Source organism: Hemicordylus capensis, chromosome 4 (assembly GCF_027244095.1).
Source record: "Hemicordylus capensis ecotype Gifberg chromosome 4, rHemCap1.1.pri, whole genome shotgun sequence".
Taxonomy (NCBI): Eukaryota; Metazoa; Chordata; class Lepidosauria; order Squamata; family Cordylidae; genus Hemicordylus; species Hemicordylus capensis.
In genome coordinates, this window is record NC_069660.1 from 298,471,868 (window position 1) to 298,538,375 (window position 66,508).

Below are 66,508 nucleotides of genomic sequence, written 5' to 3' on the forward strand. Positions count from 1 at the left end.
CGCTGGTTTCCCATTACGTGTGAAAGCGGCCAAAGTGTGAGGGTTTGGCCTCAGCTGGCCCCCAATCTAAACACTCACTGCCCCCAGCTTAGGAATTATTTTTAGCTTTTGTTGTTGTTGACTGACTCCCATCACTGAAACCTCTGTCTCTCAAAAATAACAAAAACCCAGCAGTGTAGCAAGTACTGGGCAAGCAGGCATGGGGTGGGGACACCACAACAGACAGAGACAATGGTAAAATAGTGAAAAACAAACATTTACTGGAATAAAATCTTCCAAAAAAACCAAAACCAAAAACCAGCACAGGAACCAACAAGAGAAAATTCAGTTAAGCAAGAGTACAATTAAAACCACCGAACAAACAGGCTTGCTAGCCTTCTAAACTGAGGCCTGGCAGGTTCCAGTTGTCCCAGCTCCCTCCCTGCCAATTTCCCCAGCAGCTTCACCCCATCACTACTCCGCTAGTCTTCCAGCTCCCTACCTCAGCAGCTCTCCCTTTTCTGCAGATTTCCCCCTTTTAATTCTCTTCCTTCCCCCCTCCCCCTGCAAAGGTCTACACCAGGCCTGCTCAACTTCAGCCCTCCTGCAGATGTTGGCCTACAATTCCCATAATCCCTGGCTATTGGCTGCTGTGGCTGAGAATTATGGGAGTTGTAGTCTAAAAACAGCTGGTGGGGGCTAAGTTGAGCAGGCCTGGTCTACACAGACGATGGTTCCTATCTCAGGCAACCAGGACCTTCTGCTTCTGCCAGGAGACAACCAACCAGGTCCCTTAGATACATTCCCTCCAAATCCCCAGTAGCCAAACCACTTTTAACCTCAGACTTAGCTGTCAACCAGAGGCTGCAACATTTCAACCCCTGCAGAGCTTTACAGAACCAGAGGAAACACAGAACAAAACAATACAAAGGAAATAATTTACAAAATATAAAGGGAAGGAGTCATTCCTTCATACTTGAGGTCTTGATGAGGTCTACACATGTGCCTAATTCTAAAGTAATTTGATAAAAATTGCCACAGGTTCAGCACATTAAAAAGTGCTGAAAATTACAAACTGACCCATTTTTGCCCAGACTTTATCCAAGTGTATCATCTATTTCTTTCACATTTGGTGAAAATGACTGAAGTACTTTGCTCAGGCTTGTTTAGGAAGAGTGCTTTTTAGTGGTTTGGTGAAGTTTCAAGTAGCGCTTTAAAAAGTATCAAGGTTTTCCTGCACCATTAAGGCCTATGGCTAGCCAAGTGTTGGTGAAGTGAAGTTGGTGCAGTGAAGCCAGAACACTGACATGTTGTACTCTGGGGGAGACAGCTAGTGGACTCTATTGCAAGTGCAATGCCTATTCAGCCAGGGATGGAATGTGAATTCGCAGGGAAGGGAGGCTCATGGAATGGTATGGGTGGGAAAAGCCAGGTGGGTAGTTAGTACACAAACACACATCATTCATTCATTCATTCATTTAGCTAGCTGTGTAGAGGTGTATAAGTGAAAACATAAAGGATCTATTAGCTCAAGACCTTCTCTGTTTGTAAGGGCTGAGTAAGCCTGCACAGGGTTACAGCATCCCTTTTCTTCCCCCTTCCCCATACTCATAGGAACATAGGAAGCTGCCTTCTACTGAGTCAGACCATTGGTTCGTCCAGCTCAGTATTGTCTACACAGACTGGCAGTGGCTTCTCCAAGGTTCCAGGCAGGAGTCTCTCTCAGCCCTGTCTTGGAGACGCTTCCAGGGAGGGAAATTTGGAACCATCTGCATGCAAGCATGCAGGTGCTCTTCCCAGAACGGCCCCATCCTGTGAGGGGAATATCTTACCGTACTTACATGTTTGGTCTCCCATTCAAATGCAAACCAGGGTGGACCCTGCTTAGCAAAGGGGGCAATGCATGCTTGCTACTACAAGACCAGCTCACCTCTACTCTCTGGTCTGTCAGACAGAGAGTGATGTCCTCTTCCCTCAAAATTCCCTCACAGTTCACAGTGACTTAGGGCCCATCCTCCACTGTCAGAATGCTGACAGGAAAATTGTCCTTGGCTTCCATAATTCTCAGCTCACTAATTTCTCCAGACTCTGTGTGTGTGTGTGTGTGTGTGTGTGTGTGTGTGTGTGTGTGTGTGAGAGAGAGAGAGAGAGAGAGAGAGAGAGAGAGAGAGAGAGAGAGAGAGAGAGAGAGAAACCCCATAAGTCAGTGATCTTAGCGATTTTTCAAGTGGGGACAATTTCAGCAAAAGAACCCACACCAAGCCTCCAGTGTGAGAGCCATTTCCCACTTCCACACATTGCTGTGCTTTTCCCAGCATGGGGTGTGTGTGTGTGTGTGTGTGTGTGTGGTGGTGGTGGTTAAGAGAAACAGAGTTGGGTCAAACTACAGTGCCATCTTCAAAGGCGTACACAGATTGCTGGGACGTATAAGGCCCATCCACACGTTATGTTCAACATTCGTACAAGTGTAGTGTACGCAGATCTAAACACAGGTACAGTCATTCAAATGTTATGTTGAAGGCAGGTACAGAAGTACACTTCCTATCTGTAGCATGCATTAGAAGGGCCAGATTCACTTTTAAAATGAACACATTCACACAAACACATGTATGAGTGTAAAGACATCTGTACACTTGTACAGCATAATGCCTGAATCGGGTTACAGTTCTTCCCAGCATCTTTCCCACAGAGTTCTATGAGGAAAGTGCTGGGAAGAATTACACTTCCTAGCATTCTGTGTGTAACTTCTCAGACACTGTTGTACATACTGTATATCACAATGATGATTTTAAGACCCTACTATAATGCAGAATGTACTAGAACTGTTTAAGAAATACATAACATATGTTGAAATTCATTGTCTCTTTAGAATTGACTCTAAATGTTACTGTGTGTGGGGGGGGGATGTTACTTTTGATTGCCAACACTGTAATGATAAATTTCCTTTTCACAAGCCACAGAAATTTGACGGCCAGACCACAGTTTAGGTTATCTCATTTTGGTTCAAGCTCCACAAAGTGGGGAAATGGCAACCTAAGGCTGATGTGTCACGTGATCAGTAATGTGTGAAATGGCACAAATGTAATTTGTGGCATCAATAATTTGTGCAGTGGCACAAATGTCACTTACAACAGTTACCATTGTGCTCGCCCTCCGTGCACTAGCACTTCTTGTGATCTTTGAGGGACAACCCAAGACGGGGAGGATAGAGTGCCTAACACTAGCAAAGATGCCCTACATTGTGCATGTGGTTGCATTGCTCACATTGTCCTTGTAGAGGCATGGAGGGCAAATTGTAAGGGAGCACAATTTGTACCGTTGCACAACATCATTACTGATCACGTGGCACATCTGTTAAGGCATCAGCCTTAGGTTGCAATTTCCCTGCTTTATGGAGCTCGAACCAAAATGAGATAGCTGGTCTTAAACTGGCAGGTTTTCAGACCAGCACATTGTATTGGCTCCAGAACTGCAGCAACTCTATACTGCTGTAGTCCAGAACCCTCTGCGCTTGTTGCTGCCCTCGACAAGAAAGGGAGCAAGAGACGAGGCAGTTGAACCACATAAAGCATCAGTTTGACATACAGGGGCAGCAGAGGCTGGTTCCCTGCAGCTTTTATATCAATAGCAACATCTGACAATCAATAGCAACATGGCAACCCGAGAACTCAGTTACAAGTGTGAGCAATTTAGCTGTCGGAAATTGCATTTGGATACAAGATGACATCTTTGGAAGAATTTTCCTCTCAAGCGTTCCCTTCATGGACTTATAAAAAATGTTTAAAATTCATTTTTACCAAGTACTTTCTGTCTCTCCAGTGGTCACTGAGAAAACATTGCATGTGCGAATGACTCCTGTATACTTTGTCATAATTTAAATGCAACTACAGATACCTATATCACTTTTCAATGAGGGCTTTACACTGAAAAATGAGCAGTTTGCCGAGAAAAGAAACAAATAATGGCTCACCTATTGCACAGAGCTTCATCGATCCAAGAGTGGCGCACACACTGGTTCCGTTCATCTCCAAATCCGTGCACACTGCTAGTGAGGGTGGAGAGGCTCTGTGGCTACTAAGAATTGTGTCGACTCTCTAGCAGTAATTTCCCCATCATTCCTAATGGAAGGAACATCACTATAGCACTGACACAATTCTTAGTAGCCACAGAGCCTCTCTGAGCTAGTTAGCAGTGTGCATGGGCTTTGGAGATGCATGGAGGAGAGCAGGTCTCGTGGCAGCAAGCATGAATTGACCCCTTTGCTAAGCAGGGTCCTCCCTAGTTTGCATTTCAATGGGAGACTACACATGAGTGCTGTATTTGTTTGTTTGTTTGTTTGTTTGTTTATTCGATTTCTGTACCACCCTTCCAAAAACAGCTCAGGGTGGTTTACACAGAGAAATAATAAATAAATACATAAGATGGATCCCTGTCCCCAAAGGGATCACAAGCTGAAAAGAAACATAAGATAGACACTAGCAACAGTCACTGGAGGTCCTGTGCTGAGGGTGGATAGGGCCAGTTACTCTCCCCCTGCTAAACAAAGAGAATCAGCACATTAAAAGATGCCTCTTTGCCAAGTTAGCAGGGATATTCTCCTCAGGGGATGGGACCACTCTGGGAAGGGGATCTGCATGCTTGTATGCAGAAGGTCTCAAGTTCCCTCCCCGGCAGCATCTCCATGATAGGGCTGAGAGAGACTGCTGCCTGCAGCCTTGGAGAAGTCGCTGCCAGTCTGTGTAGGCAATACTGAGCTAGATAGATCAATGGTCTGACTCAGTATAAGGCAGATACTGATGTTCCTATGTAACCAGTGCGCACACCCTACTTTTGGATCAGCAGGGCACTGTGCAGCATTTATTTCATTTATGTACTGGTAGATTTTTATACCTCCTTCCATAAAAACAATCTTAAGGCGTTTTACAAAACATTTAAAACAATATAAAATGATAACACAATAATTATATTAAATTGGAATATTAAAATACAAATCTCAAGTTTAAAAACCAAACACAACGAGAGCATAACATACAGAACAGCAGCAACCAAAAACAGTCATATAAAAGCCTGTATAAAAGCCAAGGTTTCACTTACTTTCTAAAAACTGTGATGGAGACTGAGGAGTGAATTCCCACCAGGAGAGCATTCCAAAGTGTGGGAGTAATAACCGAGAAGGCCTTGTCCTGTGTGCACAAGAGCCGAGCCTCCTTCATTGTCGGCACGCAAAGCAGAGCCTCCTCTGATGATCTTTTCAAGCAGGCAGAAACCCTTGGAAGCAGGTGGTCCCTCAGATATCCAGGGCCCAAAGGGCTTTAAAGTTCAAAACCAGCACCTTGGATTAGACCCGGAAACAAAGTGGCAGCCAATGTAGCTGTTTCAAAATGGGTGTAATATGATTACAGTAGGCAGCTCTGGATAAAATTCTAGCTGCCACATTTTGCCCTAGGAGCAGTTTCTGAATATTTTTCAAGGGCAGCCCCATAGAGCACATTACAGTAATCCAGCCATGACATGACTAAGGCATGGGTAACTGTGGCCAGATCTGCCTTCTTGAGAAAGGGATATAGCTGACGCACTAGCCAAAGTTGTGCAAAAGCACCCCTGGCCAACACTTCCACCTGAGCTTGCAAAAGCAGAGCTGGGTCCAGCAATGCCCCCAAGTGGTACACTTGCTCTTTCAAGGGGAATGCAACCCCATCCAGAACTGGTTGAATCCTCTCATTCTGATTGGCTCTCCTACTGACCAATAGCACCTCCATATTGCCCAGATTCAATTTCAGTTTATTAGCCCACATCCAACCCATCACTGCCTCCAGCCCCTGACTCAGGACAACCACTGCCTCCCTAGGATCAGGGGATAAGGAGAGAGAGTATCATCTGCATATTGCTGACAATTCAGTCCAAGTCCCCGGATGACCTCTCCCAGTGGTGCAATGTAGATGCAAAACAGCATGGGGGACAAAATCAAACCCTGCGGGACCCCACAGGCCAACAGCCAAGGAACTGAGCAGCTGTTCCCCAGCACCAACTTCTGGATCCTCTCCCTGAGAAAGGATTGAAGCCACTCCCAAACAGTACCTCCAGTCCGTATACTCGAGAGGCGGTCCAGAAGGAGACCATGGTTGATAGTATCAAACACTGCTGAGAGGTCCAACAGGAACACACTCCCCTGTCAAGCTCCTGGCTTAGGTCATCCACTAGAGTAGGGATTCTCAACGTTGGGTCCCCAGATGTTATTGGACTTCAACTCTCATAATCCCCAACCAAAGGCCACTGGGGCTGGGGATTATGAGAGTTGAAGTCCAATAACATCTGGGGACCCAACGTTGAGAATCCCTGCACTAGAGCAACCAAGGCAGTTTCAGTCCCATATCCAGGATTGAAAGGGTCTGGATAATCTGTATCATCCCTCTGCATCTCGGATGCCACCACATGCTCTTTCACCTTGCCAAAAAAGGGAAGGTTAGAAACAGGTCCATAGTTGTCCAGGTTGAAGGTATCAAGGGAGGGTTTTTAAAATAATGATCTTACCATCACCTCCTTGAGGCATGCTGGTATCTTGCCCTCCCTTAATGAAGCATTGATTATAGCCTCCAACCATCTGTCTGTACCCTTCCTGGCAAATTTTATTAACCATGAAGGGCAAGGGTCAGGAGCACACGACATTGCCCCCGCCCACTGCCCAGGATCTATCCTCAGGCTGCACTAACTGAAAATAATCCAACACAATTATTTATTTATTTATTTATTTATCAAATTTGTACACCAGCCCAAACTTTTGTCTCTTAGGGGTGTGCATGGAACTGCTTTGGCTGGTTTAGTTCGAATCTGAACCGGATTCAAACCGACTTGGTCTGGCCCGGTTCCTAGTCTGCCTGATGCGGGTCTGGTCCAGTTTGACCATAGAATTGGGGCATTCAGGGAATATATGCTGGTAAAGGGGGATCTGGCAGGTTTGGGGGTGGCGAGAGGGAGGGCAACTGCTTAGCTTGGCTGCCGCGGCTGCCACCACTGCTCACCCTCCTGGTGTGGCCCCCTCTTTTACTAAGCTGCCTCGCTCAGCAGTGACTTTGTTCGTGACCTCCGTGCATGCACAGAGGCCATTTGTGTCACCATACGATTTGTGTGGTGAAGCAAATGGCCTCCGCACATGCACTGAGGTAACAAAAATTTACAGTGGCACTGTCAGCCATGCTGGACGAGGGTAAGCAGTTTCCTCCTCTCATCTCGTCTCCTGTTCATCCCAAACCAGTTCGCCCAAACCAGGCCCAGTTTGATCACAGACCAAACCGCCCCCAGTTTAGCCCGTGATCGAACCTCTGAACTGACCCCGGTTTGAGGTGAACTGGTTCAGGATGAACCGTTCGCACCCCTACACACAATAAGACTAGATGGTACCCAAGGCACATCTGCTAGAACTGCCAAAACCCTGGAGTCCAAATCAGCATGGATATGAGTTACTTTAACTGCAAAGTGACATACAAACTGGTCACAATGGACTGTAGTTACCTCTGTAAAAGGTGTGTCTTTGCTCAGTTAGTAGGGCAAAGTAACATAACAGTAAACAGCACCAACGTATGGACAGAAGCATACATATTCTGCTTCTCTCCATACGCCTCCTGGTATGCTTTCCTCATCCTTTTCATCAGTGCTCTGCTTGAGAAGGCTTCTCATCCTCCCATCAATCAATCACCTTCAGAACTAGCCTCACCCTTTATTTTCATAAGAGCAGCACTGCTGGATAGGCCTGTCTAGTCCAGTATCCTGTTTCCCACCAGATGGCCCACCAGATGTTTCTGAGAAGCCCACAGGCAAGAGGTGAGGGCACGCCCTCTCTCTTGCTGTTGCTCCCCTGCAACTGGTATTCAGAGGCATCTTGCCTCTGAGGCGGGAGGTAGCCTATAGCCACCAAACTAGCCGCCATTGATAGGCCTGGCCTCCATGAATTTGTCCAAGCCTCTTTTAAAGCCATCCAAGCTAGTGGCCATCACCACATCCTGTGGCAGAGAATTCCATAGATTAATTATGCATTGTGTGAAAAAGTCCTTCCTTTTGTTGGTCCTAAATTTCCTTGCCTTCAGTTTTCATGAAATGACCCCTGGTTCTAGTGTTGTGAATAAGAGTTTCATGCTCAGCCTGACAATTCCCTTCTCTGCCTCCTTAAACTGTGGGTTTTGCAATCACAAACAATTAATAAATAAAATAAATGCATTTGTATATACCCTGGACCATGAAATCTATTTTACCTCCTTGTTTATAAAAAAAATAATAACGGTCTGATGTTTCTAAAGAATCAGATGCTGCGTAGCACCCCACCAGGCTTGAATAAGGTGGCTTAAAGAGGGAAGTATGTTTCTGTGTAAGGTGCTAGGGCTTCATGGATGGGGCATTGACATTCCGTAGAGACAAAGAAAGTTCTGAGCTCCAGGGCACCCCAGCTAAAAATGCATTTTCAGTTTAATGAAAACTGCACCATGGTTTTGCAGGAAATCAAGCCAACACACCTGCAGTAAGAAGCAGCATTAGTATTATTAGCATTATTCATTCCAGTTTGGGCATAATATCTATGTGGGTGTAAAGATGGCAGCAGTAATCAAGTCAGGAGGTGGAAGAGGTCATTGGATTAGTCAATACTCCATGCCCGTTTCCTCCACTCCTGGAATACAGAAGAATTCTGAAGCATGTGTCCTAATTAAACTTTGGATATTAAAAAACATGGTGCGTGCCTGCCATCTAGAGGATACAGAAAATCCAAAGTGTGGAGTTTTATCTAAAATGCCGTCTTCATTATTTATAGTTATGTTTCTGATGCTCTTCCTTTAGGAAGGGCACAGAGTTGCTTATGTGGGGCTTCTAGAGGTCTCCCACTTAGCTACAACAGCTGAGTTGCCAACTCTCACTGAAGCTGTTCCTGAAATCCGCCTCCCCTCCCACCGCACCCCCACCGTTTTGCCCAACATGTCAAGTCATTAAAATCTCCAGAATTGCTTTCAGTCATCACTGGAGATTTGAGGCAGATTCCTCAAGACTCCTCCAGGCCAGTCTTGAAGGGTTGGAACCCTCTTCCACAGTGCTAGAGATGTGGTGCTTCCAGGCCATTCACTGGGCTAGATTTGGTAACAATTTATTCTCTAGCTTTACAGGAGAAATGGTCACTGGTTCTATTATTGCCATGGCTACGTCTGCATGGAGAGGGATTGCTGGAGGGGCAGACTCTGCATATATACTGGAGCAGCACATCCAGTCCTTCCAAGTGACATCATGGAATCTACATGCATATCTAGTGTGGATTCCCTGGTGGTCCACAGAGTCCACGACTATGATGCAGGGAGGAATCATACACATGCACACAAATGTGGCATTTCCTTTGTTTTCAGGCACCGCTTCCTCCATTTTTGTGTTTTAAGCCTGATAGGAAACATGAGATTGTTCCGCAAGGTTATTTTTGATAATAGTTCTATAACTGATTTACAGTGAGAGGCATTTTAATATTTTATCTGATGCTTATATCTGGTAGGTTTCTTCATTTTTTGATTTTTGTTTTGAAACTGCTAAAACTTGTGACTTTTAAATGTGGTTTTAGCCTGGTCTTCTAACTTTTTAAATTTTTATTAATTTTTATGCTATATTGTATCTATTTTATTAATGTTGTAAGCCGCCCTGAGCAGTAGTGTATTGGAGGGGAGGGGCATAAATATTTAAATAAATAAATAAATAAATATTTTTGCCAATTTTTATGCCACCTTTCTATAAAACAATATACCCAATAGAAAGAAAACAACGTACCAAAATGATCAAGTTAAAAGAAACAAACAACAACCCTATGAAGAGCAACACACCAAAAGTCTAATGAGGGTCAAACTACATGTTAAAGTGACCCAGGTCCTAGCAGAATTCAGAACTTAGAGACATAAAAACTACAGTCTGCCAGCACATTACAGTCCCAGCTGAGCCACTTAATTTATTTGTTATTTCTCTGTCTAAACCACTTTGGAAACTTTTGTTGAAAAACAGTATATAAATATATGTTGTTGTTGTTGTTGTTGTTGTTAGGTCAGCAGGAACCTAGTAAAATGTTTTTCCTCCAACATGAGAAAGCCCTTCCATGAGGTAAAATTAGGCAGTTGCCTAAGGAAGCAGATTATTGGTGCACCAGTGATGCAGTGATGATCTGCAAGTTTTAGTAATGAAAGTCAAGGAGCACAGTGAAAAAATGAGACATCAACTAAATGTAAAGAAGATGAAACTAATGACAACAGATGGAACATAGTAGAGAGAGAGGAGGAGGAGGAGGAAGGCCATTAGCATTCTGCAAAAAAGCGTTTTGAGGGGAAGTTATGGTTACAGATGGAGGCAGTGCTGGAAGTTGGAGGCAATGGCAGTTCTGCAGAAGCAGAGAATCTGCTGCCTCTGCCAGTCTGCTGCTTGAGCTGACTGCTTCACTTCACCTCATTAGTGAGGCGCTCTTGGCTGAAGTTCTCCTTTACAGGGGCGTATCTAGGGAAAATAGCGCCTAGGGCAAGCACTGAAATTGTGCCCCTGTCCAAACATCTGACACCCATCTTTCAGATAACTTTACCATAATATCAGCTCAAAAATACAAGTTCAGACACTTTCAGGAGGAACAGCTTGTAAGCAACACCCACATGCATACACACATACAACCACGCATGTGGCACATATGGCCAGTCGCCTTCCCAAGGAAACGCAGCACATCCATGTGCTGGGCATGCCTCCATAGAGCTAAGCAGTGAAAGCTCTCTTTAGTAAATGCTCTGCCACCTCAGCACACCTCACTACAGGTTGCTGCCTCCAAGAAATTCAGGGATGGGTTTTTTCTGTCCAAACAGCCTTTGCTTTAAAGGGAGATGGTTGCAATGGGAAATCCTAGGGGCCCCATACAATCTGAAATTATCCAGCAGCTTACAATAGGCTTGGATCCAGCAGCCTGATCAGGAAGAAGATGGAAGTTGCAACTAGCCACAGAACAGCAAAACTGTGATATTCTAATCAGAAAAATGGTGTGTGTGTGTGTGTGAGAGAGAGAGAGGGGGGGTGGGGGGTTGGGGGTGGGGATGCATAACAATAATCTACCAATTTTCTGTCTCTGCCACACTGCAAAGATTTGGTAAAAGGTTGCCCCTGGCCCATCCCCTCAAGTTCCTGGGTCTAAAGGTAAAAACAAAACAAAATACCCCAATTCTATTGCACACATATTCCATTTCCTATCTGTTGCTGTGACAGATACTAAAGTAGTCAGAGCGTATGGCCTATGATAGTGTGTATTGGATGGTGGACACCAGCCACCTTCATAGCATTACAACCCTTTCAAAAGTGAGCTCTGCCATAAATGAACCAAGTAGGCATACAAACATGGTGCCTTGCAAAAGTTACACCTCCCTTGTTCAATACAGAGGCAGCCAACAGGCAGACTGGACAGTAAACTTTATGTCTAGTTTATCAAATGCACTAGTCAATCAAAATCACAGCATGACTATTCAATGTGTCTTTTAAAAACAATTGTGTTCAAAGTAAAAACAATTGTGTTCAAAGTAAAAAGAAATCAGAATCACAGCATGACTATTCAATGTGTCTTTAAAAAACAATTGTGTTCAAAGTAAAAAGAGAGTTGCATTGATTTTTTTTTTTTTAAAAAAGACATTCTAAAATATAACTTTTTTAGAAGGTAAGGAAACTTGAGCAAATCTACTTGGGATGCGCACAGGCAACAAAAACCTGAGTACAACTAAGCTAAACTGAAGGAAATAATTTGCAGCGCGTTAACCACTTATTTCAAAAGACAAGCCATTTCTCAGTAAGACTGCACAACACAGGAATGGCAATACATTGCAAATGCAACGTATCTGGGTGTGAATTCTTGCAACACATTTTTTAAAAAGCACCACACAAGTTAAAGGTAGGCACTTACCAAGTCTGAAATCCCACAAACCTTATAATCAGATCGCTTGACAAATATGCAGATAAAGATAGAGCTCTGTATAGAGAACTAAACAGCATGCGAGTGAATATTTCCATTTTATTCCTTGCCTCTCCCCACCACCCTTCAGTTTTGCCAGCTTACAAGATATTAAACCAACATCGTCTTTTTAAGGGATGTTTTGTCCACTCACTTTTGTGCCATTTATATCTGTTTTTTAAATGCTCGGGTCCCTTGCCAACAACTTTGCATTCTTTGACTCCCTAGATCAGGGAAAAATCTAGACTTGGGTCTCGCAGAGGCCATTTGAGCGTGTGCAGTGGCCATTTTTGTTTTCAGCAGCCTTTAAAAAATTTTTTTAAATGGCCACCGCACATGCTCAAATGGTCCCTGTGAGGTCCTATGCCTTGCCAAGGCCTTGCAGAGGCCTTTTGAGCATGTGCGGCAATCTCCAAAATGGCTGCCGCTTTGATCTTTGTAGGCCCAAACAGGCCTGAAAACCAGCCCAGGATGGGCTGTGGTGGTGATCTAAGAGGGTGGAGGGGGAACCTTTGCAGACCCTGTTCCCCCATGGCCTTTAGGAAGCCCCCCAAAGGGGCTACAGGTTAAAAAAAATTAAATTATTTTTTTTAAAAAATCTGCATATTTGTGAGGGGGTGAGGGGCAGCATAGCACTGGCATCGACCCCCAGTGGTGCCTAGGGCATGTGCCCTGGCTGCCCTCCCTCATTTTGCCTATGCTCCTTTATCAGTGGTGCTGTCACCCATCTACCTTTCACTGAGCTGTTAGGAAATGCAGACAGAGGGAAAGCTTGAGGAAGAACTCCTCACTTAAATTGTTGGCCGGGGAGGAGACACTTTTGGAGGGGGAGATATAGGTGGTTAGATTTTGCAGGGGGAGGAAAAACATTTTGGAGCAGGGGAAAACAAGGGTTAATAGGTTTGGCAGGCGGAGTTCAGTAAAATGTGGGGGTGGGGACAGAGGTGCATCTAGATAATTTTGGAGCTGGACCTAAAGGCCTTTAGAGGGCCCCCACCAATAAGTTAAGCATCTTCCCCCCACACACAAAGACATACATGCACACACACAAGGGCGGAGCCACCATTGGGTGAATGGGTTCAAAGAACCTGGGCCACCACCAATCAGGGGCTGTGAGCATGGCCCCAGACACACACCCTACTTCTGACGTCAGATGCAGTGGGCATTATTTTCATCCCAAACAGGGCCGCACTACCCTGTTTGGAACCAAAGTTGGCCCACACTGCGTTGGCAGGGAGAGCCGGAGTGACTCTCCCTGCCTAAAAAGCAGGAAGAGCTGCTCTGGTCTCGCTGCCAACGCAGCAGGGCTGACCAATCTCCCTCTCAGACAGGGCCACATGGCCCCATTTGGGAGGGAGACCACGCCCTCGTGTGTGATGCCAGATGTGGGGGCATTGATAGCTGGTCCCCTGCGTCTGACATCAGACGCTGGGGGGGGGCAGGGGGCCACGGTGGTGGCATCACACGGGCCGCCACCAGTCTCCCTACGCTTCTGCACACACACACTGTGACACATGCAGTATTTTTACACGAGCTTCTTGAGGGCACAAACAGCAACTGAATTCACAAGAATGTAAGAATATAAAACAGATATCAGACAGAATTTTAAAACAGGTATTAAGATATGTATTAGCATAAACATTTCAACATGCAAATTAGCATATTCCCATCCCACATAGATCTTTCCACACTCCCCCTTCTGTCTCTAAAGCACCCGGCATAGGTCACAATCACACTCATCCACCTGGCACAGCGTGGGCTGGAAGCATGGCATGACGACCACATCACCCAGGACAGACTGAAGAGGATTTGGGGGCCCCTAGGGGGTGGGGAGGCCCTGGACTTTGGCCCCAAAGTCCAGGGGTAAGAATGCCTCTGTGGGGGGGTGGGGCTCCTCAAATGCTGGGGGGCGGAGCTGCAATCCTGAGGAAATGATGCAGGTTTCCATTTCCTCAGGTCCCTACTCACTGAGCAAAGAGACACCTTTTAAAGTAGTGAGTGATTCTCCTATATTCAGCAGGGGGAGATCAGCGTATCCTATCGAACCCTAACCCAGCATTCCTCCAGTGGCTGTTGCTGGTTTTTACCTTTCTTTCTTTTTTTTTTTAGGTTGCAAGCTCTTTGGAGACAGGGAACCATCTTATTTATTTATTATCTATTTTCTGAGAACATCTGTTGAAAAGTATGACATATGCATAATAGCAGTAGTCATTTCCTTTGATCGAGCTTCCTGCTGGCTCAAGTGAGACTGGAACAGCAAACTGCAACCAGTTGTGGGTTATTATCCCAGAAGGTCCAGGGACCACTCGAAGCATTCCAGGAGCATTTCCAGACAGGGCTTTTGGCTCGGAATGGAGGGTGTGCCTTAGCATATTGGCTGGATGCCTGCTGGAGTCCGTGTAAACTACTGGGGAGCACTTCACACACGATTCGGGTTATTCGTTGCATGTTAGAGCCCAGGGTTAAAAATAATCCATGTTTTGCATCAGGCTTTTTGGACAAAGTCAAACTCACAGAAAAGCCTCGCAGTAAGCCCCACCCTTCAGGATTTGGTGCCTGTGTACCTTCAGGACCGCCTCTCCCATCCAACTTTGACCCACCCTGTGAGGTCATCTCAGGTGGGTCTTCTCAGAGTTCTGGGCCCAGGGGAGGTATGTGGGGCCCGGGCATGTGAGAGGGCCTTCTCTGTTGCAGCCCCTTCCTTATGGAACAGCCTGCCTCCTCAGATTTGTAATGCCCCCTCTCTTCTGTCCTTTAAGAAGCTCCTGAAAACCTATCTATTTTGCCAGGCTTTTAGTTTTTAACATGTGTGTGTGGGGGGGGGTCTTTTTCTTTTTCTTTCTCCCCCCCGCCCTTTCCTCCCCTTCTTATCTTGTCTTCATTGTTTTAATTTATGTAAACCGCCTCAAGTCTAAGGAAGTCAGGTGGTCAATAAATTTGCTAAATATTAACAAATGATAAATAAACAAAGCCGCTGTAAAGCCTGCTGTCTGGGAAAACTCCAGGAGAAACAGCACCAATGTGGATGGTTCTAAGATTCTGCTTAGCTTCCACTGTCCTCGTGAACAGAACTCTTTGGATAGCGGGTGTGTTTCAAATTCAGCACACCCAGTAGTCTTTTAACTCACAGCTAAGGGGGTTTGGCTAGCAGTAGCCCCATCTTAATCTGAAGAAGGCAAGCCAAATGGAAGCAGGACTTATTCCGCTGCAATGGAACAAGGCATTCAGATATTACAACAGAAACCAGAAACCCTGAAATTAAGAGTTTTAAAAGGTGTTTTAAAAGGCATTCTCATATATATATATATATATATATATATGAGAGAATATGAATGACATGAGCTGAACAGGCCAATTCATTTACAAGTGAGTAATGCATATGATTGTCTCCTGTGAGAACACAATGGGGTTTCAGAAAGTAATGGGCCTGATTCAGATAATATGCTGTACGAGTGTACAGAGGTCTGTACAATCGTACATGTGTTTGTGTGAATGACTCTACTAGGGATGTGCAGGTGGTTCAAAGGGGTGGGGGGGTCGGACTTTAAGGGCGGGGGAGGGTGCACCTACCCCCTTTGGGGCGGCAGCATACCACCCTGACACCCCTTCCCCTCTTTGGCCGAAAGTACCTGGCACGCGTGTGTACATCGCAATCGTGCGCGAGCCTATCTGACATGCACAAGGGCTCACGCAACCTTTGCATGCACGTGCCCAGCATGTGCATGCACGCCAGGTACTTCTGGCCACTTCCAGACAAAGAGGGGAAGGGGTGGCAGGGAGGTATGCTCCTGCTCCGAAGGATTTTACAGGAACCGAGCACCAGCGGGGGGGGGAGTGGGGGAGGGGAGGGGTAGATTCACCCTCCCCCACCCTTAAAGTCCGCCCCCCCCATCGAACGTTCAAACCAGCCAGTGTTCGAACCTGTTCAGAGGCCCATAAAAACCTCCGAACAGGTTCGTGCACATCCCTAGACTGTACCTGTGTTGATTTTAGAAGCGAACTGGGATACAGGTCCTTAAAATGCATGGTACAGATCGCAAGTGTACTTCTGTACCTACATTCAGCATAACATGGGAATGACCGCACCTGTGTACAGTAGGGATGTGTCCAAATCATTTCGACACCTCATAAGAGAGGCACCGAAACGATTCGGGCAGCTGCATTTAAAACGTTTTAGCAGGGGACGAGCACGCAGTAGCTTTAAGAATGAGACATGCAGGTCTTTACCTGCTCCTTCTCTGCCCCACTGCTGTTCTGGCCACGGTGCTGTCCTTCCCAAAAGGCCACACACGGCAGCGACACGCATATGGCCGCTGCACACGCACGACAGCCTTTTGGGAAGGACATCACTGCGACTAGGACAGCGGCAGGGTGGAATCAGCTTCACTGGTTCCTTTATAATGTAATTTCTGTGTAAATGTAAGTTCCTTGGGGCAGGGAATTGTATGTTTAGCCTACTTTCCAGTAGGCTCGTAAGATAATCAGCATTCTGTGTGTTTGTCCATTTCTGTGTGTCTCCCCTGCTATCAACTTCGCAATGCCTGGACCAATATGAACCAAATCAGGTATAGGTTTAGGGACACATAGGGACACCTCAGTGACATAGTTTGTGTTGATGTCATCCACCCCAATTCAAGATGGCGGACACGTGAACATTTGAGGCACAAGTGGGGTAATTGTGGATTTTGAATCAAATTTCGTACAGTTGTAGTGAGTGGCACACAGGGATACCTAAATGGTGTAGTTTGTGATTATGTCATTATGTCATCCACCTCAGTTCAAGATGGCTGAGGAGTAAACGTTTGAGGCACAAGTGGGCTAACTTGTGAAATGCCTAACCGATTTGAACCAAATTTGCTACAGCTGTAGGTATACACAGAGATGCCTCAATGGCACAGTTTGTGATAATGTCATCCACCCCGATCCAAGTTGGCGGATGCATAAATGTTTGAGGCTCAGGTGGGCTAACTTGTATACTGCCTAACTGATTTGCAACCAGTTTAGTCCTGTTGTAGGGATAGTGAAAGGAAAGTAGGCAGATTAGCTCTTACTAGAACAACTTGTTCGTTTATTTTATTCTGAAAAGCAGCACATATGTAGACAGTGCTAATGAAAGCAATGCAACACAGTAAATATATAAAGATAACTTTTTGTAGGAAGGAACATGACAAATTCATTCTTGCAGCTACATTTTACAGGAAATAGAATGGCCACAGCTTCCCATCAAGTGTACTCTTGGATGCAGACGAAAGGTCTGATGCTGCATAATGTGTGAAGACATGGAGAAAGGAGAAGATGATTAAGAACAATCTTTAAGTTATGCGCCCTAAGCTATCTTATAGCCAAGGTCGTTGTAGTGATTAAATGCATAATTATTCAACAGAGATACAGTAATTAAAAATTTTCAGAGCATTAAAATGAAAAAAAGATTTGCATAAATATTCCATTAGCCTTAAAGTTAATCAATTAATCACAAGCCAAAAATCACCTTATGCGTGACCCGACAGCTATGGTTACAAATAGGGTTTCTTTGATGTGTAAATAAAAACAAAATGAAAATAAAAGATTAGCAAGTAGCAATATTTGTTTATTTTGTTGGCTAGGGATTTTGAACAGAGAAGGCTCAGCACCAACATGGAACTCCATTTCCCAGGGGTCTTTGGGAGAAGCCAGAACAGCTGAATTGGTATAAAAATCACTGAGCCTGTTCTCACAACCAGAGCTTCCTGGGTAGGAGAGGGTTCTGTGCTTGTCTGGGGCACCAGGAGTCCTGCTGACTCAGCAGTTCTGAACCTGGGTAGCCCAGATCTGCTACCCAGGTTTAAAATGAGGTAGGATGAAAACAGAGCCCATCCTACCTTTTCTTTTGGTTTGTGCTTCCATGCCATTTTAAACTGTTCCTAGGCAGCCAGCATCCATGTTTATCATAAAGTCCTGTGGCTTGCGGGGCAGGCAGAGTGGAGCTGCTGCAGTACTGAGGGCTGCCTCTCTGGTGCTCATGCATTGCATTGTGGGATAGCTGGAGGACCCAGCTCCTGATAGCAGCAACGGAGAATGATGCTGCAGCGTTCATGTGGGCACGCAAGCTGCAGAGCCCAAAGGAGGTTCTGGTTGACTGGGAGGCATGAGATAGGAGCATGTCTTCCCTCCAGCCTGCCCCCATATAGTCATGAGGACAGACTCAGTATGCTTTTTCTGTGTAGTAGGTGATGCAATTTCACCAGAACAGGGGTAGGCAACCTTGGCTGTCCAGCTGTTGCTGAACTACAACTCCCACCAACCCCAGCCACAACCAGGATTATCTGGTTAACTGGAGAAATTTGACCAGGATTGCCTTGAAATTCTGGGTTCTCACAATCCGCTCTAGAGGGCTCACTAATCCTGATTAACTTTTTAACCAGGCTTCTTGTTATTGTGTGAACCCACCTATATGATATGAGAGACCTGCCCTCCATTGAGGAAAGTCACCCTGCAGAGAAATAGTGGTAGGTTTATTGCACCTCTGCAATGCTGTTGACTGGGGGGGAAGAGTGTAATCCAGACATACATTTGTCTGTTTGTTTTATATATGTATACCCTGTTTCTTTTACATAGCTTACATTTATGTAGCTTTTAGTAATGTGAATTTTGTCATATACACATTGAAGGAAGCCAAAGCAAGTGTGGCCAAGATTTAGTGATCTCAAGAGAGCAAAGCAGACATTCTGTCTGTCTTATAGAAACTTGGTGCAAATTACAACCAAGCACTAATTGCAGGACCTGACTATATGTGAGCCTATTGATTTAAAAATATATTTCCCCTCCTAGTTAGCAGCAAGAAATACAACCATAACCACCAATTCCCATGCCAGCAGGAGGTAACGTTTCCTTTTTGTCTGTTGACAGTTACTTTTATTTAATAAGTAAGAGCCAGAATCGATAAAATAGATACATCTAGTTCTCGGTAATAAATTGATTTTATGAGGCTTCTACAAGTAGGAGCCAAGCAAAGTTTTATTGGCTTCAGCCTCAAATGCCATACATCATGACTTTCATCTTTTCCAGATTACTTTACACATTAACAAACCTCCATCTAGCATTTTTTGACTATTTTTCAAATTGCTCATCCTTTATCCTCCTCCTCTTTGTAATTAGTACCTAATGGTAATTAGTAGTTCTTTGGGTGGAAAAATGTAGGAGGCTCTCCTTCATCTAGAAACAAGTAATCTAAATTATGGAAATGAGAGAAAAAATTCCATTCTGTCTTCAATTGCTCCCTAGTGATTACCTTAATTGGAAATGCTCATTCTGGGCATCTGTGGGGGACCCTCATGGTATATCGCTGTTGCTATGCATAGCTTAGCTCACTGTTCACTAATGCTGTTCCTGGGAACAAGCAATGATAGCAGGGAGTGGGGCCTCTGCTACAAAGACAGCATCTCAAAGCAGCTTCCAAACTTATCATTGCCCAAATCTACAAGTCAAAAGTGGGGCCTGACTGATTCCCCTAGTGTGGGTCAGGAAGGGGTTTTTCTCAAGCTCCGAATGGCTAGTGAACCCCGGGGCATTGCTAGGTGTTTAAAAGATCCTGGGTGTGAACCTACAGCCCCTTTTTGATGATTAAACTCATGACCCCCTTGCAAATAATGACCTCGGACTCCTCCCCAAAGGGATATTGGCAGAGCCAAGTGCTGTACTGGGGGCTAAAACATCTGTTTTGTCCCCAATATAGCTCCGGAAGCATCAGCTCCTATCCTATTGACCACCAGGAGCATTGGGAATAGAGTAAAGGGGTGTAAACTTTGTGGGGCTGGCGAGGCTCAAGCCCTCCTCTGGATTTCCTGGGGGAGGCAATCCTCCCCCCGCCCCCCGCCCCGGCTGCCTGGTACCATCAGCAAGCTCTCGTGCTCAAGTTCATCAGTCAGTCCTGTGTTGTTTTTGTAGCAGCTCAGCAAATTCTTAGCAGGCACAGCTGCCTCTCAGGGCCCTTTCACTCTATCGTTCTCTGATTAGAAGTAGTATAACAAAGGCGCTGCCCAGACTAGCTACTGGAATAGCAGCAAAATGCCTCCATTCGGGCAAGTCGCTTTCCAAACGTAAACAGCATGGGGAGCAGTCTTGCAGCAACTAACAACCCAAAAAAACAGCAACTTTTCCACGCCGGATATACGACGTCCTTGCTCTATATCGTAGTGATTAAATTAGCAACAAGACATTGGAAATGTGAACGGCACCCTGCAGTCCGCGGAGGGACTGCAGTGTCACGATGCAGGAAGTGTGGAAGCACACTTCCCTGATACATCCTGACCCTCTTGTAGGGTCTAGTCTGGAAAGCGCCAAGGAGAAAAGCTAGTGGTGCTCTATGCAGGTAGGTGCTCTGCCCAGAGCGGCCCCATCCCCTAAGGGGAATCTCTTACAGTGCTCACATGTAGTCTCCCATTCACAGGCAAGCCAGGGTGGACCCTCTTAGCAAAGGGAAGAATTCATGCTTGCTACCACAAGACCTCTCCTCCCATGTGCCCCGTGGCCCCACTCTTGGGAAAATGAGAAGTCTACACCCCTGAATAGAGATAATAATCAAGGGTCTTCCTCTTTGTTTTCTCTCTCTCTGCTCTGGCTTCTGATTGGTAGACCTCCCAGGCCTCCCCCTCCTCTTCCTACCTTTCCTGCTTTCTTGTTATGCTCTCGCACTATGAAGAAATAAAGCTCAGGGGCTCAGGCTTTCTATCCAAGTATGCCACATCCTTAATAAACCTTTGCAAGTATTTGGACCTAAAATGTCTGTCTTGAGATATATGTAATGGGCTTGGTTCTGCTCACACACCCTTGTTTATTTATGTATTTATTTAACATATTTTTATACTGCCCAAAACTTACGTCTCTGGGCGGTTTACGACGAGATAAAAACAACATTAAAACATTGGTTAAAAACAAAAACAAGAAATTTAAAACACAACAATTTAATAATTTTGAAACAATATTCTAAAACCACATTAAAAACAATCAAAACAATATTAATTAAAAGCCTGGGTGAACAGACGTGTCTTTAAAGACTTTTTAAAAATTATCAGAGATGGGGAGGCTCTTATTTCACTAGGGAGTGCATTCCAAAGCCTCGGGGCAGCAACAGAGAAAGCCCGCCCCTGAATAGCCACCAGACGAGCTGGTGGCAAATGCAGACGGACCTCTCCTGATGATCTCAATGGGTGGTGGGGCTCATAACAAAGAAGGCGTTCTCTTAAATACCCAGGGCCCAAGCTGTTTAGGGCTTTATAGGTTATAACTAACACCTTGTATTTTGCCCGGAAACATATCGGCAGCCAGTGTAACTGCTTCAAAACAGGAGTAATATGGTCTCTCCTAGATGACTCAGAGACCAGCCTGGCTGCCGCATTCTGGACCAACTGTAGTTTCCGGACTACATACAAGGGCAGCCCCACATAGAGCGCATTACAGTAATCCAGTCTGGAGGTTACCAGCAGATGTACCACTGTTTTGAGGTCATCTATGTCAAGAAACAGATGCAGCTGGCGTATCATAAGCAGCTGATAGAAGGCACCTCTGGCCACTGCCTCAACCTGGGACACCAGGGAGAGACTTGGATCCAGAAGCACCCCCAGACTGCATACCTGTTCCTTCTGGGGAAGTGTGACCCCGTCCAGAACAGGCAGATCAAAATCATCTCCCGAGTTTCAACCCCACACAATGAGTACCTCCGTCTTATCTGGATTCATTCTCAGTTTGTTATACCTCATCCAGCCCATTACCAACTCCAGACAGGCATTTAGAGAGGTTATGCCCTCTCCTGATGATGCTGACATGGAGAAATCGATTTGGGTGTCATCAGCATACTGATAACACCCTGCACCAAATCTCCTGATGATCTCTCCCAGCGGTTTCATGTAAATGTTAAACAACTTCGGAGACAATATGGAGCCCTGAGGGACACCATACAAAAGTTCAGATTTTGAAGAACAACAGTCTCCAAAGGACACCATCTGGAACTTGCCTGAGAGGTAGGAGTGGAACCACTGCAGAGCAGTGCCTCTCACTCCCAACCCCTTCAGACGCTCCAGAAGGATACTATGGTTGATAGTATCGAAAGCCGCCAAGAGGTCCAAAAGGACCAACAGAGTCACACTTCCAATGTCATTTCTCAGTTGGAGGTCATCCATCAGGCTGACCAAGGCAGTCTCTACCCCATAGCCAGCCTGGAAGCCAGTTTGAAATGGGTTTAGATAATCAGTTTCCTCCAAGAGAAGTCTGGAGCTGTGAGGCCACCCGTCTCTCAATTACCTTGCCCACCCACGGAAGGTTGGAGACAGGCCTGTAGTTACTCAGCTCTGAGGGATCCAAGGTAGGCTTCTTCAGAAGCAGTCTAATAATTGCCTCCTTAAGACTAGGAGACATCCGACCTTCCCTCAGAGATACTTGCTCTGTTATAAGTGGCATCATTGACATCCCTTGCACCTTTTGACATCCCATGCAGCACCTTTTGGGAGTGGAGAGAGACGGGAAGTAATTGTCGCTGCAGGAGCAGCAGCAGTGGTGCCTGCCTGCCCCCTCAGCCAAGAAGGAGGTGACTGTTGAGAATAGAGGCTCTGAGCCATTCATTGGGGGCCCAAGCCCTGTAAGCCACCCCCTAATGATGCCCCTTTTTCCTTCCCCTGCAGCACTTGACCTGGCTTGGTTGCCTACATTACTTCAGGGGTTCACAACTCAAATGCCCCAGTGGGCCAGAACCAACCACGACATGGTGTTCAGGGGCAAAGATCGACTTTCAGCACATTTTTACATTAAATTTAATTATTAAAAAATTAACGGAAGCAATTATTAGTTACTTGTGGATCTTCTCCTCTTGTCAAGGAACCTGCAATTTTAGATTAGTGGTCTGAAAATAGGAACTGTCCCTGATCAGTCCGTGGGGCACCTGGAGGGCATGCCAGTCCCAAACCAATATTTTGTCCTCTTCTCTCCTAAGTTGCTGTTTCTTTCAGGTTGCCATCCTGGGCATGCTTGCTTAGGAGTAAGCCTCACAACTTACTCCTGCAGGGCATTCCTGTTGTTGCTGCAGGGAGTTTTTCACACAGGGCTTTTAAAGCTCTTTAGCTCACATCTCCTCTGGAATGGAGGGTGTTGGCCAGATTTGCCCTGAAGTCCCTGCAAGCTATCGGGGAACACTTCACACACAATTCGGGTTTTTCACTGCACGTTAGAGTGCAGGCGATTTATATCCGGGGTAAAAAAAAATCCACTTTTTGATTCAGGTTTTGAGGATAACTCGCAGTAAAGCCTCACAGAAAACTTGCGGTAAAGCTTACTGTGTGGATAACTCCCCCCCCCCCGGCCCGGGCCTTATGTGGTGCAGGCCTGTATTACTTGGAAGTGTTTGGTTTCTCCTGCTCTCAGTCATTCATACGCTCAGTGGCTCCTACTGACTAATGTCGCCCACGGCAGCATCTTGATGCTGGTGAGTGCCTGAGGCACAAACACACAAAGCCACTTTGCGCCACCTATGCTGAACCTGCTCCCCCAGGCCAGAGCCAACATCACCCCAACCCTACTGCACCCTCATCTCCCAAGCTCAAGCACCACTCTCCAGTCACCCAGCAGTAGAATGGGTGCTACCTCACTATTAAGCTGGCAGTGGCAGCAGCATTCTCCTGACCCTCTGGGTCTCCTTCCACTGGGTCTCCTTCCCTCCAAGCATGGAAAGGAGAGTAAGTGGAGGCGAAGAAAAGGAGAGACCTGCTCAGGGGCGGAGCCACCATTGAGCGAACAGGTTCAAAGAACCCGGGCCACGGCCCCTCAGGGGCTGCGCCTCATGCCCCAGTCACACCCTCTGCATCTGACATCAGACACAGGGGGTGTAGCGTTGCTTGCAAACAGGGCTGCATGGCCCCGTTTGTGAGCTAAACCAGTACCACGTTTACAGAGTGGCCGGGAGCGACTCTCCCTGCCTTTTAGGCAGGGGGAGCCACTCCAGCCGCACTGCAAATATGGTGCTGGCCAGGGATTGTGCTCGCAAAGGGGGTCACACATCCCCATTTGCAAGCAAAGCTATGCCCCTGATGTCAGATGCAGGCGGCGGGGCTTAGCAGCACATCAGATGGAGCAGACCGGGCCGCTGCTGGCTTCCCTCCGCCCTTGGACCTGCTGCCGTAATGTCCACTGGCCTAATGAGGAGAGAGCGCAGAGAGCTGCTCCAGGCTTCTTGCCGCTGCATACCTCCCCAGAAGCCTCAAAAAACCCCTCTTCGACAAGTTAGAAAATGGTAGGTTGAAGAAAGCTGATGGTTACTCCTGACCAGCTGGGAATCTCTCTGTGTTGGAAAGAGACACCCAACAGAACTCGGGAATGGCAATTGAAGTCCTGCCAACTTATAGTTGGGGACAGGTGTGTCTGTGTCAAAAAGAGCACTTTGCAATTTGGAAGAGACAGAGACAAGCAGAGAGCAGCGAGTTGGCTGAAGGTTGAACATACCTTACATGCAATGCAGGGTCTCTCATGGAGGATCTTATCTAAGGCTGCCGGGGTGTGCATGTGTACATGTGCCTGCTGTTTGCCTCCACATATGCTCTGTTTGTTCCTTTTGTAAATAAAGCAAGTGTTACAAAGACACCGTATGCTTCCGGTGTGCTCTCATCTGAAGGTGCTGCTTTGGAAGAATGCCTGCTGTTTGCCTCCACTTATGCTCCACTTGTACATATTTGCAAACAAAGCATGTGTTACAAAGACACCATATGTCTCCAGTGCTCTCTCATACAAAGGAAGTCAAACCTGGGCTGTAGTGCCTCTTGAATGTCTCACCACTTGGGAAACGCACGACGGTACAAAGCCTGATCACTTTGTGTTTGGGAATGGAAGCTGTTGTTGTGAAAACACTGGAGGAAGATCTGGCTGACCACCCAGTGGTCTTACTCATGTAAACGATTTCTTGGGATTGCAGCCGTCAGCAGGTAAAATTTTGCAGGGGCAGAGACTGGAGTCGAAGCAGCTGCACAAGACAGAAGCAGCCATGACAGAAACTGTTCAGGTCGTAGAGGTGTTTGGCAGGAGAGCCCAGATGGCCAGCTCCAATTAATCACAGCTGTATTTTTAATCTGCCGCAGAGCTATTAATCAGTTCATTGCACCAATTAATCGATTAATGTGCTCAGTCCTAATTAAAGTTAACGGCAGTTTTCACATCCTTAATTTCAATTACATTGCCCTTATGTCTCCCGACTGCTCATAAATTAACAAGTTTGCTCATAGGGCAAATAAATGAAATAGATAAGTGGAGAGCGTCTGGATTCATGGCAGCAACAGCCATGGAAGGAAGAGGCCCGCAGCGGAGTTTTTCAGAAGGGAAGGAAGGAGAGGCCTAAATGCAAAACAAATGCAATTAGCAGCATGGAGGATTTTCAACTCTGAAAGACTTTTCCATTTCTAACAAAGTGGCCAGATGCAAAAGAAGAGAGGGGTTTCTGTCCTGCCATGACCCCAGGTCCAGGAACCCCCTAAATGAAGGACAAGGCAGACTGTTCAGTATTCAGAGGATGAGGCAGGGTGGGAAAACCCTATGACCCAGGCTGCGGGCAACCCCATGCCACCAGAAGAAGTGAGAAGAACCCACATGAGAAGAACCGCAGCCAGCACCCTCACCCCACATCCTATCCTCCAGTCCCTCATTGACCTGCCAGTCCTCCAGTGCTTATAAAATTGGGCAAGGATTCTTTAAACTGGGGAAGAAGCATGGCCAATCCACTCTACCTGAGCAGTGACTATATAAATTGGCAGACAGCTCCAAGTAACTGCTGGAGCAACATCCCTCTTACTGTCATGCTCTGCCTACCCTGGAGCCCTGCACATTGCTGTGGCAGTCTGCTACATTTGCAACCCCTAGGCTTCTGAAGCCCTGGACAAGCCTCACCTTTGGGGCTGGGATCTTCAAAATCACCCACTGGCCTTTTCCTCTAGCAGGAGGTATAAGAGGCTTCCTGGCTGAGTATCAGTGTCCTTGTTCGTGGTGCACTTGTCTTGCTGCTTCTCCTATCAGTTTAGTATGACCCCTGGCTTGTTATGGATTCCTGATTGCCTGCTTGATCCATCTCACTCCTGACTACTTACTTGGCTTTACCCTTGGCTTGCTTCTGACTCTTGGCTCCTGTTGAAACTCTCTGGCTCCTGATTGTCTAACTGGTTTGACCCTTGGCTTGCTCCTGACTCTTGGCTCCTGTCTAGATCTTCTTGCTCCAGATCCTTTGTTGGCCTGGCTTGATCCCTGGGATGTCTCTGGCTCTCCCAGTCCTGGCTTTGGACTTGTGTCCCCACAAGTGACCACTGCCCACATCTCAGTTCCTTGACAGTTACCTAGATGTGCCCAGCCCTCTTGTTCTCCTACTTTGAGCTACTCAAGGTCCTGATCCCTTTACTGTGGTGCTTTGTTAATGAAACTGTCCCGGGGTGATTGGTGAACACCCCTAAATTTGTGTTTGGGCTTGCGTGGGGAAATTAGCTCAAAAGGACAGCTCCAAGTAAGATTAAATTGATGGACAAAGTTATGGACCCAGGAAATAACTGGACTGACACAAGATTGACGTTTCAAAAATCATAAGAAAGTTTTTATTGGAGAGAAAGGTACAGTGGAAAGAAATGTGTGGTTAAAGCAATCCTATTAAAGATACGTTCAACTGCAAAGAGGTGTTTTAGCTGAAAGTCCTAATTGTATACATTCCCAGGCGGGCAAGAGAAAGAGGTTTTAGAGAAGGAGGCAGCTGGATTTAAGAAAAAGGAATAGGGATAGAGATAGGCTTCGCCCCTGATCTAGGCGAAGAGACCTCAGGGGTCCTGGAACAACCAAAGGACCTCATTCCTCAGGGACAGCTCGGTCAGAGGCGGGAGTGAGAAGGCCAGAAGGGTTAGCTGATAGAAGTGAATCCACGAGGGTGTTTCCTCCATGGAATGAGCTTCCTATGTTGGCGAGGAAGACTGAGCAGTTCAGGCTAGGCAAGAAGGCCGATCTGGAGAGTGGCACGAAGTACTGGACACAGCCTGGCATGATGGCCTGTGAACAGTAAATCGCCCAAGCAGCTGGTGACTCCCAGGTAGATGGTACGCAAGGAGCACACTGGATCATGAAACTAGGGCTTGATATACCAAATAACATATCCTGGGGCCACATTCCTGTTGCCTTTTTTTTTTTGCTGAGTAGGTGTGTTGGGTTGAGCCTGCAGGGATTCCATTGTTGCTGATTGCTCTTCCTGAGTGTAACAATGTGGGAATGGCTGAAGCAAGCCAAGACCAATTGTCATGATAATAGAGGGCACGGACGTGAGAAGGGGAAATCTGCATGAATGGAGGGTCCAATAATCCAATCAGCACTTTCAATAGATGCATCTCAAGGTCCTTATCGCTGACTCAGCCTCTTTTGTGAGGTGGGAGAGTTCCCTCCCTGAGCCTCATCTGCGTTCTTCCTGCTGACTTAATTGGCGCATTAGCTTGCTGCTCTCCTTTATGAAAGGAGGGGAGGTTGAGGCAGGTTCACTCCGAGTGCAGAGTGGCCTTGACTGGAAGTTAACTTCTGAGGTCTACTTAGGGTATCCCAGATAGGGAGGGCATGCATCTGCTCCCCTTTCCAATTTGCTTGTTAGTAGCCAGATCTAGGGGAGACTGGCCCATTGTCAACTAAGTGACCTGTCCCCATGTGCCACCAATGGAGAGCTCACGATGCTGTGAGGCTCCTGAGCATGTCAAGAGTGAGATCTCCAAGTCTGGAGGCTCAAACTCAAGTGAGAGAGGGGCTTTGGGGAGCCAGCAGAAAAGCATTGCTAGCAACAGCTTCCCCGTGACCTGTCTGAGGTCTGCGCCCCGCCCAGAACCTATACCAACATCTGGATTTCTGCCTTTTGGGGTCCCTGGCTTGGCCCTTGACCCCTACCTGGAATAGGATAGCTGTTTTAATAGTTGTGAAAGAACCAGTGTGTTGCACTAGTTAGTAGTTCAACTAGTAATGGAGAAAACTGTTCCCCACTCAGCCATGAAGATCACTGGGTGATATCAGGCCAGTCATAGTCTCTCGGCTGATTTAACCTCACAGGGTTGTTGCCAGGATAAAATGGGGGAGGCCTGTATACTGCCCTGTACACTTTGGAAGGCATACATACATAAAAAGATAAAATAGAATATTGTGTGGAAGTGAACTTTCAGCAGGTGCACTTTGCTCACAAAAGTCACATCCAGTGTTCCCTCTAACAGGGATTCCCAGATGTTGACTACAGCTCCCAGAATCCCCAGCTGCAATGGCTTTTGCTTGGGGATTATGGAAGTTGTAGTCAACAACATCTGGGAATCCCTGTTAGCGGGAACACTGGTCACATCTGCTGAAAGACCCTCTTCCATGTGGTTATTCAAGGTACAATTTTCACCTGGAGCTTTCCCAGGCAGCAGGTCATGGGTTTTCTGTGAGGCTTTACTGCAAGTTCGAAGCTGCTCAAAAAAACTGATGCAAAAAGTGGATGTTTTTACCCCAGATATAAATTGGGCTACACTCTAATGTGTAATGGAAAACCTGTATCGTGTGTGAAGTGCTCCCCGATAGCTTGCAGGGACTTCAGGGTAAATCCACCCAATATATGAACACACACCCTCCATTCTGGAGGAGATGGGAACTAAAAGCCAGGTGTGCAAAACTTCCCTGGTCACCATAGTTTGTATGTTGCTCAGCTTATGCACACTAATAATGCATATTCTTTATCTGAATGTGAGTCCAACCCATCACAAAGCTTTTGCACAGATTTCTAAAAAACATGATAAAAGAGGAATATGAATAAAAAATCTCATTAAAATCCAAGTTAAAACTTCAAAAACAAATGCCCAGTCTGCAGTCCTTTCGCAAAGGCGGTTTTCATCTTCCAGAAGACTCCCCCAAATAAGAAGAACTTGGATCATTTCAAAAGGACACTGAGCCATCCCCATGGCTGCCAGGTAGGGAAAGGGGCAGGGAAATGAAAGGGGCCAGCAGGGGGCATCATTGAATGGCAGAGATATGATGACATCACCAGGAGCTTGGTGAGGCCTTCACTGAGAATGGGCCAAGCTAAAACAAAGCGACCTGCATACCGCACAATGGAACTTGGGCAGTTGAGCACTGCCCTTGCTGCCACATGTGTGCAAACACCACCAGTGGCGTTATGGAACAGGGCAGTTCCACCCCAACTTAAAGCTTCACAAATGCAGTTGTGCAATGCATCACCCCGGGAAGTAATCGGCATTCTGTTGCACAACTCCGTTTGTGCAACTTCAATTCAGAGCAGAAGTGTCCTGTTCCGCAACACTGCCGACAGTGTTTACACATGCACAGCAGCACAGGTGGGTGCCCAGATGCCCATGTTTTGGTGTACAGTATGTGGGTCAGTCTCTGGGCCCCAGTTTGAATCAGGGGCCAATATTTTTATCCTGTCCCTATGCCTTGAGCAGTGGTTTGATGTTCAGACATTCGCAGATGATAAAATTTATCTCCATGCTTGTTTGGTTTTTTTAAATTCACCTGCTGATTTCTGCTCATTAATCTTCTGTCAAAGGCAGAGGGCCAGTACAGTTTTACAAAGATGATTAGAACTTCCAGAGGCAAACTGATATTGATACATAACCTGAAAAGGACTCAGTGGGGTGCATAGATCCAACGTTGGCTTTATTGTTCTGCATGGATTCAGAATGGGGGAAACCCAAACACTTTGCCACTTCAACATGGTGAAAAACTGCTGTAAAAATACAGATACCACAATATGAGACTCCACAGGATCTTAGCTGCTGTTCAGAACAGAATCTCACTTTAAACTTTCCCCTTTTTCACTCACTCTTGCTTTAAAAACACCCTAGATACCAAAATGTTTTATGCTTCATAACCACAACAATTTTCTCTTCTGGATTCTTGTACTTTGCTTCAGGGATCAATTATAAAACACACCATTTCCACCCCTCCTCCATCCTCATTGGCCTTTCCCTGGCTGCTTTGGGGATCTGGGGAGTCTTGTTTGGCGTACGAGTAGAGTTGATGATGAAGCAACGATACAAAGGGCAATTGGGGAAGGGAAACAGACTGCTCCATTGCAAGTTGTTTGTACAAATAAGATCATTTTGGCTTTTGCGTGTGTTTTTTTATTCGGCTGAAGAGAACGTTTTAATAATGCAATCCATATCGCATAGCAGGAAACCTGCCTAACCAAAGGAAACTGGTGGAAGATGCAGAGTATTTACACACAAGGCAAGCTGGATGCAGTATTCGTGTTCTGGGCAATGGGAAGACACTTTGACACCTTAGCATGGCAGTGGCTCCTGTGGTCTGTGCCTACCCTTGCTTCCATTGACAAGCAGCCAGTATGCAATGCACTGCTGTACAGGAGCTAAACAGTATTTAAAATTTTAAAATTTTAAAAAGCTGAGATTTTTAAATTTTTAAAATTTTTAAAAGCTGAGAAAGCTTGGGCGAGAAGATGGGTTTTCAGGTCTTTTTTAAAAATTGCCAGAGATGGGGAGGATCATATCTCAGCGGCGAGCGCATTCCACAATCTTGGGGCAGTGACCGAGAAGGCCCGTCTCTGTGTAGCCAGCAAACGAGTTGGCGGTAATTGGAGACAGACCTCCTCAGATGACCTCAGTGGACAGTAGGGCTCGTAGTGAAGAAGATGCTCTCTCAAATACCCAGGGCCTAAGCTGGGTATGGCTGACATCCAGGCTAACAATGCGCCTTCGCTTTTGCATTCGCTACTTGCACTAAGTCCAGAGCTCATGTTCCAGTTTAGTGTTGTGCCAGCGCAACAGGATGCCCTTGCGCAACACTTGCACAACCGGAGAGTACAAGAGCTGGTGCAACTGTGAGCATGCAACCAAGCGCACAGCTCGTCATCTGCATCATGTCCTGGTATCCCTGCTGTGCAAGCAGAATGCTTGCGCAAGCTGAGAGCGCGCAGGATGGTGCAACTGTGAGCAACCACGCAACTGCCTTCGTGTATGTAGAATTTTGTTCATTGTGCTAACACACCGCCAGTCTGGATGTCAGCCTATGACTTTTCTTGGTTTCTATTCTGTGAGAAGAAGAATATTTCCCCTCCCATCAAGGCTATCCTTAGGGTATAGCAAGCAGGGTGACTGCCCCAGACCCCACTCTTTTAACCCCCATTAGAATTAACTGGAAGGGGCCACACACTGGCTGATTTGCCCTGGGTCCCGCACCTTGCCAGGGCTCTCTAAAGACAGCCCTGCCTACTACAGGTACCTCTTGTTCTCCTCCGAGTCAGTTTCATCGCCACAGAAGTTGTGGGTGCAAATGAGATCAGTGCCTTCTGCCTTCACTCTGACATCATAACATCCCTAGTACAGGGATGGCCAACGAGGTTCTATAGCTGTTCCTGGACTTCAGCTTCCATTATCCTCAGCCACAATGGCCAATTGCCAGGCATGATGGGAGTTGTAGTCCAACTCCCATCATGAAGGGTCTCAGGTTGGCCAATCCTGCTCTAGTAGAAAGCAAGTGTGTTTCAAAGAAGATAGTATAAGAACACATAACAGCCTGGTTAGAGCAGGCCAAAGGACAATCAAGTACAATATAGCATCCTGTTTCCCACATTAGATATGTTGTTGGGGAGCCATTTTTGGAAGGGCGGTATAGAAATCAAATGAATGAATGAAGCTGCTTACAGTCCTGCCTCTGAACAGGAAGGATCCATATAGTAATCACAATTCATAGCAATTGACAGATCTCTCCTCTGCCATGAAGGCATCTAATCCATTTTCAAAGTGTAACCCCTCCTCTTATTAAAGAAAATAAGGCAGGGTTCAAGTCTCTCTTTTTAGCCAATTTCTGGCTTATGAGAGCACCCGGCATTCTGTGTGTGTCCGTGTGTATGTCCCCCCACCCCCTCAACTTCACAATGCCTGGATATGAACCAAACTCCATACAGTTGTAGGGACACATACGGACACTTCAATGGCGTAGTTTGTGATGATATCATCCATCCCAATCCAAGATGGCAGATGTGTAAACCTTTGAGGTGCTAGTGGGGTAACTTGTGGACAGTCTAACTGATTTGAACCAAATTAGGTACAGTTGTAGTGAGTGACACACAGAGACACCTCAATGGTATCACTTGTGATGATGTCATCCACCCTGATTCAAGATGGCAGACATGTAAACTTTTGAGTCACAACCATCTAACCCAGGGATTCTCAAACTTGGATCCTCAGGTGTTATTGGACTTCAACTCCCATAATCCCCAGCCTCAGTGGCCTTTGGTTGGGGATTATGGGAGTTGAAGTCCAATAACACCTGAGGACCCAAGTTTGAGAATCACTGATTTAACCTATATGAACCAAATTTGCTACAGTTATAGGGACATATAGGGATGCCCCAATGGCGTCATTTGTGGCGATGTCATCTATCCCAATCCAACATGGTAGACGCATGAACGTTTGAGGTGCAAAAGGTCTAACTTGTGGACCACTTCATCGATTTGAAACACATTTAGTCCGGTTGCAGGAATAGTGAATGGAAAGTAGGCAGGTTAGTTCTTACTAGAAGAACCTGTTTTATGACAGTGTTTATATCAGTGGTTGCAAAATTCTATTGTCAAACGTAAAGGATTAGTAAGCATTAAGTTTATTTTTTTAGACATATAAAGCTTTAAAGTAAGTATACGCATATATGCAAATACATGAATTCAGCTACACACGAGAGATAAACTCCAGCTGCAAGTTTACAAAAGGACAAATCACAAAACCATATGTATACAACAATACCATACAGCTATTTGTACAATAGCTTTGCTCATTCAAGGTAGCGTGGGTCTTGTTAAGAAGACCAAAACTCCCAGTCTCTCTCTTCATCAATGTCTTAACAGTACTCTTGTATCGTTCATACCACTCCTATATGGGGTCTCAAGGATATGAGAGACAAGGAAGACAGACATGGAATGTGCTCCCCGGCTTGTCCAAGGCCTCGAACCGGTACACAAACTTGCTTGAAGACCAGCTGCAAAAATAGATGCACGTTCATAAAGCAAAGTGTTTAAAAGCCTCCTTTTGCCTCTCTCAGATCAGGAGCAATTCAGCTTCTTGCTGGTGCACCAAACTCCAGAAGATTCTAAAGACTTTCTCGTGGAACTTTTGCACCGCTGCATAATTGCTTACAACAATTACAGGCATCCCTCGCCAACCATGGTATTGCGTATCCGTGAACGGGAAACTGTGTCCAGTCTCGCCAACCACGACCCGGCTATCCACAGTTGGAGAGGGGGTGTTTTTTAGTGGGGGGTAGTGATTTGGGGGGGGTTCAAAGGTTCAATTCACTCATACCTTTCGCTGACCCTTGCCCATATTTCACAATTTAAAGTGACTGAGTGATTTTGAAGGGAGTTCCAAAAAAAAAATCTCCAGAGGTTCAATCTGCTCATTCCTCTGGGTGACTCTTGGTGATATTAAGGAGTTTGGGGGGATTTTTGCTGATTTTTTTAATTTTTCTTCTATTTTTTGGTCTTTTTGTAATCTCAGTTCTCCTAACCCCATTTATATGGGGTCTGCTGCAGCTTTAAGGATCATCAGTTCCCACAGCCAGAAACCTGATTACTTTGGCTTCTTCGTTATATGCAAACTGCTCTGAGAAGCCTTAATCTTAAGAGCAGTATATACATACCTCAGATCAAACAAGTTTGGAAGAGAAGCAAATCTGGAATCATAATGATAGATATTTCTCTAGTAATTAGGAAATATGTTTCAAAGAAGGGAGGAGCTTCCTTAGTGGAGCTGGAGATAAGACATGGCATACCTCAAGAAGTGCTTGTCTTTTGGAGTAGGGGGCTCACCAACTGGAAGATGCATTAGGTTATGAGTATATATGGGGCTGCTCAGTCGGCTTTTGTCTTCTAGCCTCTGACTTTCTTCTTCAAGGTTGCTGTAAGACAAGAAAAACTGATTGCAAGGCCTGTAAAGTAATCACCTATGTTTCACTGGAGTGGATTTTTCCTCCCTCTCATAGTATGAATAACATTTCATGACATCAGGGTGTTTTTCTTCTGTCAAAGATTCATAACTCAGATTCCAACCGCTATTTCAGAGTCAGCCTTTCCTTCTGACAACATTCCTTCTTATCTGACCCATCGAACAAAGCTACTTTGACATATGACAGAGTCTATCCTAGCAAGAGTGTGTGTGTGGTGTGTGTGCATATATAATATATCTACTGCACCATTTATCCTTGCAGAGTATCTTTTTCATTGCAGTAGAGAATCTGACAGCCTTACATGACATGTAGACCTCTGGAGAAAACTTTTATGTCCTGAAAAAGATAAGAATGTTTAAGTCCAGAGAGGAAAGGTTACCTCTTCCAGCCTCTAAATTATAATCTATACAACCACTACCCCAGGGCCGTGTCAAAGACTGGCCCTATCAATCTCAGGTGCAAAAGAAAGGTTTTCAGTGAGTTAAAATGTTTCCTGAAATATCTGCTCCAACCCCAATTTCCAACCCTGCTTTCTAGCTATGTATTCTCCAAATTGGCTGCTGCTTCAGCACTTTTTGTTTTCAAACGGGATCTTTTTCTTCCTGAAATAGTTATTCCAGCCAATTAAGAATTACATAGTGAATACAGTTGTAGGCCCAGGGATATGTTATGTTCAACACTTGTACAATGAGTACACAGGTACAGATCTGAACACAGGTACAGTCATTCACGTGTTATGTTGAAAACAGGTATAAGAAGTACACTTCCTATCTGTACCCTGCATTTCAGGGGGCTTGTACCCAGGCTCATTTTTAAAATGAACACAGGTACAATCATTCATCCAAACACATGTACGAGCATGCAGACATCTGTACACTCGTACAGCATAATGTCTGAATCAGGTTATATGTCACAATACTATATGGCCAGTTGGCTTTTGCTTCATGATAATGCCTTAAAGCCAATTCAGAGGGACTACACAGCATTGTCCTCATTCTGAATGGGCAAACACTTTGGCCCTCATTCACAGTGTCTACAAAATACCTCCTTGAAAGAGGCCGTTTTCAACTCAGACACATGCTTTTGTGGAAGGAGACCCTAGTATTTTGGTACCGTTCTCGCCTACCTATGTCTAAACTAACAGAAGAGCTTCCTCCCACCTCTAACTATACTTCCTGAGGGTAATGGGGAGGAGGTTGTAGCAATGCCTGCTTCTGGGCTCCCTGGGTCTGATCCAAACAAGAACTGCTTCTCTCATTCACCTTCACAGCTAGGCTTCTTGGGAGCTTTCCGGATCACATGCTGTTCAGCAGTAGTTTACTTCGGCTTGGCAGGATCGTCTTCAAACCGTAAATAAAGGGTGTTGCACAAATCCACCAGCAGGGGGAGTTGTCTTTTCTAGCTTGCGTGGACAACGGGAAAACACAGCTTTTAAAGAAACAAAACAAAACATTGTAGTACTGTAATGCAAAGATAAAACCCAAAAGAAGGCATCGGAAATGTGAACAGCACCTTGCTGATGGTGCAGGGACTGCAATGTTGAAATACAGGCAATATGGAAGCACATGTAATGGACACGTAGTGATACTGTTGTAGGGTGTGATCTGGAAAGATTGGAGGGCCTCATCCTTGCCTTCTGAGCCCTCTTACTGGCCCTGATTACACATTGGGAAACAGTGTCAAGAACACAGAAAAGGAATGTTTACATAATATTTCTTACTAGTCCAAAGAGCCATTCTGGGAGTGTAAGACAGCATGGGGTCTCAGAGCAGGGTCCCTGAAACCAGATGTTAGTCCCATATTCCATGCATCATCTGGCCAGAAACAAAAGCTACAAGCACCTCAAAACAGCTCTCTGCTGCTCCTGCCACTGAGGCCGGCAGCTGGCCAGATTAGGAAGGATTCTGTTTGGTTCAGTCTTTTTAAAAAGCTTTTGGGCCAATTCATTTCTACTTTCTTCATCATCATCCCCCCCACCCCAAAATCAGGCTGACTAATTAACCCACAAAGGTATAGAAACAATAGCAACAAATAAAGAAATGAATGAAAACAGTAATTATAAATGCATAATAGGAAAGTATCAACTTATCAGTATTGTAAATTTACAAGATTTGCTGTTCCTCTCTCTTTTTAAATATGGTGTCTTAATCAGATTCAAAGCACTTACAATATTCATTTCATACTTAGTTGCTTTTCATTTCCTCTCCTTCCACCGGAGGCATTGCTGACTCTCCTGTACCACAAATCTCCTTTGCTCCAATTCCCTCCCTGCTCAGGTACCTTCTCTTACCCTGTGCCCAGTAATTTGATTTTGCCCTCCAACCTTTCTTTTTTCAGCCTGTTGCTTTTCTCACATCTCACTAGAACTGTAAAATAAAAGCATCCTAGAATTCATTACTTGGTATTGCCTCTGGGACCAAAAATAAATCAATAAATCTAGTAAGGCTGCAATATGAAAACAGAACATAAGAATGAACCACCAAGGAACAAAGATAACGCAAGGGAAATATTGTGTTTAATTAGGATCTTCCATTCATTTAGTTCAGAATGCAAGACAAGCATTGCACTCTCTCCATTATTTACACAATTCCTATGCCAAGATGATCAAGAATCAAGATCCACTGGGACTCAAACTACCTCTTGACTTGTGCACTACTGCCCTAGTGGTGACTCACTACAAAGTATATTGGAGAAAGGGACAGCATTATTCTCCTAGGCTGTGCATTGGTTCTGCCTGCCTTAGATATAAAAGCTTTGGGGTCATGTTTGAGCCTTTGCCTAGGCAACCATCAGATTCCAGCATTTTTTGTTGGGCTCTCTAGTCACCTTCTAGTCTTTCTACCAGTCTTCTGGTCTTGTGAAAGCAAGCATGAATGGTCCCCTTTGCTAAGCAGGGTCCACCCTGGTTTGCATTCAAATGGGAGACCACATGTGTGAGCATTGTAAGATATTCCCCTTACGGGATGAAGATGAGATATTCCCCTTCCCATTCTGGGAAGAGCATCCAGGTTCCCTCCCTGGCATCTCCAAGATAGGGCTGAGAGAGATTGGAGAAGCCACTGCCAGTCTGTGTAGACAATACTGAGCTAGATGGACCTCTGGTCTGACTTGGTATAAGGCAGCTTCCTATGTTCTAGCTTCCTGATCCATCTGCTGCTTTTCTGTTTGCTGTTCCCCACATACCTGCTTTTGCCTCCTGGAGTCCAGATGCCCTCTTCAGTTTGGACACTGTCCTGTGCATGACTCTGCCTTTGGTGAGCCTGTGCTGCATTTATGTGGTTTCACTTCCTGACTGACTCACACAGCCGGCTTGTGGGATCTGGGAACACTAATTAATTTCAAAGGTATCTCTTTCCAAAGGGCCAGGAGGCAGCAGATGATGGAGCCACCATGGAAAGTCAATCGGGCCTGATACCCAAAGCTGCTCAGTGAGGCAAGGGATTCCTACTTGGATGCTGTCCAGATCCATCCAGTGCTGTTACCCAGCGCACCGCTGGCCCACTCTTTCAGATGGCCAGAGTCAACACCATTACACAAGGCCAGCATGGGGCTGCTTCAGCAAACACAAACACAAACACAAAGCTAACCAACTTTCCATTCAAGGGATGATGACAGGGGAATACTCTGATCCCGCTCACTTCCTGCTCTTCTGATTTTCCATACGTTTGTCTTGCAGTCATCATAAAAGCTCTGACGTTCCTCTCTACATGTGGAAGGGGGGCTGTGGTCACAGTACTGGCCTTATGCACCCAAATGGTATGGTTGGAACATGCAGCCCACTTTCCAAGGCACCACTAAGCAATTCCAGCCCGCTCAGGGGGCATAACTACAATAGGGCAAGGGGAGACAGTTGTCTGGGGGCCCACTGCCTGAGGGGCCCCCCAGAGGCAAGTCACGTGACTGCCCCCCCAAACCACGCACCCGCCCAGGCTTCCTTCAGTTGTATTCATCCTCTGAAATTGATGTGAATGTTAAGACCTGGAGCTACCAGAACAGCATGTCTTTCTCTAGTACCATTAAATGACTTTCATCGTCCACAATTTACAAAACCTTAAAAAAAATAATTTAGGACGATGTTATATTGTGACACATAGGTTTGTGTATGTGTGTATATGTATGTGTGTATATATATATGCTTTTTGTTACCATTATTCAGCCTCATTTAAGATTTCTTTACTTCGTGAGCTGAGCTTCAGTGACGGGGGGCATTTTAAAATCTTGTCTCTGGGCCCACTCCAACCTTGCAACGCCCCTGAGCTGGCCAGACATGCAGCAGGCATTCTCTCTCTCTCTCTCTCTCTCCCCACAAGACTAAAAACGGCCCTGATTTCAGCCTTGTAATTTGGAATTGTTTAGATTTCATTTTTCCTTGTCTGTTAGCATTATGAACACCAGGTGGCACTATCATCTTGCACTTTTCAATACTACTTCCAAGAAACCCACAGAACGATGCCACTCCATTGGTCAGTGGGATTCTATGCAAATGTATGGAAAATTATGTATTGATCCTTCCATATCACTGAGGATTATAGTAACATCCCATAAGGAATCTCAGGTTAATTGGTTTTAGAAACATGCAAATTACAACACTGCATTAGATTTTGTTCCTCACTATCAAACACTTCAGAGCAAAGGAAGAATAGCTTCATAATGAAAGGTTTCAAGGCACAGGCAGAAAAAGAAAACAATAACTTTAATATAATGTTGTTAAGATTGACTTCTTTCCCATACCAAGACACCAAAGAAATGCAAGGAAGAAGAAGGAGAATTTCTGGTTTGCTTTGGAGGATTTTACTGGTATTATGGTGTTTACTCCAGCTGTTGGTCATACATTTCATCTCCGCTGTTTTATTATTTTTAATAAATGCTGTTTTTCATATTGACTTTATTATTTATTTGTAAATTGCCTTGAGATGATGATGAGACATAAGACCAGGCCAAGACATTCATAAATAAATAACTAATGCCCAAATTAGAAAATTAAAAAAATGGATATTAAAAGAAATACCAAGATTATGCAGCTTCATTTAAAAATAACAAAAAGAGGGGGTGGAAATGTTCAGGGAATGTGAGAGATGAAAAACAAAAACACATCTGGAGTGGAAAGTATCCACTGTAGAATCCATTGTTTAAAATAGAATGCATGATTATTTTAAAGAGGCCAGAGGAATTGCTTTGATCTTTTCACCACCAAAGAACTTCAGGTTGCTCATGCTCACTTGAGGAGCAGGTTAAAGTGTTAGGGAGATGAGAGTTTAAATCCCACTCAGTTATGTTGTTCCTCCCTGGGTGAACTTAGACCAGTAATTATACCTCTCAGCCTAACCCACCTCACAGGACCAGTGTGAAGATAGAGAAGTGGGGCAGACCATACCGTAAAGGAATTATCCAACTTCATTCTCCTAAATGTGTAAATCAGGCATCAGACAACAAACAGAGGAGGGAAATCTGGAACACAGTTTTAAAGGGGGGAAATCCATATCTCTGTACGACTTTGTGAGCTTAATGGAAGAAGGGTGGGACACAAATATGAAGATTAATCATGACATGCAAACTACTTTACAATCCTTACTTACCTCTTTCATCTTCGCAATAGCCCCGTGTCTGCTGTGGTCATTAATGATATGGGTCATTAGTGGTTTGATTTCATCACAAGCCCACTTTCAAACAAAATTAAATTGTGTTTTAGCAGCAGGAAATGGGGGGGGGGTCGAGGAATGATATATGGAAAGGGGAGTTGCAAAGGGAGGGAAAAATCATCCAGATAGCAAGAGTTTCTCCTTTTTGAACACAGGAAGCTGCCTTATAACGCATCAAACCATTGGTCCATCCAGGTCAATATTGTCTACACTAAGTAACAGCAGCTCTCCAGGGCTTCAAATATCTTTCCCAGCCCTACCTTCAGATACCAGGGATTGCACCTGGGACCATCTTCTTTGTAAAGCATATGCTCTGCCTCTATAATCATGTGTGTTGGTTAGGAGACGGGGAGATGACTGTGCACTGGGAAGTGTTTGAGTCAATTTTTTTAAGTCCAGTAAGAGTCAATACAATTTAAACGAAAGAAGGAGAGCACAAATAACGTGTCCATTTCACAGATGAGGAACTAGGGCTGGAGACGAATGATATTAGTCCACTCCAGGTTGGGGTTCATGTCCTAGCAAGGATTCAAACCCACATCTAGACTGGATTTAAAAAGCTTTTTAAACGTCTTGTATTGCATTTTGTATTATTTTGTTTTGCGTTGTGATTTGTTTGTCATTTTGTTGTGGTTGTGGTTTTTGTTGTTGTTGTGGTGGTGGTGGTGGTGGTGTTACTACCCAAATTTGTAGACCTCCCCAAACTTCCATCCCTGGACAGCTTTATGTGTTTTTATTGGATGTTTTTTTAATGAGTTGTGAGCCAGCCAGTGAACAATTTGTTATGGGGCAGCCAACAAATAACATGTATTATTATTTATTATCATCTATCCACTGGAAGTTTTCCACAACTGGCTTTTAGCCCACATGTCCTCTGGAACAGAGCAGGCATGTTCACATATTGGGCAGATTTACCCCGAAGTCTCTGCGAGCTATCGGGGAGCACTTCACACATGACTCAGGTTTTTCACTGCTTGTCAGAGTGCAACCCCACTGATATCTGAGGTTAAAAAAATCCCAGATCATTTAGTGGGATCCAACATTTAGCTGGCTCTCAGAACAAATCAATCCAGAATTTTCACTCAAGGCACAAATGACCAGGCTCAAACTATCATACTTTGGACACATTATGTGAAAACCCTGCTCCCTTGAGAAGTCCATAATGCTGCGGAAAGTGGAAGGAAAGAGAAGGAGAGGACGACCAGCAGCAAGGTGGATGGACTCGATTACGACAGCATTGAATGCACCACTGAGAGACCTTAAAGGCCAAGTTGAAGACAGATCATCCTGAAGAGAATCTATCTATGTGGTTGCTAAGAGTCGACACCCACTGACAGCACTTAATCAATCAATAAAATAAAATAAAAAATCCACTTTTTGCATTGGGTTTTTGGGATAGCATTGAGTTCTCAGTAAAGCCTTGCAGAAAACCTGCATTAAAGCCTGCTGTGTGCCCAACTCCCAGGTCCATCTCAGCCTTTACTGGGCCATCTTGGCTCTCTTGCTTCAGAAGGGGAAACCACAAATTCAAATGGGAATCCTCCTCCCTTGCTGTTTTCCCCCTTTCCCCCATTATCACCGTGCCTGGGAAAAGGAACCAATTCCCACCTGGGTTCCAATCTTTGTGTACATTGGCCAGCAGCTGTAATACATGAAGATGACTGGCATCCTCCCTCTGTTATGAGGAATAAATAAAGCCGCAGTTATCTGTCAATCCCCTTCTGGACAGATTAACCAGGCAGAGACATAATCTTGGCACCTGTCTGGACTGCTGTTAGGTTGTCTCAGATAGCCTAGATGCCAACACAGCAAACGCAAGCAATGGGTAACAAGCTGCAAGCCAAGGAAGTCTCTGGGTGTAATGGAGCATTCGCTCATCATGAATGAAGCAGACGTCCCCATGGGACTAGAAGTAGGAGCCCATCTTATAAGTGTATGTCACATCGTCATACAAGGAGTTTGACAAGAACCAACTTGAACAGCCAGGGAGAAGATACTTTGCTGCACTCCTGGGCGAATTCTTAGGCATGCAGTCCTAGGAGTACCTTCTCTGGAGTAAGTGCCACTGAAACCAGTGAGAATGTCTTCTGAGTCAACATACATAGGCTCAGGCAGTCAAAGCAGTTTTCTATAACGATGTCCATTCTAATGTTATTCACGCCAAATGTCATAGGACCAGATTTGTCTTCTGCAACATTTCATGATGATCACACAAGGGTTAATTTCCACACACCCACCCTGTTGCCATCAGTTATTAGCCTATTTTTCGAAGGGAAGAAGACTTATAATATCGCTGGGGGTGTCCCCGGCTTATAACGCTTGCATTTACAGTTTGATACAAACCAAATTCATAGGTGGTCCTAAGGGACTCCAACAGCAACATGTTTTATATTTTTTGCTGATCCACCAGATTGATTCAAAATGGTGTATCTATGGAATTCTCTGCCACAGGATGTGGTGATGGCTGGCAGCTTGGATTGCTTTTAAAGGGGCTTATACAGATTCATGGGGGACAGGTCTATCAATGGCTACTAGTCTGGTGGCTATAGGCCACTTCCAGCCTCAGAGGCTAGATGCCTCTGAATTCCAGATGCAGGAGAACACTGCAGGAGAGAGGGCATGCCTTCATCTCTTGCTTGTGGGCTTCTCAAAGACCTCTGGGACACTCAAAGACACTGTGGGAAGCAGGATGCTGTTCTAGATAGGCCTTGGGCCTGATCCAGCAGGGCTGTTCTTGTGTTCTTATCTTCGTATGCACCCCTTTCTATCCCATGTGTTGACAGATAGAAATTTCACACCACATGGGAGGGAGTCCTACCATAAGAATCACCATATTTTTAAAAAATGGAAATTAGGCTCCATTAGTTCTACTTAGAATGACTTGCTTTTTTATAGAGAGAGATAAAAAGAGATAGAGAGATAAAACCACAGCTTTGATTCAAGACAGTGAAAAAATAACATATATTGAAATACAACAGAAATGTACAAATGCTATTTTGCCCCTCAAGGAAAGGTTCAGGAATGAATCATTGTTTTTTTTAAAGAGTGCTATTTCACAAATTCCATTGTCTGAGCAAAAGTACTACTTCACGCTGCCCAGGATAAGACAGTGGCCACCAGCTTAGATAGCTTTCAAAGAGGAGTAGAGAAATTCATGAAGGATAGGTCTATCAGTAGCCACTATCCTGATAGCCAAATGGAACATCCTTGTACAGTAGCAGTATACCTCAGAAAACCAGGACAAGATAATCACTTTTATGGTCCGCTTGTGGGATTCCCAGGGATTCCCCAGACAAATACCTTGATCTTCTTGGGTATTAAGATTGAATGAACCTGTCGAAATACCAGCTTGCTAATTTGAAGAAGAGGGTACTATAAAGAGGGTTGTCTTTTGTTCCAAACCCTCATCATGATACATTTAAATAATAATCTTAATATCCAAGAAGATCAGAATTTACAGAATTTAAGACAAAGGTATGATACAGAGATTAAGTCATCAGATAAAGGGGGTGCTATAGTCATCTTGGATAGAGAAGAATATATTGGGGAGGTTATGAGACAGTTAATAGTATACATTATAAAAACATCATAAGGGATCCCACGGTTGAGGTCAGAAGGGAAATTACAGATATATTGGAAGGGGGCCATACATTGGGTTATCTTTCAAAAGACACATGTGATTTTTTGCAGGATTCTCCTCAGAGAATGCCTCTATTTTACATCCTTCCTAAAATACATAAGAATGTACGCCCAGTTCTGGGTAGACCAATTGTTTCTGGATGTTCCTCGATTTTAGAGCCTCTTTCTATATTTTGGGGATCATTTTTTAGACCTTTTCTAAGTAAGATCCCCACTTTTCTGAAGGACACAATAGATTTTTCTTAAATTTTGGGAAGGATTTTCTTTACCAGAGACACATATCTTTTGGTTACGATAGATGTGGTATCACTTAATACAAACATACTCCAAGAAGAGGCACTGGATATCATTAAGGAAACCTTGGACAGGAGATCTTCTTTGCAACCACCAGCCTCTTTTTTGGTGTCTTTAGTAGAAGTGGCACTCAAATTTTTTTTTTCAGTTTCAAGACAAATATTGTTGGGAAAATTTGGGGGTGGCAATGGGTTGTAAATTTGCCCCAGAGCTTGACAACTTAGGAACATGGGAAGCTGCCTTCTACCAAGTCGGACCATTGGTCCATCTAGCTCAGTATTGTCTACCCAGACTGGCAGCAGCTTCTCCAAGGTTGCAGGCAAGCAGAAGTCTCTCTCAGCCCTATCTTGGAGATGCCAAAGAGGGAATTTGGAACTTTCTGCATTGAGGCATGCAGGTGCTCTTCCCAGAGCGGCCCCATATCTTACAATGTTCGCATGTAGTCTCCCATTCAAATGTAAACCCTGCTTAGCAAAGGGGGCAATTCATGCTTGCTACCACAAGACCAGCTCTCCATATACCAACTTGTACATGGACAGGTTTGAACAGCTTTTATTTTTAAGAACAATGAATTTCGCCTCAATGAATCTCAATGAATTTGAGATTGTAACCTTTAAGTTGTAACTAGATGATATCTTTTTAATTTGGGGTGGAACGGAAACAGAATTGTTACACTTTAGAACTTTTTTAAAACTTTGTGCACTCTTCTATTCAATTGCAGCTTACATATGATAGGGTTAGTATACATTTTTAAAATGTGCAGGTAACTTATTGTGAAGTTGGTTTGATCATGGCTGTCTATCAGAAACAAACAGATGTTAATTCATATTTGAAATTTGAGATGCTTTGATGCAGTTGGATAAGAACTCTGAGTTTTCAGAAATTTCTCTGTCCACTTTGTTTGCAGTATTTACAGATAGCCTCAAATATAAAGGAAAGAAAGAAAGAGAAAGAAAGAAGGGAAAGCAGGAGGGGGGACCCTGCCTGGAGATCATACCAAATGTCATTCAATTATATGCAACATAAAACGCAAAATAAACATGGGATATTTGACAGCTTCCACCCTTATACTTTGAAAAAAGGGCCTCCCTTATTCCTTAGGAGGAACTGCAGTACAGATAATTCCTTTTTAAAACAAGCAAATATGCTGAAACAACAGTTAGTCAATAGGGGGTATCCAGTTCAGTTGATAAAAGAGACCTTTTTAAAAAGCCAGGTCTATGGAAAGGAAGTTATTGTTAAATGCTCAAAACTCTCAAAATAATAAGATTACCTTCAACTGGATGGTAATCCCATTAACATATAATGCATATTCCCCTGCGATCAAGGGCATGATTTGTCAACATTGGCACCTATTACAAAATATATCAAGATGCATGAATTAACCTCTGCTAGGAAACACAGTATTCATTTACAAGGCATGCTGATGCACAGTGCCTTACACAGTCACACATGCAGAAGTCTAAGACTGGATGCTCAGTTCCCAATAGGCCAATATATTTGTGGGAACTTTACTGTTTATAAGACCTGTGTTAGTTGTAAAGATTTTTGTAATACAAACAATTCAAAATAATATCAGCTGCGGGATTTGTTTACATGTAATAGCAAGGTATATATGTCATCAGGTGTCCATGTTATCTTATGTGTGATGGTATGACCTCTAGGCAGATTAGGGCTCACCTATACATAAGTGTTGCATATGCAAAGGTAGGACACAGACCCCAATGGTTAAACATTTTTTGGAACATAACCACTCAGCAGACCAATTACAATTCTGGTGTGCTAAAAAGATCAAACCTGCAGATGTGATATGAATAGAACCCTATTAAAATGAGAGTTGTTCTGGATCCATACCCTTAAAAATTAGGCTCCTGGAGGAGCGGGTTTCAATGAGGATGTAAATTGGCACATTGGTATCAGCTGTATAGCTATATACATTTGTGAATGAGATTAATAGAATTCTATTAGAACAATAGCTGTTATGACTCCATACCCTTAAAACTGAGGTATCCTGAGGGTAAAATGAGGATGGAAATTTATACCATGTTACCAATTCAATAGTCATAGGTATATTTATTTTTATTATTATTATTATTATTATTATTATTATATTTATATTTATATATTTATTTATTATATTTATATATTTATTAGATTTTATATTTTATATTTAGGAGCCCAGAGCGGTGTACTACATACTTAAGTTTCTCCTCACAACAACCCTGTGAAGTAGGTTAGGCTGAGAGAGAAGTGACTGGCCCAGAGTCACCCAGCTAGTATCATGGCTGAATGGGGATTTGAACTCGGGTCTCCCTGATCCTCGTCCAGTACTCTAACCACTACACCAAGCTGGCTCATATATATAAATTGGTGTCCAAATATGTGGCCATTTTTTACCTTATTTGTTTATTGTGAATGGTACTAAACTTTGCTATTTCCTGTAATTTGATGTGCGTATTTGCAGAATTAGTTTTTTAAGACTGGAGCTAGGAGTCTGAACCAATGAAAGTGGACCATATTATTATTTGTATTTGGGGTGTGCAGAACATTCCAAGGTTGTAACATTCTGCCTCAAAACAGGCTGTTTCAAGCGTTCCAAGCTCAGAACATAACACCCCTAAAAAGGGGGACCTGTTCCAAGCTTGGAACAGAATGACCTGTTCCAAGGCGGAATGTTCTGACTCCTTTCTGAGCACCATTTTGGAATCCAAAATGGAGCTTGGAATGGAGTTGAACCATTCCAATGGGCTGGGGTAATTCCATAGGAACAACCAACTCACCCAGTTGTTCTGTTGGAACGTTTCACACAGTTTGTGTTCCGTTTTGAGCTCAGAATGGAAAGCAAAATATGTTTCATAGGGATGTGTGAATCGATTTGGACTTGAATCAATCTGCCTCAAATCTGGCTGTTACGACTTTGTATTCTGTTTAGTAGCCAGGGGCGTAGCTAGGGGAGAGGGGGCCTGTGTTCATCCCTCTCTCTGGCGCCCCCCCAGAGTGAGGGAGATAAGGAAGAAAATAGGGAGGGGTGGAGCTGGAGGGCCCTCTGGAGCTGGGGGCCCGTGTTCTTTGAACCCTTTCGCTCAATTATAGCTACGCCCCTGTTAGTACCTATGATGCCCTTTTATGCAAATCCTCTAGTGTGGCTCGCTTGGCCACTAACAAAGTATGCTCATTAATGGATAAGTACAGGGTTGTTGTGAGGACAAACATAACCATGTATACTGCTCTGGGTGCCTTGGAGGGAGAGCAGGATATAAATTACACACAGGATGACAGCTTTAAATGCACATAACTTAATATACATTTGTAGCCTAAGTTCATTTAACATTGCTTAAAATTGTTACATTCCACCCCCACCAAAAAAAATCTCCTGTGTTCAGGAAACCAATGCATTTTACTAAATATTTTATTAGATTTCTCTTACCCACAAAAAAGAAAAAAGAAAAAGAAAATCTAATGCTATACTGCAAAATCAATGACAATACCAGAAATTTTTAAAACATGTTTGGAATTGAAATAAAAGGTGAACCAAAACAGTGGGGAGGAAATAACAAATGACAGAAGACTTCTGAACTCCTATATAAATATTTTTCAGATGCTCAAAGCTCAGGAGAAAATCCCTTAGGATGAGAAAGCAAGTCCTTACACTACAAAAAAAAAAAAAAAAAAAGAGGCGTGAAGAGATGTAACAGGAATACACAGGGTAGTCACACATACAATCTAGCTGAAAGGATCAAAGGAAGGAATACTTTAAGTTGCCAGGCCTTTCTGGCTTTCAAAAGCATCTTTTGTCAGAGTTCTTTGAAGATAGGGGGGTGCGAGGGGGAGAGAGAGAGGGATGGTATTCAGGAGGATGCATCCTTTAGCTAAGGCCTGTAAAAGCACTGCAGAATGCAAAAAAGAGCTGTTGGCAGATAAGGATGGAGTTTGGACAATGAGCAGCAAAATAGCAGGTTGTCACCAGTGAGCACTTCCTGGGCTGAAAAGAATATCAGAATTCTGCAGAGATCTTGCGCGTCTGTCTGAAGCGATCTTGTTTTGTCAATGTGTCATATAAGAGAGATTTAGATCATCTGTTCGTCTTGCTGAATAAGAACAGAAAGTGCACTTCAGAGCCAAACAGAGTTAAACAAATATGCTAACATTATTTCTCCCCACGGAGCACTTATTCTGAAATTCTATACGGTAGTCTACTGCATTCAGTCGAACAGGGAGAGCCACTGCCAACGGTCACAAGCTGGGTCCGACCCACAAAGGAATTGAATCAGACTGTTTTGGGATAACCCTACCAAATGTTAATCAGGTTATGAGAATTAAAACAAAACCTTGCAACAGTTTCATTGGGAAAGAGATGTCAAGTTGCAAGAAAGAGCCCACCTCTACATAAAGCCGTGTTCTTCATTGTAAGGCCTGGGGGGCAGTGGCATCCCCCATCAACCCAAAGTGTGGCTTTCTGAATAGCTGTTTGTTGGGCCTGGGCAAAGTCAAAAGTTGAATACTCTGCATGGTCCCCCTGGCATCAGGCAGAGATGACCATTCTCACTTCACAGTGCTGCATTTTGCCCAGACTAGTGCTGGTTAGGGATGTGCAAACTGGTTCAGGGAGTTTGGGGTTTCGATTCAGAGGTTCTGGTTAGAACCGAACACCCTCCCCCAGTCCAGCTGGACTGAACGGAACCGCTCCCCCCCCCGCCGCCACAGTTTGTGATTTTTTAAAATTAATTTTTAAAATTTACCTGTTGCCCCTTCAGAGGGCTTCCTAAAGACCGTGAGGGGAGTGGTCCGCAAAGGTCCCCTCTTCCCCTGCTGGCCTCTTAAATAACCACCATGGCCACTGGGGGGGAAATGGCCACCACGCGTGCGCAGATTGTCCTTGTGTGGCCCTCGCAGAGGCCATTTGAGTATGTGTGGCAGCCTCCAAAATGCCCGCCATGCCAGTATATGGAGGCCCGAACAGGCCATAAAGGATTATTAAAATGGGCTGTGGCGGTGATTTAAGAGGCTGACAGGGGAGGGAAAACCTTTGTGGAACCCCCCCCCCCACGGCCTTTAGGAACCCCCCTGATGGCCTCCCCAGACCGAATCGAACTGCGGGGGGCGGTTCCAGACTGAACTGGCCCAGTCAGGTTTGGGTACAGTTCACACCCGAACCAAACCGGGCCAGCCGGTTCCATGCACACCCCTAGTGCAGGTTGTGGGGCGGGGGTGGCTTCTTTAAGGGAAACTGAGCCCTCTTGAGCCCCTGTACCATCTTGGAAGGACTGCACAGCATGCTGGCACAGAGAGCCAGCGTGGTGTAGTGGTTAGAGTGCTGGACTAGGACCGGGGAGACCTGAGTTCAAATGCCCATTCAACCATGATACTAGCTGGGTGACTCTGGGCTAGTCACTTCTCTCTCAGCCTAACCTACTTCACAGGGATGTTGTGAGGAGAAACTCAAGTATGTAGTACTCTGGGCTCCTTGGAGGAAGAGTGGGATATAAATGTAAAATCATCATCATCATCATCATCATCATCACATCATCATCATCATCAATGGACTTGTAAAAAAAGAAAGCAGTACATCACCTAAATGGAAGATTAGATTAGAAAATAAAATCTCCAGGCTCAGATCAGATGCTAGTAAATTGAAAGATTTGAAAGACAAGAAACTGAAGAATGAAAACACCAAACAGTATCTGATCCAAAAATACCACCTAGATTCAAGGAAAATTAGAGAAGTCCTGGAAATAATTAAGCAGCAAATAACAGCAGTGTCAAAGAAGATTAGCAACGATAGTTGGGGAAGATATCTTTGCCTGGCTCTTTACGCCATAACTCTGCTTCTACAAGAGCTAGAGCTTAGCTTTTTTTTTTTTTTTTTTAAAGGAAGCTGAAATCTGGGCTAATCTGGGTGGGCTAAGCAATCCAGATGAGATGCTTAAAATCTGGGTGATACATGGAATTCCGGGGGGCATGGCAGTGGAAGTCAGTACAGTGGGAAGTGGCTCCCACACTGAAGGCTTTTTGCCAAAGTGGCCCCCACTTGATGAAAAACAGTGAAGATCACTGACATATAGTGCCAACATGTCCCAGTTTCCCCATTCTTCGTGTTATGACTAAGCACACATGTTTCAAAACTATAAAGCTTCTACTCCTACATGGTGCCAATCTTATTGAGCTTGCCCTGTCATCCAGTCAAGCTGACTGGCAGGAAATGCAGTGCAGGCAGGGGAAAAGTCCTTCTTCACACAATGCTTTCATGGAATGTGTGGTGGTGGCGGCGGCGGCGGCTATGTTTGTTATTGATGCTCAGTGTTCCTGTTGTTTTTCTGTTTTTAAATGTTGTAAAGATCTTAATAAAAAATAAACTAAAAAAGGAAACCAAGCACCTGAGAATCAAGTAGAAGTTCATCAGGTGAAGCATCCCTTTTACATCTCTATGCTGAGAAAAGCCTTGACTGTGGGATTATATGTGCAGAATGCGACAAGACGCTCAATAAGATCTACTTCTCACTGTGAGGGTGAAAGCACCTCACCTCTTTCAATTTTTCCAAGGAAGGACTGTAATTTTCAGACATGAGGGGCAAAACTCACAAGAGTTCCTCCGATCTCCTATTGGTTGGTGGCTACCATTTTCTTTTACCCAGAATACCCCAGAATTACACTGTAGCCTAATTCAGACATCATCCAAAAGAGATGCTGTACCCGAGCACAGTGTCTCAAACAAGCCCCGGCTCCAACACTCACCTCCTGTGCCCGCTGCTTACACTTACTGCAGTGTTTGTCTGAAGAGGCAAACACTGCTTCCATGATGGTGAGCACTTCCATAATTAGGAGGGGCTGACATCCCAGCAACTGCCATCACAGAGGCAGCATTCCCCTCTTCAGACAAATGCCTGTGTGAGCGGCAGGCAGAAGCGGTGAGTGATGGGGCTGAGGTGGGACTGCCATCCCTATTCAAGACGCTGTACGCAGGTACAGTGTCTCTTTTGAATAATGTCTGAATTAGGCATATGTCATGATGTAGAATCATTCTGAGCAATGGTGGCTCAAGGCCTCTGTGCACCTGAGGCAGGGTGCCAGATTTGTGCACCCTCCTCCAATTCTTCCTCGAAGAGGCAGAAGGACATCTTGCCAACTCACTCATGCTTTAGTGATCTGCTGCCTGAGATGACTACCTCACCTTGCCTCGTGGAAGGGCCGGCCCTGATTCTGAAGGGCATTTTCTCAGAGAGGGGAGGAATGTGACCTCCACAGTCCTTTGGAACATCATGACATAGCATTTTTATGTATGGGCATTCTGGGGGAAATAAAATGGCAGCCGCCAACCAATGGAACGTAGGAGGCGCTGAATTTTGCCACCACCACTTGAAATTGTGCTTCCCTGAAAACTGCCAAAATGCCCTCCCAATTATGGGGCTGTGAAATTTGGATGGGGGGGCAGGTTTGGCCCAGCTTTGGGGGGGGAGATTCTGGGGCCTCCATTAATTCTGCCTTGTGAGCAGGACATCCAGTGTGCTTGCTGCTGCATATCTAATTCTTTCTTCCCAATCTAATTAATAATAATAATCTGTACTTCCATAAGCAAACAGATTTTGACATATATATCATAGTTCATAACTCCCAAATTTTGCCACTAAATGACATCCCCAGCCCATTCTTCAGAAAATGGGTAGGTTTGCCAATTTAGGACGAGACAAAGAAAAGGAAAAAAGGTATAATCCGTGTTTTCCACTCTACATCTCAAATATATTTTTAAAGTACGACACCCTTCAGAAAGAGACACTCTGCACATGCTTCAGAGCACTCTACAATTGTTATTGTAAAAGCCACTTTGTGCGTGCCCAGAGACACTTTGCTCCAGGTTCTTTATAAAAATATAATCATCATTTTTATTTATTTTATTTATTTATTTACATTTCTAGCCTGCCCTATACCCAAAGGTCTCAGAGTGGGTTACAATAAAACCAATATCAAACATAATTAAAATTCAACATCATAAAATCAAAAATACAGTAAAAAAAACCAAACAGTGCCTGAGAGAGGAAGAACCACTCTAGTCAAAGGCCAGGGTAAAGAGGTACATCTTCACCATTCTCCTGAATGTGCACAGTGTCGGAGCTTGGCGCACCTCAGAGGGGAGGGCATTCCACAACCTAGGGGCCACCACAGAGAAAGGCCCCGCACATGCCCATACCCCTTTAACTGCTGACAATGGTGGCACTACCAAGAGGGCCTCTCCTACAGATCTCAACAGACGGGCAGGTCTCTATGGGAGAAGGCATTCCTTCAGGTACTGGGGGCCCAGGCTGTTCAGGACTTTCTAAGCCAATGTAAAAACCTTGAATTGGGCTCAGTGGCAAACTGGCAACCAGTGCAGTTCCTTTAAGACCGGTGAGATGTGCATCCAGCCAGAAGTACCAATCAGCAGTTTTGCTGCTGAATTGTGCACTAGTTGCAGCCTCCGAACCATCTTCAGGGGCAGCCCCATATAAAGCGCATTACAGTAGTCCAGTCTGGAGGTTACCAGAGCATGGATCACTGTGGCCAGACTATCTCTGTGTCCAGGAAGGCCCTTAACTGGCAGACAAGCCTGAGTTGAATATAGGCACTACTAGCCACCTCTGAGGATGGATGTATTCTGCACATGCTCAGTGTATTTCAGCATGAGATGCCAGAATCTTTGCAAGCAAACGTTTGCAAGCCAAGAATGGTTCAGTTTGCAGCTTAGTTGTAGGTGACAGCTCCCCCATCCCATCCCACCCCACCCCAGCCCCCGCTTTTCCGAATTGCACAAAACTTTAAGTCAGGAAGCAAAAAAAGGAATCATGAGAAATAATATCTGCTAAAATGAAAAATGATACAGCCTGAGAAAGAGATTTAGGACTGGGGTAGAGAGAAAAAATCTATAAAGTCAATGATGATTCAGAAGTGCTGGAAAAGCTGCTGAGCATAGAGCTTCTGATGGTGATAGATGGGACATTTGGCAGCATGCATCACATGGCATTTCAAGCTGGTTGTCTGAATTCCTCTTCCCTCTGTCTCCTGCTTTTCCACAGAAATTGCCTGTCAGTGGCAGGCGTCTGGCAAAGGAGACTGAATCCTTCAGCCACAGGCAGACTTTCATGAAAAAGGGCCAATGCGGACAGGGTGAGCTATTTGCCAGATGCATTTGCTGACACGCATTAGAAGGTTATTTGTGGTTGATTCACTTCATCCCGAGGCTACGAGAGACTATTCTTGCCCCAAATGCAATTTACAAGCGGTAAAATACAGCCATGATTTTCCTGACAAAAGATCTTATATGATTCCACACCCACAGAATCTGAAGCTCAGATGGTGTCACAAGGTAAACCGGGAAATAGAAACGCTGGAAACATCATCAGTGGAAAGAGGAGATAACACATTAGCCTTGTATTTAAACAAAACCAAACCCTGCTAAACGTTCATTTTTAGCATATTGCCTGTTTTATAGCATAGTATCGTAGCCATGAAGGCTTGGTACAAGTCTGTCATCTTCCTGACAGTACCTGCTGCCTTGTGCCTTTCCAGAGGCCTCAGGGTTGAATCTGGGGGCAGCGGAGTGGGGAAAACACCCGCTTCCTCCTCCTAGCTCAGGTTTGGTCAAACCTGGCCCTCCAGCTGTTGTTGAACTACAACTCCCATAATCCTCAGCCACACTTTATTGTGGCTGAGGTAGATGGAGTTGTAGTTCAACAACAGCTGGAGGGTCAAGTTTGCCCATCCCTGTCCTAACTGTGTGAATATTTTTGGTGTCTGGTACCACATTCATTGGGTGACCTCAGCCTCCAACCAGCTTCGTCATATTCCTCTTCAACATGGCAGATGCCAGCCTTAAAGGTAGGGAGAGCCGTTCCAACCATGCTGCCAATGCAGCACGGGCCAATCTCTCTCCTAAATGGGGCTGCGTGGCCCCGTTTGAGAGGGAGATCGGTCAGCCCTGTTGCGTTGACAGCGGGACCAGGAACGGCTCTCCCTGCCTTTAAGGCAGGGAGAGTCGCTCTGGCAGGACTGCCAACGCAGCATGAGCCAATTTCAGCTCCAATCGGGGCCGTACGGCCCTGTTTGGGACCGAAATAATGCCCCTGCGTCTGATGTCAGGTGCAGGGGACGTGTCTGGGGCCGCGCTCATGGCCCCTGATTGGGCGTGGCCCGGGTTCTTTGAACTTGTTTGGCCAATGGTGGCTCTGCCCCTGCCTACTAGGCCATTCAAAATGGAAAAGACATGTGTTCTTTCCTTTTCCAACATGGAAAAGACATGCCAGTTTCAACATCAGTACCAAATGAATACAATGGCGAATATTTATATACCACTTCTCAACAAAAGTTCCCAAAGCAGTTGATAGATAGATAGATAGATAGATAGATAGATAGATAGATAGATAGGCTCCCTGTCCCCAAAGGGCTCACAATTTTTAAAAAAGAAACATAAGATAAACATCAGCAACAGCCACTGGAGGGATGCTGTGCTGGGGATGGATAGGGCCAGTTGCTCTCCCCCTGCTAAATAAAGAGGAACACCACTTTAAAAGGTTCCTCTTGCTCAGTTAGCAGGGGTTAAAGACCAGTGTTCAGTATTTATACTTGGGCTTAATACTCTCCAGTCACATAACTGTGTGCGTGATTCCCACTGCTGTTCCTTATAGAATTTCCCCTTTGCCCCTCCTAGCAAGATTTCCCCTGCTAGCAAGAGGACAGCTCATTCATTCATTCATTCATTCATTCAGAGGAAAGGTCAGGCCTGTGAAGCCTTTTGCCAAGATGAATGGAACCTGCTAGTCATGTGGAATCCACCAAGCTAAATGGAATCCACCATGCATGGTTGCTACCAGTTGCTAGACCCCTATCCTGCCCCTGCAGTCCTAGTAGGCAGCAAAGCCAGGAGGTTTATCAATCCCCTGGTGGCTTGGGAGAAATATCCAGTGTGCTAACTTCAGATGGATGGGTCACAAATTGTGCAGGCTTGAGTTCAGTGAAGTCCACTTCTGGTCAGCTGCTGCTCACCAGCTCCTTGCTCAGAGTTTGGGAAAGCAGCAGAAACTGTCATGCCTCCTCTATGGCAACCCTATGGCCTGGAATATGGAACAATGGCAGAAAATGGCATGTCTTCTCCATGCCTGGGTGGAATTAGCTTGCTTTTGTAGATCAGTATAGTCAGGGTAGAGTATTCTGCATAGAACGGGGGGGGGGACCCTGAAAATTTCTTCTCAAGGTAACCCAGTTTCTGTAACAAAAAAATGTGTTATTTGACAACTCTTATAAACTATGCATGCAAGCAAATTTGCATAGATGTATTTATTTTGCATAATTCATTTCACTCCTGCTTGACATCAGAAGGGGTAAGGAGTTACAGATTTCTGTGTCTCTATCCTGAAAAGGAAAGCAACCCAGTGCAGCTGCCACAGAACTCCCTGCCACACAGATTGGTGAGGATATGGAACAATATTCTGCTCAAGTGATCTGCCCTTAGACTTACAGGTGGGCCTCTTTATCCGCGGATTCGCGTATCTGTGGTCCAGAAAAAGACACTCGACCTTGGCATACGTGGAAAAGGGGACGAGACATGGTGACCTCACATATCTGCAGGTTGGAGGTGGCCGGAAATGACCAAGAGATCATCTCCAGCCGCCACTTTCTTCAGCAGAGGTACAAAATGGCTCCCATCTATGTAAAAAAATAGAAAGGAAAAAACACCAATTTCTGGCCAATTTGGGGGCACAGCACGACTCAGGGGGAACAGCAGAGCATGGAAAGAAGCTCCCCCCCTCCCCGCAAAATTTGGCCCATTTTCAGCCATTTTTGGCCAACCGGGAACCTAACTCCTGTGATCCCTTAGCCCCAATGACTCGATATTCACGGTTTCCATATCTGTGGCTGCAGCCTGGAATGGAACCCCTGCAGTTATCAAGGTTCTCCTGTACAACAGTCAATATCTCGGGGTGGATTCAGTATCCATCAGGTAATAAAAAGGAAAGATCATGCCGTCAAGTTGGTGTTGACTCCTGGTGACCACAGAGCCATGTGGTTTTCTTCGTAGAATACAGGAGGGGTTTACCATTGCCTCCTCCCATGCAGTATGAGATGATGCCTTTTCAGCACCTTCCTATATCACTGCTGCCTGATATAGTCGTTTCCCAGGCTGGGAAACATACCAGTGGAGATTTGAACCAACAGCCTCCTGCTCTCTAGATAGGTTGCTTCCCCAATGTGCCATCAGGTAGTGCTAAACTTTAAAGCCCTACACCAAAGTTAAGGCCTGCTCAACTTCGGCCCTCTAGCTGTTTTTGGACTACAACTCCCATAATCCCCAGCCACAGTGGCCAATAGCCAGGGATTATGGGAGTTCTAGGCCAACATCTGCAGGAGGGCTGAGGTTGAGCAGCCCTGCAGGTTTAGGACATGGGTACCTGAAAGAATACCCACATCCTGCTCCCACATTATCCTGCCCAGACACTCAGATCATCCTCCAAAGTTCTACTTTGGGTGCTCCCACTGTCTGAGGTGAGGTGGGTGGCAATTGGAGAGAAACTATTTTTCAGATGTAGCACCCCATTTGTGGAATTCCCTCCCCATAGAGCCTTGCCTGGCACCCACACTACTATCCTTTTGGTGCCAGGCAATAACCCTTTTGTTCTCTCTGGACTTTTAAAGTTTTAATTGTGCCCGGGGGCATAGGTAGGGGAGAGGGGGCCCATGTTCTACCCTCTCTCTGGCGGCCCTCAGGGTGAGGGAGATAATGAAGAAAATAGGGAGGGGTAGAGCTGAGTGCCTTGGGTTCTTTGAACCCATCCGCTCAATTATAACTACACCCCTGGTGGTTGGTTTGTCTGACTTTCCTTTCCAGCTCTCCTTGTGGCCATGCTTCCTTCCTGCTCCCTCACCAACTCTGCATTGAATTGCTGAGTGAGGGAGGAGCACAACTCAAGGAAGGAGGGCCAATCCCTGGGCTGGTTTAACCTTTCTTAGGACCAATCCCTGGGCTGGTTTTTTCCTTTCTTGGCAGCCACTACCCTCCTGCCTGAAAAAAGAGAAACAGCTCTCTGGCCGTGACTGGGAGTCACGCAGCTAGAGGGGGAGGGATGTTGGGGGGGGGGCAATGTCACACCCTGGCCACGGGTCTGTAGAGCCTTGTGGAGCCCCTTGGCCCTCTGGGCCTGGGTGCAAATGGACCCATCCAATGGACCCTACTTCCCTAATTGTGCCACTCTACTTAATTGCTCTTTTAACAGTGTTGCTGGGATTTTCCATGCTTTTACTTGCAAACTGTCTTGAGAAATGCTTGGAATTGTGGTATATAAATACTCTGAAATATTCAACCATAAAAAGACAATGATAGTCAAAGTAAGTGGTACAACAAAATGTAGCACACAAGATTCAAACAGCACTAAAAACAGCAGTTAAAAGTATTTTATTTAGAGTTATTTTGATTTTTTTTAAAAATCTCACAAGCAGAGGTTACATTAGAGAAGAATAGGAAGGTGGATCCCTGTTCCAAAGGAGCTCACAATCTAAAAAGAAATGTAAGAGAGACACCAGTAAACAGCCACTGGAAGGGACTACATGATGGGTTGAATACCACTTGCTCTCCTCCTGCTAAATATAAGTGAGCCACTACTTTAAAAGATGCCACTTTGCCCAATTAGCTGGGATATCACTAAAACAATTGTTCCTCATTAACAAGCATGCTCCCCAAACGAGCCCTGCAGGACTGCCTTTTAGCATGTTATTGTATGTGTATTAGAAATTAAGAAATGCATGCCATTGTAACAAATGGGCTGTACCTGGACACTGGAGATGTTCAATTTGTCCCTAGTCCTACAGCTAGAGGCATATTGCATCCCCGCAAGAAGACTCTCCTGATGGAGTCTAGGCTACCTACTGTACTGTCAGGAGAGTAAACATTAGACTACCCATTGTAAACCGCCCAGAGACAGAAATTTGGGACGGTCTACAAATCTGAAAAATAAATAAATAAAATGTGTGAGCACTGTATGATATTCCCCTTAAGGGAAGGGGCCACTCTGGGAAGAGCACTTGCCAGCTTGCATGCAGAAGGTTCCAAGTTCCCTCCCTGGCATCTCCAAGATAAGGCTGAGAGAGAGACTCCTGCCTGCAACTTTGGAGAAGCTGCTGCCAGTCTGGGTAGACAATACTGAGCTAGATGGACCAATGGTCTGACTCGGTAGAAGGCAGCTTTCTATGTTCCTATGTTCCAGGTACACAGCTGATGCTGGGCAAAATGTTCCACCAGCTCCAAGCTCTGGAACCACCTGGAGCAGGTTTAGTCCTCACCCTAATGGTCTCTCTGAGTATTACCTTTTGTTTTCTCCCATAGAAGTGAATGACTACCATTCACTCCGATGCTACACACCTGTATGTTTTTTGAGGTAGGGTGGGGCAAAAACAGGATGGGGAAATAGCAAAAACAGGATGGGGAAAAGGGTATTCTCCCATAGCAGTAAACCATTCTCACAGATTGCCTCTGGTAGATGACCTCTCTCACAGTCACACCCCAGATATAGATTAGCTGTAAGCTATATATATATTGATAAGCTGTTGTGTGTAAAGCGCCAATCCAGAAATCACCCCACACTGTGGGTTCGTGCTCATGAGGGTATTGTAATGACAATAATTATATATAAGTACTCAAGAGCAAAACAGCTGTTTACTGATATAGCTTCTGGTACAGCACATATAGACTTTCTAGCCTAGACCGAGCTTAAGACATCAACACAGCATTGATTACATGGGGCATTTCGTGAAAGATAGTTGCAAGGAGCATAGTTCAAGGAGCATTGTACTTACTTACAAACTGTAAAGTAAGAAAGCGTCAAGTGAGGAAGCCCAAAGGCAACCTGCATCTGGATTTTGAATTCGACTACGATTTCTAATTTCTACGATTTCTCAAGACTACCCTAAACCATAACTTAGTGAAACGAATCCAATCCTCTCTTAATAGGAAATTTGTCAGGTACAGATTTGCTCATTGCTTCTTCTTTGATCTGTTGTTACTCAGAAGTATGGTTAACCTTTTCCATGTAGTAGGCTCATGCTTCCTTCTCTAATACTTACATTTGAGAAGCAAGAGTAGACTTACATGGGTCCTAAAAAGACAACCTGAAACACAACTGAGCTTTAGGAGCAAAGGATGTAGGTTAAAAAAAAGTTTTGGTTTTTTTTAGGTTACAGGCAGGTGATTATTTCTTGGACCTCAGGAGGAGAGCTGGTCTTGTGGTAGCAAGCATGAATTGTCCCCTTTGCTAAGCAGGGCCTGCCTTGGTTTGCATTTGGATGGGAGGCACTGTAAGATATTCCCCTTAAGGGATGGGGCCATAGCTCCCAGGTAGGGGGCCTCCAGGTAGGGCTGGGAGCAAGGGCGTAGCAAGGTTGGAATGGGCCCAGAGACAAGATTTTAAAATGGGCCCCCCCCACTCAAAGTCCAGGGCCTCCGCACACCCCAGGCCCCCAAGGGTTTAAGTCTGATATTCCAAAATAAGTATGCTGCCTGCAAATACATTTCACTGAATACACACACGCACACGTCACAATATATAGTGATATACATTGAGTACTATACATTTGTTTTACTTTTAATGCCTTGAACACACTAGAAAGATGAATGATTAAAATGGATCCCTCGCTGCAGATTAGCAAAGGAGACTTTCAACCATGCAGGGTGAGCCTATGTTTGTTTTCTCAGAATTCTGAACAAATTCAGTCAAGTTCGATTCCAGGAGGTTTTTCACAGGAGGCTTTTAAAGCCCTTTAACACACATCTCCTCTGGAATGGAGGTGCTGCATTCACATGTTGGCCAGATTTACCCTGAAGTCCCTGCAAGTTATTGGGGAGCAGTTCACACACAAGAAAAATAAAATAAAATAAAAGCACCATAAATGCTTCACAGTTCTCACTCAGACCTTCTGGGTTGCAAAACAACTTGAACATAAGTGCATTTATAAATGAATGAATGAATGAATGAATAAAATAAATATAACACTGTTTCTTCCAGAAGTTTTTGTAATTTTCTGCCATGAAACAAGCCACTTATAGGCCTTTTTAGATAGTTTTTTTTAAGCCAGCAAATTTTCCAAGCTGTTTAAAAATAAATATTCAGAGACTTCTCAGTCCCTCCCCCCCATATCAAAGCCCTATGGCAAGCAGATCCCTATATATCTGGGTGTGGGGGGGGGGGAAGGTAACCACAAAAAGGAGTTCACACTCTACCTGGCAGCAAGGGGTCTTCTGCTGCAGAGACCAGTGGTGGCCACTCTGGCTGCCTCCTCCTTCCTGGCTGGCTTGGGCCCTACTGGAGTTCAGGCTTCACAGAGGCCTACACCAGACCTCCGTGGAAGCCCCGCCCACCCGCCGATCAGCTGAGAGGCGGGAGAAAAGGAGCTCTTTGCAGCTTGTCTGCTGCCTCGATTGCCGGCCAGGAGAACAAGCTGGAGAGACGGCGAACAGGGCAAGTGGCTGAGGGGCCTTGGGGCTGGGCAGGGGGCAATGGGGAGTCACGTGAGGTGCCTCTGGGGGGCCCCTCCAGGCAGTGGGGCCCCCAGACAACTGTCTCCCCTTGCCCGATCGTTGTTACGCGCCTGGCTGGGAGAGACTCCTGCCTGTAACCTTGGAGAACCTCTACCAGTCAGTGCAGGCACTACTGAGTTAGATGGACCAATGGTCTGACCCAGCATAACGCAGCTTCCCATGTTTCTAGGTTCTTCGTGGATTCAATGGTGCTGCTGAGAGGGGCTGCTTTTGGCAGCTTCCCAGAAGAAGAAGAAAGGTGCAGAGTCTTTGCAGCCTACAATAAACTAGAAACATGATGAGAAGCTCATACCACTCCAAAGACAACTAAAATAAGAAAAGAATGTGGTGGTTTTATTCCAGTCGCCAGGACCCCACACCACGATGCCTCCACTGTAGTTTTGATCAGATCCAGGCCTCCCACAACAGCTATTCAAACTGCAAACTGTGGGACGTTCTCTGATCATGGATTTTTCTGATAGCACATGAAGTTGTGCCCTGAGACATGAGCCCCCTATGTTTAGTTGAGACGGGGGTCACTTTGACACACAAGGGGGGTGGAATGCAGCTTTTAGTAGACACAGATCTGAAGCCACCCTTAGACATTATAATTCATTCCAGGACAGAACTGGACCTTGCCAGACGGCCATGGGATACATTCACATCCAATATACTTGTCTCTTGTGCAGTGGAAGGAATTGGCTTGGGAATCTAGCTCCAAATTAACCAACAAGTGATCCAAACATGGACTTGACCCTTGGACTGCCGCTGTCTTCCTTCAGTGCCTTTGGCTAAGCTCTTAATCCTCTCCCAGGCCTCCAGTTATTACTCATCAGACCCACGCTGCAGCAAGACCTCCTTCCCACGCCCATATATTATGCTTTATTGGCTAAGGCATTTCTTGCAGTTATAGAAATAGCATCATGAGAACAGTTTAATCACTGAATTTTTAAGGACTTCTAGAAGAATCTTCAGGGAAGGATTGGATGGGGAGGTCAGTCTACCGTCCCATATTTCTGAGACCTCTGGAACCCATTTAGTGACAGAGGACAGGGGACAATGCTGAATTAGCCGACACCCTCCTCGATCTCCTTGACCCTTCAGCACCTCACAGGGATGTCAAACTGTGGCCCTCCAGCTGTTTTTGGACTACAACTCCCATAATCCCCAGCCACAGTGGCCAATAGCCAGGGATGATGGGAGTTGTAGGCCAACAACTGCAGAAGGGCCACAGTTTGACATCCCTGACAGCTAGGCCATTGATCCATCTCACTCAGTATTGTCTACCCAGACTGGCAGTGGCTTCTCCAAGGCTGTAGGCAGGAGTCTCCCTCAGGACTATCTTGGAGATGCCAGGGGGGCAACTTGGAGCCTTCTAAAATCTGCATGCAGATGCTCTTCTTAGAGCGGCCTCATCCCCTTAGAGCAGCGGTTCCCAACCAGGGTTTATCCAGACGTTGCTGAACTACAACTCCCATCACCCCCAGCCACAATAAATTGTAGCTGGGAAAGATGGGAGTTGTAGTTGAGCAACAGTATGAAGATAGAAGGCCAGCTGGGGAGGGGGCACTTCCCAGTGTATTGCACAGAGTGCCACATGTATGAGTATTTGCCCCATGGGCAGAAGTCATGGGTGTGTGCATGGTGCAAAGAGCTCCTGGCTCTCAGGGAGCAAGTTTGTTCCCTTGAGACCAAGGTGGCAGATCTGGAGAAGCTCAGAGAGACAGAGAGGCATGTGGATGAGACCTTCAGGGATGGGATAGAGGCATCCCACTCCAGGGCTGATAGCTCCTCTGCTGTCAGGAAGAATGAAGGTCTTGGGCAAGGAGGACATCGGTCTGAGGAAGAGGGAAATGCTCCTTTAGAAGGGACCCCTTCCATGGATGATGAGCCCATATCCTCTCGCACAGGGGATACTCCTCTGGGGAGTGAGGGCCTCCTTGTAGTGGGTGATTCGATCATTAGAGGTATAGGGAGATGGGTTTGTGACTCACGTGTTGACCGCACAGTGACTTGCCTGCCTGGTGCGAAGGTTGCAGACATCACGCAGCGTGTAGATAGGCTCTTAGGCAATGCTGGGGAGGAGACAGCTGTTGTGGTGCACGTCAGCACCAATGATGTGGGGAAATGTAGTAGGGAGGTCCTGGAAGCCAAATTAAGGCTGATAGGTAGCGTATTGAAGTCCAAGACCCTCAAGGTAGCATTCTCAGAAATGCTACCTGTTCCACGCGCAAGTACAGTGAGACAGGCAGAGCTGAGGGGTTTCAATGCGTGGATGAGACGCTGATGCTGGGAGGAGGGGTTTAGGGAGGAGGGGTTAGGCACTGGGATACATTTTGGGGTAAGCAAGGCCTGTACAAAAGGTATGGGCTGCACTTGAACCAAGACGGAACCAGACTGCTGGCGCTTAAAATCAAAAAGGTTGCAGAGCAGCTTTTAAAATGACGCCTGAGGAATAGCCGATGGGAGCTGGGCAGTATCCCGTTTGGCAAAAGCCATCCTTTAAAGTGCGAGGGTGCAAAGGATTCAGATAAAACAGAAGGAGACAGAGCAGAACCGCATAAAGAGCAGACGGGAGCCTGTGCCAGCAGGTCAAAGAGTCAAAAGAATAGCATACATCCGGGGAGAGATTCAGCGTATAGGTGCTTATATGCCAATGCCAGAAGCCTCTGAGCCAAAATGGGTGAGCTGGAGTGCTTGGTTGCTAACGCAGGAATAGATATAGTGGGCATAACAGAAACATGGTGGAACAGTGAGAACCGGTGGGACACTGTTATCCCTGGGTATAAACTCTATAGAAAGGACAGGGAGGGGCGCCTTGGAGGTGGAGTAGCACTGTATGTTAAAGAAGGCATAGAATGTAACAAGCTAGAAAACCAGGGTGGACTGGAGTCCTCCACAGAAACCCTGTGGGTAACAGTACAAGGCCTGAAAGGGAACGTGCTACTGGGGACGTGCTATCGCCCTCCTGATCAAAATGCTGACAGTGACTGGGAGTTGCAGCAGGAAACCAGGGAGGCGTCAAGGAGAGGCAGGGCTGTAATCATGGGTGACTTCAATTACCCACACACAGACTGGGTAAATTCACAGTCAGGTCATGACAAAGAGGTCAAATTTCTAGATACGCTAAATGACTGTGCCCTAGAACAGTTGGTCTTGGAACTGACTAGAGAGAAGGCAACCTTGGACTTAATTCTGAGTGGTACCCAGGACCTGGTGCGTGATGTCGGTGTCATCGACCCTTTAGGGGACAGTGACCATATTGCCATCAAATTCAGCATACATGTGGGGAGAGAATCACCAAGGAAGTCTAACACAGACATTTTGAATTTCAGAAGAGGAAACTTCTCTAAAATGAGGAGTATGGTGAAAAGGAAGCTGAAAGGGAAAAACAGGAGAGTCACTTCGCTCCAGAGTGCATGGAGTTTACTCAAAACCACAGTACTAGAAGCCCAGTTAGATTGTATACCCAAAAAGCCAAAAAGAGGAAAGGTACCACTAAGTCCAGGAAGATGCCAGCATGGCTAACGGGTACTGTCAAGGAAGCCATTAAAAATATATATTTTAAAAATAAAAAAGGATTTCTTTTTTCACAAAGAAAAACAAAATGAATGAAACCAAAGTTGATCCGTTCCAAGAAATACAGTTCAAAGCACAATCAGTTACAGTGTTCTATCCTTTATTTTATTTATTTATTTACTTTTATATCCCACTCTTCCTCCAAGAAGCCCAGAGGTTATGTTTATCCTTACAACAACCCTGTGAGGTAGGTTAGGCTGAGAGATAAGTGGCTGGCCCAGAGTCACCCAGAAAGCATCATGGCTGAATTTGAACTCGAGTCTTCCTGGCCATAGTCCACCATTCTAACCGCTACGAAATTTTGGCTATTTAGCCTGTATCCTTTTCTCCTGTAGTCACCTAATGGCACAGCAGGGAAATGACTTGACTAGCAAACCAGAGGTTGCCGGTTCAAAACCCCACTGGTATTTTTCCCAGATTATGGGAAACACCTATATCGGGCAGCAGCGATATAGGAAAGATGCTGAAAGGCATTATCTCATACTGCGCAGGATATGACAATGGTAAACCCCTCCTCTATTCTACCAAAGACAACATACGGCTCTGTGGTCACCAGGAGTTGACACCGATTCGACGGCACACAGTACCTTTACCTTTTCTCCCAGTTTCTTCCTCGACAGTTAACTTCCAACTGACTCTACAACACACATCTACAGAACTCCTCCCACCAACCCAAGTACCTGTACCTGTATCAAGAACCTGGTGCGAAACTTGCCAACCCCCCAGACCAAGCAACATATAAAGACATAAACAATTTTCAGTCAACCAGTTCTTCACATCTATGAGCCTGGATACTCATCATCAACAGTGGACCCCAGATACCTTAACAGTAAAAGGATGAGGAGCCATTCTGCAGGCTCAAGTACTTTTTAGCAGCTAAATCTTCATTGAACAAAGAATTTTTCAGACTGAGGAGCTGGGCACATGACAGTGGCTGAAACAGATTTGCCACTAAGGATGTGCAAAAAATTCAATCTATTCAAATCTGAATCGGATTTGAATCTATTTGAAACTGCTTGCACAGAATGGGATTCGTTCAAATCAGTTCGAATTTGGGCGAATTCAAATTGAATTAGAGAGAATTCAATTTGAGTTCAGACTAATTCAAATCAATTTGAACAAATTCTATTCTGTGCAATCAATTTTGAGTTATATCAATTTGAATTTAATTCAAATTTGAATTGATTCAATCTTTTTTTTTTTGCACATCCCTGTTTGCCACATTTCTGACAGTTGTCCAGGCCTGACACAGAGAGCAAGACTCTGGAACCTCATGATATCCATGTATCTTGCTCCCTGTGCTAAAAAGTGCCTGAGCCTGAAGAATGGCTCCTCGCCCTTTTACTGCTAAAGTGTCTGGGGTCCAACGCTGATAATGAGCATCCAAACACACCCTTCCAAACAAAGATCCTGGGGTTACATGAGCACATTGGGTGGAGGTTAATCATGCACTTCCATCACGTTCTGAATCCCTAGTGCCTTTCAGCTAGGTCATCTGGCTGACCATTAGCACTGCCTGGAGAAAGATGAGTGGCATCTCCTGGGTTTCCAAACAAAAAGTGATGGTTGAATAAAATGTGTTTTCAGCTTTGAAGGAAGGATCAGGCTGCAGGCATGTGAGACACATACTGTATTGGTGAACTTTAAGCATTCCAGATAAAATTAAAAATCCTTTCATCTCAACAGCAGAAGTAACAACAGGACACAGACTTTTACCTTCAAACTCGCTTTCAAGACCAAGCCTTTGATACTCTAAAGGCTGTAAAAAGGATTTTGCAGATATGTGCGGGCTCTCTCTCTCTCTCTCTCCATATATATATATATATATATATATATATATATATATCCCTTTAATTTGATATTTATATATGCCTTTTTATGTTACAGTAATTTGGCATCTGTACCTGTGAGATACAACACAGGTAAAGATGAAGGCTCTGTCTTTCTAGAGATCACACATTAAGCACTAAAGTTGCTCAAGAAGCACCAGGAAATGCAGATAAAGTCCTTTGCAAGTTGTGGATGAAACAGCCTGTCCTACCAAGGATGTCTCCTACAGAGTTTGGTCTCATTCGGTAAGATCTGAACTTATTTAATTAGTTCCTTTTGCTGGATCTTACATTCAAGATACAGCAAAAGTTTGCAAAGTTCAGTTTAAGGGAAAGGCCACTGATTTTTGTTGGCATGAATCTACGTTCAGGAACAGACAGAGGTGTGCAGCCATATGCATAAGAAAGTTTGCTGCATAAGTGCATCACTCAGTTTCCCTCTTTTTGGGGTTTATCTGGCTCAGGAATTCCCAACCGTGGCTTCCCTGGTTACAAATCCTATCACTCCAAAGGCTTGGGCTCTGATCTAAATGGGCTGTTCCAAGTCTTCCTATACTACCTTACTGGTTTTGCAGATAGCCCTGAAATTCACATTAGTAATTCACATTCATTTGGCTGGCAAGACATCTGTCAAATGCACTATGAAGATAGCTGGAAGCTGAAGCATAAAAGGAAAGAATATTATCATTATTGCAAATGTTTACATACCACTTTTCAACAACAAAATAGTTCTCAAAGCTGTTTAGACCGAAAAATAAATAAGATGGTTCCCTATCCCAAAAGGGCTCACAACTAAAAAGAAATGTAAGGTAGACACCAGCAACAACCACTGGAGGGATGCTGTGCTGTGCTGTTCCACACCTGAGACTTTTCCCCCCACCTGAGATTCCTGCTAACTGGCCAAAGAAGCACCTTTTACCGTGGTGATTTTCTTTATTTAGCAGGGGGAGAGTAACTGGCCCTATCCACCCCCAGCACAGCATCCCTCCAGTGGCTGTTGCTGGTGTCTATCTTGTGTTTCTTTTTAGAATGTGAGCCCTTTGGGGACAGGGATCCATCTTATTTATTTATTATTTCTCTTTGTAAACCG

The 66,508-nt window shown here is 45.1% G+C and overlaps 1 long non-coding RNA gene across 4 annotated transcripts; it reads right to left on the reverse strand.

Annotated features, from left to right (window-relative positions):
• Positions 1 to 32,556: 32,556 nt before the first annotated feature.
• LOC128352830 (uncharacterized) lies at positions 32,557 to 59,818 on the reverse strand. Of its 4 annotated transcripts, none has more exons than XR_008320650.1 (5): positions 59,714 to 59,780; positions 54,965 to 55,152; positions 35,173 to 35,338; positions 33,737 to 33,862; positions 32,557 to 32,944 (listed from the first exon to the last, which is right to left on the reverse strand). It is a non-coding gene; the product is annotated as an uncharacterized LOC128352830 (long non-coding RNA). The 4 variants fall into 4 exon arrangements; XR_008320651.1 differs by lacking the exons at positions 54,965 to 55,152; positions 59,714 to 59,780 and adding exons at positions 34,212 to 34,246; positions 48,222 to 48,539; XR_008320649.1 differs by lacking the exon at positions 54,965 to 55,152 and having other exon boundaries at positions 59,714 to 59,818.
• Between the last annotated feature and the right edge of the window lie 6,690 nt (positions 59,819 to 66,508).